At 37.1% G+C, this 60,948-nt stretch overlaps 1 long non-coding RNA gene across 1 annotated transcript; it reads right to left on the reverse strand.

The window, feature by feature from the left end:
* Window positions 1-27,082: 27,082 nt before the first annotated feature.
* Window positions 27,083-53,633, reverse strand: LOC116662030. Its single transcript, XR_004318012.1, has 3 exons — window positions 53,597-53,633; window positions 31,612-31,619; window positions 27,083-27,263 (listed from the first exon to the last, which is right to left on the reverse strand). It is a non-coding gene; the product is annotated as an uncharacterized LOC116662030 (long non-coding RNA).
* Between the last annotated feature and the right edge of the window lie 7,315 nt (window positions 53,634-60,948).

Genomic DNA, 60,948 nt, shown 5'->3' on the forward strand with positions numbered 1-60,948 from the left:
TCCTTTCTTGTGCAAAAGCTCGTAAGTTTAATTAGGTCCCATTTGTTTATTCTTGCTTTTATTTCTATTGGTTGTGTAGTTTTGATTTGCATCTCTCTGATAATTAGTGATATTGAGCATTTTTTCATGTGCCCATTGATCATTTGTATGTCTTCCTTGGGCAATTGCTTGTTTAGCTCTTCTGTCCAATTTTAGATTGGGTTGTTCATTGTTTTCTTATTGAGTTGTAGAAGCTGCTTATATATTCTGGAGATCAAGCCTTTGTCAGTCTCATTTGCAAAAATTTTTTCCCATTCCATAGGTTGTCTTTTTGTGCTACATATTGTTTCCTTTGCTGTGCAGAAGCTTGTAAGTTTCATTAGGTCACATTTGTTTATTCTTGCTTTTATTTCTTCTAGAAGAATATTTTTGAGATGTATGTCAGATAATGTTTTGCCTGTACTTTCCTCTAGGAGTTTTATTGTATCTTGTCCTATATTTAAGTCTTTGATTCATCTTTAGTTGATTTTTGTGTATGCTGTAAGGGAGTGTTCTAGCTTCATTGTTTTACATGCTGCTGTCCAGTTTTCCCAACACCATTTGATGAAGAGACTGTCTTTATTCTATTGTATATTCTTGCCTCCTTTGTCGAAGCTTAGTTGGCCAAAAGTTTCTGGGTTCATTCCTGGGCTCTTTATTCTGTTCCATTTTTGTATATGTCTGTTTTTGTACCAATACCATGCTGTCTTGATGACTGTAGCTCTATAGTATTGCCTGAAGTCTGGGAGAGTTATTCCTCCAGCCTCTTTCTTTCTCTTCAGTAATGCTTTGGCAATTCTAGGTCTTGGATGGTTCCATATAAATTTTTCTATGATTTGTTCTAGTTCTGTGAAACATGTCCTGGGTAATTGGATAGGGATTGCATTAAATCTGTAGATTGCCTTGGGCAGTGTGACCATTTTAACAATATTGATTCTTCCAATCCAAGAGCATGGGATAGCTTTCCATTCTTTAATGTCTTCTTTAATTTCCTTCATCAATGGTTTATAGTTTTCTATGTATAATTCTTTCACTTCCTTGGTTAGATTTATTCCCTGATATTTTATTACTTTGGGTGCTATTTTAAAGGGGATTGTTTCTTTACTTTGTTTTTCTGTTGATTCATCATTAGTGTAAAGAAATGCCACTGATTATGAACATTAATCTTGTAACCTGCTACCTTGCTGAATTCATCAATCAGCACTACTATTTTTTGTGTGGACCTTTTAGAGTTTTCTATATATAATAACATGTCTTGGCATATAGTGACACTTTTACCTATTCTTTTCCAATTTGCATCCCTTTTATTTCTCTCTCCTGCCTGCTTGCTGTGGCTAGGACTTCCAAGACTATGTTGAATAGGAGTGGTGATAGTGGACATCCTTGTCTTGTCCCATGTTTTAGTGGGAAGCTTTTGAGTTTTTCACCATTGAGTAATATGCTGGCTGTAGGTTTGTTATGTATAGCTTTTATTATGTTGAGATATATTCCCTCTATACCCACTTTGGTGAGAGTTTTTATCATAAATGGGTGTTGACTTTTACGAAATGCTTTTTCTGCCTCTATTGAGATGATCATGTGTTTTTTTTTTTCTTTCTCTTGTTGATTTGGTATATTACATTGATTTATTTGTGTTTGTGGAACCACCCTTGTGTCCCTGATCATGGTGTACAATTTGATCATGGTGTACAATCTTTTTTATGTGTTGTTGGATTTTATTTGCTAATATTTTTGTAAGAATTTTTCTATCTATATTCTTCAGTGATGTTACTCTGTAATTCTCTTTTTTGCTAGTATCTTTGCCTGGTTTAGGTATCAGGGTGATGTTGGCTTTGATGAAGTGAAAAATAGATGTGGGTCATGATAATGGCTGTGTCCCAGGCTTTGGTTGGGCCCCTAGGTCATGCCGAACCAAGTGTGGGTCCTTGGCTTCACACAGGAAATAATTGAAAAGCCAGCCACTTTTGAGTAAAGGTAGATTTATTTAGAGATATACATCAATAGACAAGAGAAAGGCCACGAAGTGTGGTGGTTCAGTTCTCAGATTAGAGTAAAAGTAAGTACACAGTCCATAGACAGAGTGTGGGCCATCTGCAAAGAGGCAGATAGACAGGGTGGCAGTAAGGCACCATGTTGCAAGTTTTTATGTGGCTTCATATGCTAATAAATGGAAGAATCATTCTAACTAGTCTGAGAAAGGGGCTCGGATTCCCAGGAAGTTGGCCATTTCACAACTTTTACCTTTTATGGCTAGCCTTGGGACTATCATGGTGCCTGTGGGCATGTTATTCACCATGCTAGTATATTACAATAAGAGTATAATGAAGCTCAAGATCTGCTAGAAGTCAAATCTACCACCATCTTGAGTCTCAAGGCCTACTGGGGGTTGAAACTTTCACCATTTTGATGTTAATTGTTGTAGCATTCCTTGAATGGCTATGCCCTGACCCCTTCCTGTCTCAGTTTCATAGAATGAGTTTGGGAGTATTCCCTCCTTTTCAATCTTCTGGAAAAGTTTGAGAAGGACCTGTATGAGTTCTCCTTTGTATGTCTGGTAGATTCCCCAGTGAAACCATCTGGTCATGGACATTTATTTGTAGGGAGGTTTATTTATTTATTTTTTTTTTGCTAATTAGATTTCATTTTTAGTTATTGGTTTGTTCAAGCGGTCATTTCCTTGATTCAGTCTTGGTGGACTGTATGTTTCCAGAAATTTGTCCATCTCTTCTAGGTTATCCATTTTATTTCCATATAATTGTTCATAATATTCTTGTATGATATTTTGCATTTCTGTGTTATTGGTGTTATTTTTCCATTTTCATTTTTAATTTTGTTTATTTGTGTTCTCTCTTTTCTCTTCTTTATGAGCTTGGCCAGAGGTTGTTGATTTTATTTACCGTTTCAAAAACCAGCTCTTGTTTTGATTGACTTTTTTATTGTTTTTTATCTCTATTTTATTTGTTTCCTCCCTGATCTGAATTATTGCTTTCCTTCTGCTGAGTTTTAGGTTTTCTTGCCCTTCTTTCTCTAGTTCTTTTACCTGGTAGGTTAGATTGTTTATTTGAGATTGTTATTCTTTTTTGAGGAAGGCCTGTATTGCTACAAACTTCCCTCTTAGCACTGCCTTTGCTGTGTCCCATAAATTTTGTGTGGTTGTGTTTTCATTGTCATTTGTCTCAAAGTATTTTATATTTCAACTGTGATTTCATCACTGACCCATTGATATTTTAGTAGCAGAGTGTTTAATCTCCATATTGTCATTTTTTTCTCCTTAGTTTTTCTGTAGGTTATTTCTACTTTCATGGCAGTGTGGTCAGAAAAGATGCTTGAGATAAATTCTATCTTCTTAAAATTGTTGAGTTTTTTTGTGCCCAAGTACATGATCAATCCTAGAAAATGCTCCATGTGCCCTTGAAAAGAATGTATATTCTATTGTTTGGTGGTGTAATGTTCTAAAAACATCAACCTAGTTTAGTTGTTCTACTGTATCATTTAATTTCTCTGTTGTCTTATTTATTTTCTGTCTGGAAGATCTTTCCAGTGATGTTAATGTAGTGTTAAAGACTCTGACAATGATTATATTCCCATTAATTTCCCCCTTTTTCTCTGTTAGTATTTGCTTTATGTACTTAGGTGCTCCTATATTGGGTGCATATATATTAATGAGTGTAATATCCTCATTTTGTGTTACTCTAATCATTATAAAAAGTCCTTCTTCATCTTTATAGCCTTTGTTTTAAAGTCTGTTTTGTCTGAAATCAGTATTGCTACTCCTATTTTCTTGTCATTTCCATTTGCATGGAATATCCTTTTCCATCTTTTCATTCTCAATCTATATGTGTCCTTCTCCCTAATGTGGGTCTCTTGTATGCAGCATATTGAAGGTTCTTCCTTTATTATACAGTCTGCCACTCTATGTCTTTTGATTGGAGCATTTAGTCCATTGACATTTAGTTAATTATAGATGTGTGTTTATTGCCATCTTGAGCTTATCTTTGCAGTTGATTTATTATTTCCTCTTTGTTCCTTTCTTTTTTTTTTGTGGTTTGATAATTTTCCTTTGTATTATCTTGGATTTTATTTAATTTTTGTGACTCATTTGGAAGCCTTTGTCTTGTGGTTACCCTTTTCTTATGTATATTAACCCATTACTCTAACTGTATTAAATAAATAATAATATAAGCTCAAACACTTCCTATCGAGAACAAAAAATTTTAAAAAGGAAAAAAAGAAACTCTATATTTTCTTGCTGCCCTCTCCCACTCTTAATGCTTCAGATGACTTCTTTTACAATTTCATGTTTATTCTGTTTATAATTCATGGTAGTTATCACCTTTCCAGTTATGGTTTTCAAGTTTCTGTAGCATTCTGCTTCTTTTCTATTTAGAGTAGACCTTTCAATATTTATTTTAGCATGGGTTTAGTGTTGCTAAATTCTTCTAGTTTTTGTTTGTCTGTGACGTCCTTATCTCTCCTTCTATTCTAAAGCATAGCCTTGCTAGATAAAGTATCCTAGGCTGCATCTTTTTTTCATTCAGGACTTTGAATATATCTTGTCACTCTCTTCTGGCCTGTAGTGCTTGTGTAGAGAAATTAGCTGAAAGCCTTATGGTCGTTCCCTTGTAACTCACTCTTTGTTTTTCTCTTGCTACCTTTAGGATCATTTCTTTATCCTTAACCACGGCTATCTTGATTATAATGTGTCTTGGTGTGGGTCTGTTTGGGTTCTTCCTGATTGGAACCCTCTGAATTCTTGTACTTGGATATCTGATTCCTTGTTTAGGTTTGGGAAGTTTTCAGTCATGATTGCTTCAAATACCTTTTCAATCTCCTATGCTCTTTTTTCCCCTCCTGAATCCCCTATTATGTGTAAATTGACATGCTTTATGTTATCCCATAAGCCTCTTATATTGTTTTTGTTAGTTTTTTTTTTCTCTCAGCTATTCTGATTGTGTGGTTTCTGTTGTCCAGTCTTCTAAGTCAGTTATTCATTGCTCTGCATTATCTAGCCTGCTTTTTCCAGTCTTTAGAAGAGCTCTCATTTCAGCAAATGAGTTTTACAATTTTAATTGGCTGTTCTTTGTAGCTTCAATTTCATTTTTGACATATTCTCTGTCTCTGAACACTATCTCTTTTAGATCCTTCAGTCCTTGCATTACTCCTTTTTTTGAAATGTTGATCTAGTAGTCTATCAATGTCTATTTCATTGATCATTCTTTAAGGGATTTCTCTTGTTCTTTCAATTGGGAGTGGTTCCTCTACTTCTTCATCTTTCTCATATCTCTCTGGCACTGTGGCTTATGGAGTATCAGTTATCTACTGTTGTCCTTAAGGAGTTTATTTATTTATCTATCTAAATTTATGCAGAAATAAAACAAAAAGAGAAATTTTAAAAAGAGAGAAAAAAGGTTTGAAAACAGAGTATAATCAATAACAGAAGAACAAATTGAAGCAAAATAAAAATTGAGTTGATACATATTTTAAAAACATTAAAAGAGGAAAAATGAAAAAAAACAGTATTTGAAAACTATATTGTTATAATCAATAACAGGAGAAAAAATCCAAGAGAAATAAAAATGAAATTGTGGTGAATTTTAAAATAGTAATAATAAAAAAAAGTATTTTAAAAGAAAAATTTTAAAGGGATTAATAATAGAGACATATATAATTACTTAAAAAGTAAAAAATAAAATAAAAATAAAAGAATATAGAACAGAGGGAAAAAAAGTGGATGTTCTCCCATGGAGACTCTGCCTTCTTAATGATTTTGTCAACAAGTCCTTCTTAAGTATAGGTGGTTGCCAAGTCTTACTTCACTTTGGTTAGGGGTGTGGCCATTGACCTGATAGTCAGAGCCTCCCCTTGTTATTGAATGGCACCTCCTTTTTTTTTTTTTTTTGTGGTTGTCACTGCTCCTGCCCTCGCCCTGCTGTGTGAACTCAGCTCACTGCTTCCAGAGGCCCTCTGTTTGTGCCCCTGGTCTGTGCTGCTTCCAGTGCTGGTTGGCAAACAGGTCATGCCCCCTCCCTACACTGGTCAGGTGCTGGACTCCTACACGGTGGGTGGGTGTGTCACACCCTCTCATGGAGCCATGGTTGCTCCCCTGCTCTTACAGCTCCCTGCCCTGCCTTGGGTTCATGCTCTTTAGACAGGCTCGGGAAAAATGGCAGAACAGCACTCGTCCATGCTCTGTGCCAGAATTCTCCTCTTTGTTCATTTGTCTTAAAGGTGTGAGTTCTCAGAGGCACCAGGGAAGAAAGATCCTATCTGCCTCAGGCTGCAAACAAGTCTCAGTCCTGCCTATGAGTTTGCTAAGCCCCTAGGTACCAATTCAGGTTTCAACCCTGCCCCTGCCTGTATGCTAAGCACCAGAAGATATGGTGACTGTGGCTGAGCCCCGCCTCTCTTCTCCTGAGAAGGCACCAGTACTGGTTTGGCAGGTTTTCAGAGACAAAGGCTATGGAACCCTACCCTCCTGGGCACACCAGTCATGTTGATTTATTTGTTTTCATATTTTATGGAGGACTCAGGTTGTTCTGCTCTATATACCCTCTCAGCCACAGCACACAGCACACTGCAGTCTCCCCAGGTTGCCTCTGTACCGCCTTCCCCAGTTCTGTTCCTGGTTTGGACAGTCTGTCCTATCCCCCACCTGCCGCTTTACCTCTAGGGCTGGGGGTCACAGAGACCCTCTGTGCCCATTTATCTTAGTTCTGTTGGTCAAGGGCTATTCTGTACAGATCTGAGCCTCAGAGGTTCCTCCTCCTTCCCGCTGACCTCTCCATTGGAGAGGGGGAGACGCAATGATTGAGCTCTATTCCTCCTTTGCTGCTCCCTACCTGCAAGACAAATCCCCCACTGTTTTGCTTTTTCTTCTTTCTTTTTCCTTTTCTCCTACCAGATTTCTGGTGTATTTTTTCTTTTGAAAAAAGGTGATGTTCTGTCAAAGTTCAGCAGGTGCTCTGATTGGCTGAGTGCATCTGTAGATGTGAGTCTTGGTGTATTTGTGGGAGAGGGTGAGCTATGAGCATCCTTCTACTCTGCCATCTTGGCTGATCTCCTCCCCCCATTGGCCTTTTCTAGGCTAATTTTCCTGCTTGCAATTGGTAACACAGCCTGCATAATGGCTCTGGCTCTTTCTCTTTCGGTTTTATTTTCTTGCTCTTGTTTATATCCAGAGTACAAACCCCAGGTAAAGTACACCACCATCAGCCTTCAGGGTTATTGATAGAGGAGGGCATGTCCACATGTACACACATATATACATATACAAATATACTCATACACACGTGTATGCACTGTATGGGGCCTGGTGCAAGTTGTGTTTCACATCAGAGAAGTTTGAGAGAGTGAGATATACAGTGAACTTCAGTTCTGCCAAAATTAGAATATAGGGCATTCTGGAGTGGGCTAACTGTATAAAGCAATCTTAGAGTTATAACTTTAGTCTCAGGTCTGGTCAAATAGTTTTAGCACCTGATCTCTTTGCTGGAGTTTAGGGATGACTCTGTTCATCTTAAAGCTTAGAAGAAGTTCAGGAAATGCTTCAGGTTCATTCTAAGTGGCAACTGGAAATGTCCTCTTCTCTCTCCTCTGTCTTTTATTCAGCACCATCTTCCAGATTCTATCTTCATCCTCCTCCAAGGGTCAAGTGTCTCCTGCTAGAGTCAACAATGTTATTTCCATTAAGTGTCACCACATCTTCCTAAGAAACACTGTTACAAAGTTGTTGTCATTATCTTGAAAGCATGCTTAAAATGTTCAGAAAGGAAAATGATTTAGCTTTTTAAGTAAGGGAAGTTCTAAGAAAGAGTGGCTTTAAAATATCTGTTGAAACCAGGAAAAAATGATAATATTCAGAATTTTGTCAAGTAAACTCGAGAAGATCAGATGACCTATTTCATATAATATGGTAGGTAAGTGAGGCTGGAGGCTTCTGAAAGTTTACATACTTACTGCCTCTGCTTCAGAGACCAAGCTTTTGGAAATAAAGAAAACTAAAGCACAATGGAATGATATCTGCATGAACTCAGTAACATTGGCGTGAAAATCTAAGACAAAGGGACAGAGGTTTTGATACATGTTAAGAGAAGGAAAGTAAACTAACATTTATAGAACATCTACCACAGGTTAGATTCTGCTAGACACTGTACATATGTTATCTCATTCAATCCTTATAACAATCCTATCTAATGGGTATGATTATCCTAATCCTACATATGAGAAAACTTGAGGCACAGAGTTGATATTGTTGTATTTTGGCTGCCAAACATGCATTTCTGCTCCTTTGGATAGAATACCTCTCATTTTATTTTAAGGACTCAAGTTCTCCCAGTTCTCAGTATATTTACTTTAAGCAGGCTTCCAAGTGTACCTAGTCATGATCAGTCAGCAGATTGATTCTTAGGCACAGTGATTGGTTCAGTGAATTGCACCTGACCCAAGGTGTTCTAACTAGGGTAAATCTTGGATTCATATGGGAATTCCCAGGAAATACCCTGTTTCCAACACACACACACACACACACACAAACCACACACACACACACGCCTAGAATGATGTAGCATGGAACAATTAGCAGCCATCTTACCACCCTGAAGTGAGAGCCTGTCTGAGTGTAGAGCCAACTGAACAAGACAGGGCTTAGAGAAAGAGAGAGACAGAGGCTAGATCCCATGGACAGTCTTGGAGTTCCTGGATCAAGATGCATCTATCCCTGAGATTTTTTTTTTCTGTTATATTCACTAGTTTGTTGTATTTTTTTAAGATTCCACATGTAAGTGATATCTTACAGTATTTGTCTTTGTCTGGTTTATTTCACTTAGCATAATGCTCTCCAAGACTATCCATGCTATACACCAGAAACTAATACAATATTTAAAATCAATTGTACTTCAATTAAAAAGCAAACAACCAACTCTTTGCTAAAAGTTCACTCTGTGTATCTGTATTCCTCTTGAGTTCTCTGAACATCTTTGCCATCATTACTTTAAACTCTTTCTCACATAAATTGCCTATCTCCTCATCACTTATTTCTTCTGGGATTTTTATCTTGTGCCTTGGACTGGGAGATATTCCACTGCCACCTAATACTATCTATCTTTGTATTTTAAGTAGGTTATTTATGTTTTTCTACCTTGGAGAAGTATCCCTCTGTAGGAAATATCTTATGTGTCCCAGAAGTACACTCTTCTCTTGTCACCCGGTGTAGAGTTTGACCTGTGTTTGTGGATCCCTTCCATAGGCTTTGGGATTGTTTTCTTATTTCTGGTATCTGTCCCCTGGTTGATGAGGCTGGGCTAGAAGATTATGCAGGCTTCCTGGCAGGAGGAGTTGGTGCCTGCCCACTGCTAGGTGAAGCTTTGTCCTGGATCTCTGGTGGGTAGGGCCATGTTTAGAGGTGATTGTGGCTCAGGAAGTCAGGTGATGGGTGGGGCTGTTTTTCCACCCAGTATGTTGTTTGGCCAAAGGCTTCCCAGCACTAAAGCCTATAAGATGTTTGGTGGGGTTAGGTCTTGGTGTTAATGATCCAATCAAGATGCCGGCCTCCAGGAAAGCTCATGTAGATGAACACTCCTGGAATGTCCACCACCAGCTTTTATGCTCCCTGAGTGAGCCCCAGCTCCCAGCTCTCTCCTAACTCCCCAGGAGACCCTCCAACAGGCAGGTCTGACTCAGATTCCTATGAAATCACTGCCTTTTCCCTTGGACCTGGTGCATGCAAGACTCTGTGTATGTCTCCCAAGAGAATTAAGTCTCTGTTTTCCCCAGTCCAGTGGGGGTCCTGGAATTAAGCATCACTGGCCTTCAAAACCTGATGTCCTGGGGTCTCCTCCTCCTCCTAATGCCAGAACCCTGGGCTGTGGAGCCTGACAATTGGCTTAGAACTCTCACTCTTGTGTATCCCTGAACTTCTGCATTACATACTCACATATATTCCTCATTTTGCTTAAAGCAGTTTAAATTGGGTTCCTGCCACTTTCAGTGATAATAATTCTGGCTAATGTAGTGAGTGATTTCTTTAAATTCACCAATCTAATAAGTAGAATAACTGGAATAAAAGCTATATAACTAAGTATATTCTAAGCTATATTACCTCCTAGAGCACCTTTAAATCCTCTAAGCCAGTTCCATTCTTGAATCTACCTTGAGTCCTTTTACTCCTTGGACATGTTCCTATAGCCATGCTTCAGGTAATTAAGTGCTTTCTTAAAGGACAGGACTATCTGTTGATGGACATTTGGGCCATTTTCCCACCTTTTGGCTTTTGTGAACAATGCTGCTGTGAATATTGGTATACAAGTATCTGAGTTCCTGCTTTCATTTTTTAAAAGTATACACCAAGAAATGAAGTTGCTGGGTCATATAAAAGTTTTATGATTAACTTTTTGAGGAACCACATTTTTTCATAGCTGCTTCATCATTTTACATTCCCACCAGCAATGCATGAGGGTTCCAATGTCTCCACATCCTCACTAACATTTACTATTTTCTGGGTTTTTAGAAAAATTTAGCCATCCTAGTGAGTGAGATGTCTCATTGTGGGTTTAATTTGCATTTCCTAATGACTAATGATGTTGAGTATTTTTTCACGTGCCTATTGAATCTTTGTATATCTTCTTTGGAGAAGTTATATTATTTAATTTTGTTTGGAGTTGTAATATATTCAGTTCTTTATATATTCCAGATACTAAACACTTGACAAGTATATGATTTATAAAAAATTTCTCTCATTCTGTTAATTGTCTTTTTCAAATTATTGTTAGTATCCTTTGAAGTGCAAAGTTTTTAAAAATTTTTGATTATCTCTAAATTATCTATTTTTAATTGCTTGTTTTTGGCACCATATCTGAAAAGACATTGTTAAGTTCAAGGTCACAAAAACGTGCTTCTTTATTTTGTTCTAAGAGTTTTATTGTTTATGCCCTTATATTGAGGACTTTGACCCATTTTGAATTAATTTGTGTATATGGCCTGAGATAGGAGTCCAAATTCATTGTTTTTCATGTGGCTATATAGTATTTCCAGTGAGATTTGTTAAAGACTAGTATTTTCACGTGGAGTGGTTTTAGCATCATTGTCAAAAGTCAGTTGACCACAAATATGTGTCCTATTTATTTATGGAAACCAAAATAATTCATCTAGCTGTTCACTTATATCCTTTGTAATAAAATAATAAACATTAAAAAGTTCCATTTGATTCTATAGGCCTTTATGCTATTATATTAATAATGTAGCAACAATTGCCACAATAATAATAGTAGTAAGCATATATTGGATATAATCATTTAGTCAATTACAAATCTACCAAATTGCTCTGTCAGTCAATCTATATTTATCTATTTACACAAAGAGATAATCAGAAAAGATGTGATAAGTGTCCTTCAATTGGCCAGATAATCATATATCTCCGTTTCCCCAATTCATGTCTTTGCATTGCATAAAGGTAATGCAGCTGATTCACTTGACATGTTTTTTGTGTTCCAGGTAAGATTTTGATGGTTTTTCTGATTGCCATTTCCTTCTCTAAGTTTCCACACACCATTCTTTCCATAGTATGTTCCAGATTTTTGTCTAATGTCAAGATCAAGTTGTTTAGTCCCTGGTTTTTAAAATTCGTACATTTCTATTTTTGGAAAAATGAGGCATTTTTCTATTTCTCACATTTCATAATTTCTCCCACTCTCCAGGTTCACTGTTTAATTGTAGTACTTGAAACTTAACAACAAGAATATTGAAAACATCAATGAGGTACTCTGTGAAATGCTTAATATAGTTTACCTGGGGGCAGAAAAATCCTCTTATTTTAAGACTGTGACCCCTGCTTCTCTAGGTTACCCTCAATCAAATTTCTAGACCATGACAAATTTAGGGGTCACAGAGAATTGAATAGTTCATTAGGGAAGCTGAGTACTTTGATTCTTTATGGAAGTTTAAAGACTCACAAAAGAGAGAACTTACTGAGTGACCTTGAGTAAATTCTTTCTGCATGTCTAGAGTTCAACTTCTTTGCTTTAAAGTGATGGGATAGGCTAAGAAGACTGCGAATATCCTTTTCAGCTCTGAAACTGGATGTGTTTATATAGTTAGCTACAGGACTCCAGAAGAGCTTGAAGATGGAGAGATACTTATAAAAGAGGTAAATAAAAGGTACCAATCCTTTCCACAGAAAATAATTTCTTACCTTATCCCTCATTGCCTTCCCCCTACCAATGTATTCTTGACTCCCAAATAAAAATACACAAACAAACTTAGAGGAAGGCCGGCTGACAGGAACTGGCAAGGCTCTAAACTCTGGGCTATTTCTGTTCCCTGGTTCCCAAGGGCCTAGAACAGAAAGTCTCTCAGGAAAGGAAGACAGAAAGGGCTGTACAGTGCAGCATCATTTTCTCCTCCTCTTTAAGAGAGGAAATGAGATCTCCCACTGGTAGTGTGAAGGTTGGGGGCCAAGGTGCATTACAGAGCACAAATACTTTATGAACTATTAAAAACAGCTCCAGGATGAGCAATTATAAAGCAACAGCCATTGGTTCCAGAGTTGTCAAGCACTAATAAGAAGAGTCTAGGGTCAGTCTAATGACCCACAATAATAACACTTCTGCAAGGAGTGGAACAGTAACCCCAAGCCTGATGTCTGTTCTGTGGAGAAGACTCAGACTCCTAAGAGCTAGTAGGTAGAAGACTAAGACATCTTGGAAATTGGCAGAAGACAGGATAAAGAGAGGTGGTAGAGGTGAATAAAGAAGAAAGTGTTTGGAAACAAAGCAGGATGACAAGTAGACAGCAGTAGGAAGAGAAGGAAATCTCATGTTAATTATATAATATGCATCTGAATCTATATTAGACATTTTATGGGTGTTGTTTCCCCTATTACTCACAACATATCTAGAATTATTAAACCCATGTTACCAATATAGAAACTGAGGCATAAGATGTGAAATTATTTGGCCAAGATCACACAAATATTAAAGGTGAAGCTAGGATTCAAAGCTAAGTATGTCTGCCTCCAAAAAGCTCCTTTCACTATATCAACCTGCCCCCTTACCTTTTTAAAACTATAGTCCCATGCTTCCATTCTGACTCTCAATCCTTCTTTAGCTCTTTGATTCTTTTTTTTTTTTTTTAACTTATCCATCTATTCAGCAAGGATTTGCTTGGGCCCTTATTGCATAGTGGGTATATTCCAGGTACTGGGAACATAGAGAGGACTTTCATCTAGTACTGGCCTGTGAGGAGATCTCAGATAATGAGGATTCCAGAGGTAAGTAAACTAACTTTAATATAATATAGTCTGTGCTACAATAAGAGGATTTAAGAGAAAGTGTGTTGGTTTGTTGGTATGGATTCCTCCAGAGAAGTTGATGAGTCTGCAGAGTCATCTGGGATTGAGAGAAGTATGCCAGTTAAGAAAGTGACAAGAGCACCCAAAACAGTACAGGAGTGTGAGAGAATGTGGTGTATTCAAGGGAAATGCAAATTTTTGATAGGCTTAGAGACTAAAGTGCAAAAGGATGGGGAAGTAGGGATTGAGACTGGAGAAATAAATCATATATCATGGGAAGTTTCAATACAATTTGTTGGTTTAATTAATACAGACATGTATTTTAAGTCATTGACATCAAGTATAATAATTCTATTGTACCTAGGTTTACTATAAGTCAAATAAGATATTATTTTTGTTACAAAGTTTGTCAACAGAAAATTAACTTGACGTGATAATATTTTCACAAGTAATGAAATAGTGATAAATGAGGTAAGAGACTTAGGTTAACTCTTTAGGAATCATTATGTTTTAGTTGCATCTAGCTAAGATAGTTTTTCTAGATTTGTGGTAACTTGGAACTTTAGAGTTTTCCTAATGAGTTAAATGATGACAATTTGTGAAAAGTCTAGATCATTTTTAAATAAGATAAGATACTGGAACAAAGATTGCTAGACAAGTTTATGTTTACCTACTTTTGTCTTCTGAGAAAGAACAAAAAATGTTTGGTTTATTGGAAACATGCTTTGTTTCATATTGAGAAGAAAAATTATGCTATGAGAAAATATATGTTTTAGAGGTCATATAACATGTTTATAAGTTTGATAATCAAAAATGCTTGTATGAAAAACAGTTTACAATTGCTTGTTTCATGGTTTTTGCTAGAGATTAAGGTTTTCATGGATTAAAAATTGTAATATATGTAATTAAGGCTACTAGAAATAATAAGGGAGACATTTCAATATGTAAGGAAAGTAGGATACCATATCCCTTGGATTATAAAGGCATGTGGATTTACAATTTTATTTCCTTTATTTTCTTTAATTTTAAGCACTGAAATGATGCTTAACATTATTTACTTTAGCCATTGAAAACACATCTTTGGTATTTTAATAACTTCTTTGATTTTTTCAGGCTGATAATAGGAAAAATAAAGCTAAATTATTTCTTGATAAAAAAAAGTAGGATATATGTTTTTCTAGTAAGAGAAGGTATGACGATTGGTGGTAGCTTTATTAAGGGAAAAGAAAGTAATTTTTTCCTACAGCTTGTCATTTCTGGATGGGAAAGAAAATAAGGGACAAACTAATATGGATCAAGAAAGTTGTAGAAGGAAAAGGAACCCTGAGAAAAGTGTTTTGTGCATGATCAAAACTGGCTAAAATTAGGTAAAATTTAATTAAATAGAATTTAGTTAAGTAAATGAATTTTGTCATTGAAAGTAAGCTTCTACAAAATTGAAGTTTGGTTTTCTCTGTTAAGAGAATAAAGTTTTACTGGAATATTTTGCTACTTTAGTTAACAGTTTGTAAGTTTCTTAAAATTTTAAGTAATCTATTGTAACTTTCTGCAATTGTCTTTGAAATATTTTACTGTCACTTTTGTTAAATGAATAAGTATCATTTAACAGTGTCCTATGATCCCATTTGAACAAGCGTTTTAAAATCTTTTTAATACTTTTGACAAACTTCCTCAAATCAAATTATAAATGAAATTCTTTTGAACTCTAGCTAACTTTGGGACATTTCAGAGGGCCCATGAAGCATCTCAAAGAGAGATATTAAAATAATAAGTCTTATTTCATATATTAAATTACATGGGCAGAATTATCAAATGGAAAGTGATAGGTTATATTCTTAGGTTATATTGTATGGGTAATTGTTATTAATATAAATGTTCCAGAAATTATATGATGTTCCTAAAATTTAAATATATCTTGGTATGTTATCAGTCATAATTCTAGTAATTATGTTAAATTATTGTATGTCACAAAAATAACTTTTTTGTCAATTATATTGTAATAGGATCTTTAACCATACTTTTCTAAGTCTTTTGTCATTTGTAGACAGTTATTACTTTACTCTGATGCTTTTGCCAAGTGTCTTATATTCAAGAAGATTCACATAAAAGACTTTTTGACAAGTACAGATTTATGATAACTTTTAGATCATATCACTGAACTAGTTAAAAAATTAAAGAATTCTAATTTAAAAAATGGATGGCTTTATAACCTGTTAACAGAAGATCAAGATCAAGGGCTACTTACATAGAACTATGTGAACTAATAAATATAGTTATAAATTTTATGGTTTTGTCTAAAATATTGTTAGCTTTTTAGCTGTGTTTTTCATATAAAAAGATACCTTTATCCTTAAGCTAATTATGACATATAACAATTTGGTAAATTTTACCTTTGTAAGTAAAATTGAAACATTTATCCTTTCTACCCAATCTCTCTATAACTTGAAAAATCTCAGTAAGCATACTTATTTTTATGGCAATATAATTATTTGCATTAATTCAGTAAGAATTTGTTCTCCTTATAACAGGACACAGTTGGAAATATTGTTTATATTACCAAGGCTTTTCCTGAAATTTCATATTTGGAAAATACATAAAATCAAATATGACCAGATAGCATTAAAGAACTAAGTTGGACTTTATGGAGCCATAAAACTCCCTGAGAAAAACAATCTGGTACCTTGCTTACAGGGTTACCAGAAGACTTTCCAGGTTAATAAGTATGGTCTGTTTCTGGCAGTTGCGTGAATGTCAAGATATTTGAGGGACCTCAAGAAGAGGGAGATTTACACAAATCTGTAGATATTGTAGGTAAAATCTGATGAAAAGTCCTTGGCATATACTTTTAAATGTTTGATTTGAGATTCCTTATGAAATATTCTAATACAGCCAATTTAAAAGAGCTTATATTGGGAACCCTCCTACACTGTTGGTGGGAATGCAGTCTGGTGTAGCCATTGTGGAAAACAGTACAGAGATTCCTCGAAAGACTGAAAATAGACTTGCCATATGACCCAGCAATCTCACTCCTGGGCGTATATCCAGAAGGAACTCTAATTCAAAAAGACACCTGTACACCAATGTTCATAGAAGCACTATTTACAATAGCCAAGACATGGATAAAACCTAAATGTCCATCAACAGATGACTGGATAAAAAAATTGTGGTATATTTATACAGTGAAATACTATTCAGCCATTAAAAATGGCAACATAATGCCATTTGCAGCAACATGGATGTCCCTGGAGAATGTCATTCTAAGTGAAGTAAGCCAGAAAGAGAAAGAAAAATACCATATGATATGACTCTTAAGTGGAATCTAAAAAATTAAACAAGAAAACTAATAAACTTAAATATAAAACAGAAACAGACTCATAGACATAGAATATAAACTTGTGGTTGCCAGGGGGAGGGGGGTGGGAAGGGACAGACTGTGAGTTTGAGATTTGTAGATACTGACAGGTATATATAAAATAGATAAATGAGCTTATACTGTATAGCACAGAGAAATATATTCAAGATCTTGTAGAAGCTCATGGTGAAAAAGAATATGAAAATGAACATATATATATATTCATGTATGACTGAAAAATTGTGCTGTACACCAGAAATTGACACAAATTGTAAACTTACTGTAACTTGATAAAATTTTAAAAATATCCTTATATGATCAAATGCATTTATGTAAATAATTAGGTCAAGTTTATTGAAATCAGACTTCTTTTGCAAACAAATTAGTCTTAATTTTGCTAGATTTAGTAGATGTGAGGATGGTCTAGAGAGAAAATGTATTTTAGAAACATACTTTTATGTATATTGAGGTTTTGTATATACTAAGTTTTAGTATTTGTTACCTACAGCCAACTTGGCTTTTTGTTGGTATGTGATATTATTGAAAAGTTTAACTAAATTATTAAAATGATGTTCTAAGCTTGTTTATGAAGCTGATTACAGTAATCTATCTTTGGATGAAGATCAGATGTCACATGAACTCCAACCAGGGGATTACACACAGTGGAAAATACATCATACAAAGGACTCTATCTCCAACCTAGATGAAAAGACCCTTATCAGGCATTCTTAAGTATCTCATGCAAAGTAAAACTGAGTGTAATTGACCCTTGAATTTATATTTCCCACTTAAGAAGGGCCTATCCTTTGGACTGGTCTGTAGAAATAACTTCTGACCTCAAACAATAACCATACCAAGATGAGAAGACAACAGAAATAGTAAGTAGCTGACCCAATAATTCTGAACAGGCCTGTAACACTCATCCTACTAGTTCAATTGAACTACCAAATGTTTGTCTCCCTATTTAAATTGAAAATTATTATTTTACTTCTAGCTATACTTCTGCCCCTATGTTCAGGAGAAAAAGAAAATTCTGTAGTAAAATTATCAAAGTGTATAACTACTCATTACATATATCACTGCTTGTTTTAAGTCTACTAGTAAAAGCACATGTACAGTGTTTGTGTGACAATTTGGTACAACTGATAAAATGTGTAGCATATAAAATGTTTCCTTATTAGCATACCTCTGTGCTTGTTCATTATGGCTAATAGGTTCCCCCCAACCTTGATAACTAAACTACTATATATAAACAAAAAGAGCCCTGTGGACCTTCTGTATTGATTAGATGTTTTCTCCCATGTAGCTGAGATGGATTTCTCCCAGGGAGTCTGTATAAATTAGATTTTTTTTTTTTTGCCCCATGGGGCTGCAATGGACCTGTCCTGGGAAATCTGCATTTGTGGGAAAAAAGGAGCAAGAGGAGAGCATTTCAGGTTTTCAGAAAACTTATTTTTGAGTAACAAGGGGCCTTAGGGATATGCTTTCTGGCAAGTCATATCTCAGTTCAGAGTTAGTTGACCCCTCAGGGGATGCAAGGCAAGTTATAAGGTGAAGGCTTGATGAATAGTCTCCAATCTCTGGTTCACCATTGTACTTATAGATCTGGTGTCTAAACATTTTTGAAATAATACAATTAATTTTAATAACAACCAAGTAGGTAAGGCTAAGTTGACAATTAGCGATACAAATTGCAATCTTGACCTTAAAAGGGTGCTTACTCCAGAAGGCAACCAACTAAATAGATCTGTCCAGTCCCAAGAGATTTCTCAGAATTTTTAAGATAGCAATATTAGCCTTTAATGTTTTTAATTGTTGTACCATCTTTTATGATTTATTTATATAAAAACAGCATTCTTCTCCAAGAAGAGCACAAGTTCCTTCTTACTGGGTAGTTGTAGACCAAAAAACAAAACAACCCCCACAAAAAGTGCATTTGTTAGGAATTGACAGGACCAAGACAAGAAACTTAGGTTTGGGTTGCTCAGTCAGTGAACAGTCTGAACCAGAGTTTGGGTTTGAGGTAGTAAATTAAAGAAATAACTAGATTTATTTATATAGGCTTCTTGACCCGAATTTCCTATCTCTGGCAATATGGGTGTCTTTCTACTTTCTGACACAGGGAGTGCATCTTTCACATAGGAGACTTATTTTCTGCTTTTAGGGAGACAGAAGTAGGGTCAAAGTGTCCCCTTGCATTGGTTTCTTCTTAGGTAACTTTAATTTAAAATAATCAATATGTTATTGAGCCACATTTTGGGGCAATCTATCCTGGACCCCAATAGTTCTCACCTCTGAAACATCTCTGGAAGTTTCACATATTAAAAGCTGAGCTGGTGACTGTGACTATGACTCTGAGAGAACGTGTTAGTAAATTCTTCCTTTTTTTTGAACCAGTTTTCTATTTCTGAGGACATGTCAGTTCACTTAAACAGCTATATTTCATTTAAGGTAGCAGTGACTCAAGCAGGATCTCAAGCTAAGCAATCAGGTATATAATGAAGAGTACATCTATGGAAGCAAAAGGAAAAAACAAAGGTTAATGATTGGAGCAAATTATAAACCAATTTCTCAGCCCAGGGGGAAGTTGGTTATGAAGATTTCTAGATGTCAAGATCCAAGTATCTTTTGCAGTTTGAAATTCCTTTGATCATATTATCAGGTGTTCAGGTAAACTTTCTGAGTGACTCATGCCACACAGTCACAGGAATTGTTTAAATATAAAGCTGTCAGCAATTTCTGTGAAGTTTTATCAAGTCATCTAGTTTTAGAAAAAGAACTGTTTTAGTTCTGATAAAGCTGCTGGGAATGCTTTAAGCAAAGCTGTTTTTCCAAGGGGCTTTATTAGCTTCATAAAGTCAATCTTAGCTTCTTCAAGCTGCTTGGTCCTATCTGAGTCTATGCATGCTCTGCTCAAATGTGACATTCCAGTCAAAGCTGTGGTAATGTAATCAAAGTTTCCAATTGTGTTCTCTTTTAAGGAGAACAGATTCCTATTGAACTTATGTAAACAACTATATTGCAAGAATATAAGAATATTCAGTGAGAGTTTCTGAATTCTGGAGGGATCAAGCAGGGAGAAAACTTTAATCTCTTCAATTTGCTTGCAATGTATAATTAACCAAATTGCTGTAAGTCTTTAAAAATTACCTTTCATTTGGGGAACATAAGATTACAAACTGGTAATATTTTAGACAAAAACATAAAAATTGTTATTTTATTTATTAGTTTATTTAATCCAATATATTAATTCTTATTCTGCTTGAGTCCAGTCTTTCCATTAGTTCTGTCGACTTTGCCAGATAATGATAGTGGTAACTTCAAGAAGTTTGCAAAGTTTTTGTTGAAACTCATATGATTTGATCAATGAAGTAAGTGCCTTGATCACTGGAGATTGTGGAAGGCATACCCAAAGTGGAAACACATTTTTTCTAACAGTTTCTTTACCATTTTGAGTGTGTCAGTCTTGCAGCAAGGGAAGGCTTTAACCCATTTGGAAAACATCAATTCAATAACAAAAACATCTTGAAAACCCATAGTAAGCTGCAGTCGAATGAAATCAAGTTTCAGGTATTCCAAGGGTCCAAAGGGAAGAAATCTGAGGCTTTGGGGGACAAGAATATTTTTCCCCAAGTTTGTAACCTGATAGATCAGACATTGCTGGTAGAATGTTTTCACAATTTTACAGAAATATCCTTGCCAATGTTTACTTACAACTTGAGTTATCTTAAATTCAGTATGGTGGGTAAAGGAATGCAAAATAAAAATGAAAATTAGAGTTTCTCATGTAGCTGGGAAGAGCTAAATGGCTGTCCTGGATTTACCATAGTGCTATTTGTATAATTTACAGCTATTGTTCACCCATCTTGATTTCTTTGATTTGGAAGCAGACTGTTGCCATGTTACAAGGACATCAGCATGGCAAAATCTGACAATGAGGGGTTATTGATTGGTTGATTGATTATGCAGAAGCAGAATGGACTTCATCCAGATGTGCCATAATATTTACAGATCCTTTTGTTGCTTCTGTTTATACATAAAATTCAGTTTAGAGCATTTTCCTGATACTTGGGTTCAGTCCGTTTAAGGTGAGCCTCAATTTTGATGACAGGGAGCATTTTATGTCAGGATATATAAGATTTCCCAGGATTTCAAACAATTTCTGGAACACTTATAATACATACCTATATAGACACAGTATAAGGAAGGCTTAACATGACTCCTTATCTGATAATGGGTCCCAAGTAATTTAACATCAATTATATCTAATTAGTTTAATATCTATTTTTATAAGGAGAGAGAACCTACCTCAAAATAAATTCTAGGAGATGAGGCCAAGATGGCTGAGTAGTAGGACACACGTAGCTCACCCTCACCTACAGATACACCAAGACTCACATCCACGGACACACTCAGCCAACCAGAGCACCAGTGGAATTTCGACAGAACATTGTCCTCTTCAAAAGACAAAGATGCCAAAAATATGGTAGGAGAAAGGAAAAAAAGAAAGACAGACAAAACAGTACAGGACCAGTCCCATGGGAAGGGAGGAGCAAAGGAGGACTGGCACTCATTCGCTGGATCTCCCCCTTTCCAATGGAGAGGCCAGTGGGATAGAGGGGGAGCCTCCGAGGCTCGGATCTGTATGGAGCAGCCCTTGACCTACAGAACAAAGTTAAATGGGCATGGAGGGTCCCTGTGACACCCAGCCCGAGACCTGAGCCAGGAGCTGGGGGCCAGGACAGGTTGCCTGAGTCAGGCAGAGGATGGGGATGGCTGCACTGAGGCAGCCCCTGGGGACTGCAGGGTGCTGCTCAATATGGATGAGTGGGTGCACAAGGCAAAACAACCTGGGCCCTCCATAAAACAGCATGGCTGAAGTGCCCTAGGGGGAGGGTGCATACCCCCATCTCTGAAAACCCATGGAAGGTTTTCAGTGAGATGAGGCGGGGCTCAGGCACAACCGCCATATCCTCCAGAGCTTGGCACCCACGTGGGTGTGGGGGCAAAACCTGAATCTGCGCCTGGGGGCTTGGCAGCCTCAAAGGACAGATAGTGACTTGTTTGCAATCCAAGTCAGATAGGATTCTTCTGCCCTGGTGCCTTGCAAAGTTCGCACCAGCAGGACAAACAAGGAGCTGAATTTGGACACAGAGCAGGGGCAGGGCTCTTCCTGGGGTCTGCCTGCGGAGCTCCTAGCTGGGGAGGAACACGCAGCAGCACGGAGAGATCTGCGCCAGGGGACTGCAAGTGACCTCCGCCTTTCTGGCAGGAATGCTGTGCTGGTAGGGGGCGCGATCTGTTGGCTGACAGGCACTGGGAGCAGCACAGATAAGGGCTCCAATGGAGGGCTTCTGAAAACATTTTATTCCTACATAGGCATTAGATAGATAAATAAATAAACTCCTTTAAGGGTCACAATAGAAAACTAATACTCCATAAGCCACAGTGCCAGAGAGATATGAGCAAGATGAAGAAGCAGAGAAAACATTCCCAATTAAAAGAACAAGAGAAATCCCCTAAAAGAATGCTCAATGAAATAGACATTAAACCTCAACAATTTTAAGAAGATAGAAATTGTCTCAAGCATCTTTACTGACCACAATGCCATGAAACTGGAAATCAACAACAGAGAAACAAAGGAGAAAAAAAGGAAAGCATGGAGATTAAACAATATGTTTTTGAAAAAACAATGGATCAACTAGGAAATCAAAGCTGAAATTAAAAAATACCTTAAGACAAATGACAATGTAAGCACAACCACCCAAAATCTATGGGACACAGCAAAGGAAGTGAAGTGCAAAGAGAGAAGTTTATAGTGATACAGGCCTTCCTCATAAAAGAACAATCTCAAATAAACAATTTAACCCAACACCTGAATGAATTAGAAAAAGAAGAACAAAAAGCACCAAAAAGCAGCAGAATGAAGGAAACAATAAAGATCAGGGAGTAAATAAATACAATAGAGTTTAACAAGACCATAGAAAAAAATCAACCAAACCAAAAGCTGGTTTTCTGAAAAGATAAATAAAATCGACAAATCTCTGGCCAAACTCAGAAAGGAGAAAATGAGAAAACAAACTAGCAAAATAAGAAAGGATAATGGAGAAATTACAACAAATAAAATATAAATACAGAATACCATACAACAATATTATGAAAAACTATATGGAGCCAACCTGGAAAACCTAGAGGAGATGTACACGTTTCTGGAAACATACTGTCTATCAAGACTGAATAAAGAAGAAACTGACCACTTGAACAATCCGTTCACTAGAAAGGAAATAGAAATAGCAATTAAAAACCTCCTTACAAATAAAAGTCCAGGACAAGACGGCTTCACCAGGGAATTCTACCAAACATACAAAAAAGAACACATACCAGCACTTCTCAAACTCTTCCAGACGATTGAAAAGGAGGGAATACTCCCAAACTTATTCTACGAAGCCACCATCACCCTGATATCAAAACCAGGCAAAGACACTACAAAAAAAGAAAATTATAGACCAATATCACTGATGAACATAGATGCCAAAATCCTCACCAAAATATTAGCAAACAGAATCAAACAACACATAAAAAAGATTACACATCATGACCAAGTGGGGTTCATCCCAGGGACACAAGGGTGGTTCAACATATGCAAATCAATCAATGTAAAACATCACATCAACAAGAGAAAGGACAAAAACCACATGATCATCTCAATAGAGGGAGAAAAAGCATTTGATAAAGTTCAACACCCATTTATGATTAAAAACTCTTGCCGAAGTGGGTATAGAGGGAACATATCTCAACATAATGAAAGCTATATATGACAAACCTACAGCCAACATAGTAGTCAATGGTGAAAAACTTAAAAGCTTCCCACTAAAATCTGGGACAAGACAAGGATGCCCATTATCATCACTCCTATTCAACATAGTCTTGGAAGTCCTAGCCACAGCAATCAGGCAAGAGAGAGAAATAAAAGGGATCCAAATTGGAAAAGAAGAGGTAAAATTGTCACTATATGTTGACGACATGTTACTATATATAGAAAACCCTAAAAGGTCCACACAAAAACTACTAGAGCTGATTGAAGAATTCAGCAAGGTAGGAGGTTACAAAATTAACGTTCAAAAATCAGTTGCATTTCTTTCCACTAACAATGAATCAACAGAAAATGAAAGTAAAGAAAAAAATCCCCTTTAAAATAGCACCCAATGTAATAAAATATCTGGGAATAAATATAACCAAGGAGGTGAAAGAATTATACACAGAAAACTATAAACCATTGATGAAGGAAATTAAAGAAGACATTAAAAAATGGAAAGCTCTACTATGCTCTTGGATTTGAAGAATCAATATTGGTAAAATGGTCACACTGCCCAAGGCAATCTACAGATTTAATACAATCTCTATCAAATTACCCAGGACATATTTCACAGAAGTAGAACAAATCATAATAAAATTTATACGGAAACATCAAAGACCTAGAATTGTCAAAGCATTACTGAAGAGAAAGAAAGAGGCTGGAGGAATAACTCTCCCAAACTTCAGACAATACTATAGAGTTACAGTCATCAAGACAGCATGGTATTGGTTTGAAAACAGAGATATAGACCAATGGAACAGAATAGAGAGCCCAGAAGTGAACCCACAAACTTTTGGTCAGCTAATGTTTGACAAAGGAGGCAAGAATATACAATGGAAAAAAGACAGTCTCTTCAGCAAATGGTGTTGGGAAAACTGGACAGCAGCATGTAAAACAATGAAGCTAGAACACTCCCTTACACCATATACAAAAATCAGCTCAAAATGGATCAAAAACTTAAACATAAGACAAGATAAAATAAACCTCCTGGAGGAAAACATAAGCAAAACACTATCTGACATACATTTCAAAAATTTTCTCCTAGAAGAAATAAAAGCAAGAATAAACCAATGAGACCTAATGAAACTTACAAGCTTCTGCACAGCAAAGGAAACAATAAGTAAAACAAGAAGACAACCAACAGAATGGGAGAAAATTTTTGCCCATGAAACTGACAAAGGCTTGATCTGTGGAATATATAACCAGCTCATATGACTCAATAAGAAAAAAATAAACAACCCAATCCATTAATGGGCAGAAGACCTAAAGAAGCAATTCTCCAAGGAAGACATACAAATGATCAATAAGCACATGAAAAAATGCTCAATATCACTAATTATCAGAGAAATGCAAATCAAAACTACAATGAGGTATCACCTCACGCCAGTCAAATGGCAGTCATTCAAAATCCACAAATTACAAATGCTGCAGAGGCTGTGGAGAAAGGGGTGGGATTGCAGTTTGGTGCAGCCACTATGGAAAACAGTGTGGAGATTCCTCAAAAGACTAGGAATAGTCTTACCATATGACCCAGGAATCCCACTCCTGGGCTTGTATCCAGAAGGAACCCTACTTCAGGATGACACCTGCACCCCAATGTTCATAGCAGCACCTTTACAATAGCCAAAACATGGAAAGAGCCTAAATGTCCATCAACAGGTGACTGGATAAGGAAGATTTGGTATATTTATAAAATGTAATACTACTCAGCCATAAACCTTACAACATAACACCATTTGCAGCAACATGGATGCTCCTGGAAAATGTCATTCTAAGTGAAGTAAATCAGAAAGAGAAAGAAAAATACCATATGAGATTGCTCATATGTGGAATCTAAAAAACAAAAACGATAACAAAATCAAACAAAAAAAACAAAGCATAAATACAGGACAGGAATAGACTCATAGACAGAGAATACAGACTTCTGGTTGCCAGGGGGGCAGAGGGTGGGAAGGTATAGACTGGGATTTCAAAATTGTAGAATAGATAAACAAGATTATACTGTATAGCACAGGGAAAAAGACACAAAATTTTATGGTAGCTCACGGAGAAAAAAATGTGACAATGAATGTGTATATGTCCAGGTATGACTGAAAAATTGTGCTGAACACTGGAATTTAACACAACATTGTAAAATGATTATAAATCAATAAAAATTTTTTAAAAAAAGAAATAGACATTGATAGCCTACTAGATCAAGATTTCAAAAAAGGAATGATCAAAGTACTGAAGGAAGTAAAAGAGATAGTGTTTAGAGATATAAAAAATGTCAAAATGAAATTGAAGCTATAAAGAAGAGCCAAGTAGAATTGGTAAACTCATTGGCTGAGATGAGGAATGATCTAAACGCTGTACAAAGCTGACTAGATAATGCAGAGGAACGAATTAGTGACCTAGAAGACAGTACAACAGAAATCACCCAATCAGAACAGCTGAGAGAAAAACAAATAAAAACCAATGAAATCAACATAAGGGACCTATGGGATAATATAAGGCATGCCAAAATATGCATAATAGGGGTCACAGAAGGGGAAGAAAGATTAAAGGGGATTGAAAAGATATTTGAAGAAATCATTACTGAAAAGTTCCCAAACCTAAAGAAGAGATCAGATACCCAATTACAGGAAGCTCAGAGGGTCACAAACAACAGGAATCCAAACAGACCCACACCAAGACACATTATAATCAGGATAACAAGTGTTAAGGGTAAAGAAATGATCCTGGAGGCAGCAAGAGAAAAATAAAGAATGAGTTACAAGGGAACCCTGATACAGATTTGAGCTGAATTCTCTACAGGAACACTACAGGCCAGAAGGGAGTGGCAAGATGTATTCAAAGTCCTGAATGAGAAAAAGATGCAATCTAGGATACTTTATGCAGCAAAGTTATCCTTTAGAATAGAAGGAGAGATAAAGAACTTCACAGACAAGAAAAACCTAAAAGAATTTAGCAACAGTAAACCTATTCTAAAAGAAATATTGGAAGGTCTACTTTAAATAGAAAAGAAGCAGGATGCTATAGAAATGAGAAAACCAAAATTGGGAAAGTGATAACTACAATGCATTACAAGAGAAACATCTTGAAATTGTAAAGGAGGTGATCTAAATCATTAAGAGTGGGAGAGGGGAGCAAGAAAATACAGAGTTTTTTTTCCTTAAAAAATTTTTTTTCTCAGTAGGATGAGCTTGAGCTTTATTAATATCTGTTTAAACCAATTAGTTATAGTAATGGGTTAATATATACAGAAAATAGGATAACCACAAGACAAAAACTTACAATAGACTCACAAAAACAAACAAAAAACAAGATAATAGAAAGGAAAATGATCAAACCACAAAAAGAAAAAGACAGGAACAAAGAGGAATACCAAATCAACTGCAAAACAAAGTTCAAAATGGAAGTAAACACACATCTATAATTAACTACTGTAAATGTCAATGGATTAAATGCTCCAATCAAAAGATGTAGAGTGGCAGACTGGATAATAAAACAAGAACCTACAATATGCTGCTTACAAAAGATCCATTTTAGGGAGAAGGACACACACAGATTGAGAGTTAGAGGATGGAAAAAGACATTCTATGCAAATAGAAATGACAAAAAAGCAGAGTAGCAATACTGATTTCAGACAAAATAGACTTTAAAACAAAGGCCATAAAGAAAGGTAAAGAAGGACTTTTTATAATGATCAAAAGGAGAACTACAAGATGAGGATATAACATTCATTAACATATATGCACCCAAAATAGGAGCACCTAAATACGTAAAGCAAATGCTAACAGATATAAAGAGAGAAATTGATGGGAATAAATCATATTAGGAGCTTTTTAACAACACATTAACATCACTGGACAGATTGTCCAGACAGAAAATAAATAAAGCAACACAGAAATTACAAGATACAATAGAAAAACTGGACTTGGTTGATATTTTCAAAACATTACATCTTCATAAAAAAGAATATACATTCTTTTCAAGTGCACATGGAACATTTTCTAAGATACATCATGTACTTGGAATGAAAAGAAGCCTCAACAATTTTAAGAAGATAGAAATGATTTCAAGCATCTTTTCTGACCACAATGCCATGAAACTAGAAATAAACTACAGAAAAACAAAGGAGGAAAAAATTACAGAATGGATATTAAACAACATGCTACTAAAAACCCAAAGGGCCAATGATGAAATCAAAGAAGAAATTTAAAAATACTTTGAGACAAATGGCAATGAAAGAAAACCACATAGAATCTATAAGATGCAGCAAAGTCAGTACTAAGAGGGAGGGTTATAACGACACAGGCCTTCCTCAAAAAAGAAGAACAATCTCAAATAAACAACCTAACCTACCAGCTGTAAGAATTAGAAAAAGAAGAGCAAAAAATCCAAAAGTAGCAGAATGAAAAAAAAAAAAAATAAAGATCAGGGAGGAAAGAAATTAAAGAGATTTAAAAAAACAATAGAAAAAATCAATCAAACCTGTTTTTATTTAAAGGGGAAAACAAAATTGACAAACCTCTGGCCAACCTCACAAAGAAGAGAAGAGAGCACTAATAAACAAAATAATAAAGGAAAATGGAGAAATTACAACCAATACCACAGACATACACAATATCAAAAGAGAATTATATTAGCAACTATATGGAAACAAAATGAATAACCTAGAAGAAATGGACAAGTTTCTCAAAACATACAGTCCACCAAGACTGAATTAAGAAGAAATTGACAAAGTGAACAAAATAATCAATAGAAATGAAATAGTTTGGCAAAAAACAAACAAACAAACAAACAAAAACCTCCCTACAAGTAAAAGTCCAGGACTGGATAGCTTCAATGGGGAATTCTACCAAATATACAAAGAACTCATAATGGTCCTTCTCAAACTCTTCCAGAAGATTGAAAAGGAGGGAGTACTCCCAAACTCATTCCATGAAGCCACCATCACCCTGACACCAAAACTAGATAAAGACACTACCAAAAAGGAAAATTACAGACCAATATCACTGATGAACATAGATGCAAAAATCCTCAACAAAATGTTAGCAAACAGAATCCAACAGCACATAAAAGAGATCATACATAATGACCAAGTGCAGTTCATCCCAGGAACACATATGCAAATCAGTTAATGTAATACACCACATCAATAAGATAAAGGGCAAAAACCACATGATCATCTCAATAGAGGCAGAAAAATCATTTGATAAAATTCAACACCCATTTATGATTAAAAAAACCCTCTTACCAAAGTGGGTATAGAGGAAACATATCTGAACATAATAAAGGCTATTTATAACAAACCTACAGCCAGCTTAGTACTCAATAGTGAAAAACTGAAAATCTTCCCACTAAAATCTGGGGCAAGACAACATTGTCCACTCTCACCACTCCTGTTCAACATAGTCTTGGAAGTCCTAGCCACAGCAATCAGGCAAGAAAAAGAAATAAAAGGGATCCAAATTGGGAAAGAACAGGTGAAACTGACACAATATGCAGATGACATGATACTATATATAGAAAACCCTAAAACTTCCACACAAAAACTACTAGATCTAATTGAAGAATTCAGCAAGGTAGCAGGATAGAAAACTAATGTATAAAAATCAGTTACATTTCTTTACATTAATGATGTATCAACAGAAAAAGAAGGTAAAGAAACAATCTCTTTTAAAATATCACCCAAAGTAATAAAAAAATCTAGTATAAATCTAACCAAGGAAGTGAAAGATTTATACATGGAGAACTACAAAACATTCATTAAGGAAATTAAAGAAGACTTTAAAAAAGGGAAAGCTATCACATGCTCCTGGGTTGGAAGAATCAATATTGATAAAATGGTCATACTGCCCAAGCCAATCTACAGATTTAATGCAATCCCTATCAAATTACCCAGGACATATTTCACAGAACTAGAACAGGTCATAATAAAACTTATATGGAACCACAAAAGAACTAGAAATGCCAAAGTATTACTGAAGAAAAAGAAAGAGGCTGGAGGAATAACCCTCTCAGACTTCAGACAATACTACAGAGCTAGTCATCAAAACAGCATGGTATTGGTACAAAAACAGACATATGGATCAATGGAATAGAATAGAGAGCCCAGAAATGAACCCACAAACTTTTGGTCAATTAATCTTCAACAAAGGAGGCAAGAACATAAAATGTAATAAAGACAGTTTCTTCAGCAAACGGTGTTGGGAAAACTGAACAGTGGCATGTAAATCAATGAAGTTAGAATACTCTCTCACACTGTACATAAAAGTAAACTCAAAAGGGATCAAAGACTTAAACATAAGACAAAACACAATAAAACTCCTAGAAGAAAACTTAGGCAAAACATTATCTCACATACATCTCAGCAATGTTCTCCTAGGTCAGTATATTCAAGAAATATAAATAAAATCAAAAATAAACAAATGGGACCTAATTAAACTTACAAGCTTTTGTACAGCAAAGGAAACCATAAGCAAAACAAAATGACAACCTATGGAATGGGATAAAATATTTGCAAAATATGAAACTGACAAAGGCTTGATCTCCAGAATATATAAACAGCTCATATGACTTAATAAGCAAAAAAAAAAAAAAAACCCAATCAAAAAATGAGCAGAAGACCTAAACAAACAATTCTCCAATGAAGGCATACAAATGACCAATAGGCACATGAAAAAATGCTCAATATTACCAATTATCAGAGAAATGCAAATCAAAACAACAATGAGGTATCATCTCACACCAGTCAGAATGGCCATCATTTAAAAAATCCACAAATGATAAATACTGGAGAGGGTGTGGAGAAAAATTACCCTCCTACACTGTTGGTGGCAATGCAGTTTAGTGCAGTCCTTATGGAAACATTATGGGTATTCCACAAAAGACTGAATATAAACTTACCATATGACACAGAAATCCCACTCCTGGGCATATATTTGGAAGGAACCTTAATTCAAAAATACACCTGCACCCCAATGTTCATAGCAGCACTATTTACAATAGCCAAGACATAGAAACAACCTAAATATCCATCAACAGATGACTGGATAAAGAAGTTGTGGTATATTTATTCAATGGAATACCATTCAGCCATAAAAAATGACCACATATTGCCATTTGTAGCAACATGGATTTCCCTGGACAATCTCATTCTAAGTGAAGTAAGCCAGAAAGAGAAAGAAAAATTCCACGTGTCATCACTCACATGTTGAATATAAAAAAAAAAAAAAAGAAGAAGAAGACAAATGAACTGAAGTATAAGGCAGAAACAGATTCACAGACATAGAATGCAATCTTGTGGTTGCCAGGGGGGAGTTGGGTGGGAAGATACGGACTGGGAGTTGGAGATTTGTAGACGGTGACAGGTATATATACAACAGATAAACAAGTTTATACTGTATGTCACAGGGAAATATATTCTAGATCTTGTAGTAGCTCATGGTGAAAAAGAATATGAAAATGAATATATGTATATTCATGTATGACTGAAAAATTGTGCTGCACACCAGAAATTGACAGAACATTGTAAACTGACTATGATTCAATAAAGAAAATTAAGAGAAAAAATCTCCATATCTTATAACTTTTATTACTCCAATACACATCATGTTTCTATTATTATACCTGGTAATATTTTCCTCATATATTAATTAGAATTCTTAATCCTTTGATATTCTTATTTTTAGTGAAAATAAAGAAGTAAATAGTTGAAATATGTTGGCATTTTGTATCTTGGTGAGTAAAAATACATTTTATAATTTTTAGAAACATATGCTACTTTGTAGTACAATCTTTCAATAAAGCACAAAACACATTTAACAATAGACTCAAATATACTAAGTCTATATAATAAGAGGTCAAAAGTAGGTAAAATTAGACATGCTTAGCAGTTAATGTTTCAGTATTTAAACTTATTTGGAAATGATCTAAACATTCAATGAATTCCCATCATTTAACTTAACTTAGTACAACTCTATGGGTACAAATTACCAAAGAGATTTAGGAAACTAGTTAAGTAAACATGTCATAAAACAATTATTGTTAAAAAGTGTGCCTAAAATCCTTACTTCATTTACATTTCTTTAATTCACTTGTCCTTAGCAATCATACTTAGATTACTCATGAAAATTTCATAAGATATTAAAGCAGCTAGAAATTATCTTAAATTAAAAAAAATAGACTTAGCAACAAAGATGATATTAGCACTTTTAGCTAGTAAATGCAGGTAGAACAAGAGTTGTTTATCTCCATTATATCTAATGCTAACTCTAAAGACAAACCTGTAGTAATTAAATCAACAAGCTTAAAATTGGGTTTTAAATTATCCTAGACCATGTGAACTTGAAAAACAGTTGGGTTAGTTTTTATTATATTTTTGAGAACTTTTATTTATGTGTTTATTTGCTTAAACCAGTTAAATGGGGCTCTTTCATAAATTAATTTTTGGCAGTATTATCTGGAGGTAGGAAGATACCATACTTATAACATACACATGTAGACAGAGATATCATAGTTTTCATTTAAAATTTTTAGTCATGAATTACATTCAGTACAAAACTCACTACTTAACAAATAATGGTTGGAATAAATTTGATTAGATTATTCTCTCAGATTACCAGAGTACTTTATTATTTGTAGAGAAGACTTTCAAGGTCTGTCTTTGCCATTGACAACCAATTCTAAGGAAGCAAGAGAATCCTTTTAGCTGTTTGTGTTTTAAAATTCCTCTCTTCTCTCTCTCTCTCTCTCTTTCTTCCTCTTTTGTTTTTGGTTCAACTGATTGAGCCAAGGCTGCAGTGTCAGACAATGTGGACTATGTTTACATTTCAAAGACATGATAAAATTTATAACCTTAAGGAACGGAGAAAAAAATGTAAGGTTTCTCCTAGGAGTTCTGGAGTATATTTATCTACTATTATAAATTGTGGGATACTTACTATTAATTTTTTCTTAAGTGCAAAACTATTTTGCTCTAATATCCTGATTTTTTTTTATAATACAATCATTTTGACAGGAATAGGTGGGCCTTGGGACTGGTAAAATAGGTGGGTTGACTTGTTTCTAGAGTTGTACTTTTGATTTTCTACAGATTTGCTAGAGAAAAGTAGTTGTTTCTATTAGTACTTGAATATTGGCTCCCAGCTGATTTATTTTCTGATTATTTGTAGGAATGCATGGGGAATTGATGAGCTGGGGTAGTTTTTTTTTTTTCCCCTTTGTTCAGTGGACTTAGTGGCTGCCAGAACAGGGTGGTCAAGAGAGACTTTAGGTTCAGGGGTGTCAATTGGTGGAGGAAGAGAAGGAAGGGGGTCTGATGAAGGAGGAGTATGGAAGCAGTCAGTTGGATAAAAAAAGGGAGTTTATAAAGAGGCAGGTAAAGGATGGAGGAGAAGATACAGAATTCAGGATGGAGTAGGAGAGGGATGAGAATATTCAGCTTAGTTTTTTAGTTTAGAGACAATCTGAGACAACTTTTCATTTACAGCTTGGAAGGAGACAATTTTCTCAGTGTAATGTTTAGCAGCTTCTAGATAACAATTAATCTATACTTCTCATTATTTTTCTGGTTCTGATAGTTTTCTCTAGTCATGCACAAAGATAAACTAATTTGGAAAGTCCAAAAGTTTCCCATTTGGCTGATGTAACTTCAAATCATCTCAGGCTAAATGAATCCATTTATATAGCTAGTTATAGGATGAAGGTCCAGAAGTGTTAAACTTAAAGCCAGCAGAGATTCCTGGTGGAGAGTCACATTTCTTTGAATCTCTGTTATAAGAATTTCCCATTATTCTGAGCACTCACCAAAAGTAAAAAAGATAACCTGAAACCTAAATCTCTCACAAAGTGGCAGACACAGAAAATCCTGAAACCTCAATCTCAAGGTGAAAAAACTTTGAACCTAAGTGGCCATCACAGATCTGTCAGGGGCAGGATCTGCTTCTAATTTGCTAGAGTGGAAGCCCTGAAGGTTGGGCTTGAGTTGGCTCTGTTTCCTCCTAGAGTGTGCTTCCCTTTTTCCCCACACTGGGACCTTTGCCCCAAAGGAGGGGAGTGCTGAAGCAAGTGGGGCTCATGCACTTACAGAAATCCAATGCACTACCTATGTAGGTGTTTCAAGTTCCACTCAAACACAGCCCATGTTCAAATATTTTCCCCTGTTGTGGTTGCCCAAGATCTAGTGTTATTCTGTGGCATGGAATGGACTGGGCCAGAGCTTTCACTGAGCTTGATCTTGGGGAGTCCCAGGAATTCCAGCTGCCACACTGTTGTCGGAAGTCTGGACTATTTCTGGGGCGCTATTCAGATAAGCATCAACAATGACTGCTAATGACCCACCTGACTTATGCTCTGAATCACTTCTGTGTCTCTGTCTCTAGATTTAGTCTTTTCTCAAATGTTGGCTGTCGTAGATCCACTGCCAACTGTGACATGGAGTGAGCAAAGCTGGTGTGTTCACTTGGTTCAGACTGGGGAGACTGACATGGCAGCCACTAAAGCAGACCTCTCTCTACCCTACCTGGGGACACACCAGCATCCATGCATTCTTCAAAAATGAAATATATGCTTCTCTAGCTTTTCTACATGTCCCACCATTTCTCCAAGCAGCCAATGGGGCTTGTCTCCTACATGTAGGATTCCAGTAGCAACCTCAACTTACATTTATTTTATAAAGTATTCACAAATTAAATTTATGCATACTACAGATATACAACATATTGACCATACTGACAAACCATTCTTAAATTACATGAAGAGAGGAAATGCTTATGTAATTATATTCAGTGAATAAAGCAAGAACCAAAATTATATATACAGCACAATGTAAACTCTATAAAAAATATACAATTTTAAAAACTCAGGAAAAGTTATTCATTAACAATGTCTCTAGGGTGGAAACATGAGGAATTTAAAATTTTTTTCCTTGTTAATTTTTCTGTATTTTCTAGAATTTCTATAATAAGCTTTTATTTAGTAAGTTTATGATCAGAAATGCTTTTTTTTTTAAGTTCTGAGACTAAGTCCTCAGCATCTAGTGGTAATATCCAAGCATTATAGACCTGTATGCGAGGGCCATTCTATTCCTATTTCTAGTCAGGTTCCCAGCATCTTGTCTTCTGCAAATCATTTCCTGTGCAATGTCATGTCTTAAAAAATAGAAATACTTAAATGTCCCACATGCATGCTAATGTCTGAAAAGCAAACTCTCCAGCCTATAGACCACATTCAGTGTACCAGTAGCCCTCAAATACAATATTGTTAGAACAGGTATATAGCTAGATATGAGGAGAGAAAGGGAGATACAGGCCAAATGGCAGGAATTGGGTAGAAAGAAGGGCCACAGGCCAAATACAGGAAGCCATACATCATGTAAACACCAGGGGTCCCTAGGCAGAGAAAGAAAAGTAGGAACTTCTGGGCTGATAAATTGTTACACCTTTGGGGGTGATAAGTGGCCCAGAGATCAAAAAAGAAAGGTGAGAAAAGGCAGGAATCTCCAGTGTCTGAATGTAACCTTTTGCTCATTTTGTCCTTATTTTAATAAAATTAGCCTTGTAGATTAGAAGTACCCATCATGCATCAACACCATGACACTTCTTATCCAGACTAAATAAGGACAAAAATGCCTCCTCCCTTTGGAAAGATGGATTTGGGATGAAAATCAGAGAATAGGACCCCAGACCCTTCCCTCCCTAATAAATATTCCACCCATTCATTTATACACTTTATGTAACCAACTTGCCAAAGAAACTCGGGGCACCCACTCACCTGAGCCTGCCCGCTCTCCCCTTGAAAGTGTAATATTTATCATTTAATAAATCCTCACTTTATTTTTTCTTTTACTATGTCTTGTTTCTGAATTCTTTCTCAGACGGCAAAACCTGGAACACCGTTTGCAGACATCAGCAACAGTATTTCAACTCATAATTTTCCTGAATAGCAAAATCATTACTTTTTAAACAATTTACAAATAAGGAAACAAAAGGCAAGAGAAGCAAAGGGACTTGCTTAAAGTCACATAGATTATAAGTGGCTGGGTCAGAATTTGAACCAGGTTTGACAGGATGCAAAGCCTGATTTTTTTTTTTTTTTCTTTTCACATTGAAAGATGAACTGAGAAGGAAAATTTTCTAAGATAGTAAGCTTATACACCAGTGTATTCCTATCAAAAGAACAGTCATGGTACTTGACTCTCCTAAGAAGGATTTGACTATGATAGCATTTCCCAAATGTGACATACTTCAACTAAGAGTAGGGCTCCCTGTTCAAGTAAGTTTAAGAATTGCTGTAACTTTATCTTCTCTTTTGGAAATTCACAATGCACATTAGCAGAGTAGAGGTTCCTAAAATGTTTAATTTTCTTAATCATAAAATTTGATCACAGGACCCCTCACCCCCCTTCTCCCTCCAAAGGAAAAAGAAAACTATTAACATTAGCAGGACATCCATTTGAAGGGGACATTCAAATCAAAAGATAGAGCAGTTTGCAGGTATCTTTTGAAGAGAAAATTAGAGAACAGAACAAAAGATCCAGAAAAGGGGAAAAAAGCCACAGAATCTAGCTTCATGAAATATCAGCAGCTTGCCAAAGCTCTACACACACTATAATATACACTCTATAGCATATTCTATCTTTGTAACAAACCCTATCAAAGTTAGTCCATCCTGGGAATTCAAGATACCCTGGCTGCCAAGATAATGGTAGTCTCCTTTCTTGTCTTGGGCACTTTCTCTTCCACCTGATTGCAGAAGACCTACCCATTACAGCCTGAGTTAGTTTAATGAGCTTCCTCTGCTTATCTTCTGGATCTCACTGGAGGAAAGACAAAGTCAGAGGCAAGAAGAGGACAAAACAATAAACATGAAGTGAGATCGAGAATATAGAATTAGATGGGTGAAGCTTACCAAGTTGTAAGTTCATCCACTAGAAAGGAGAATTGTTTAACAAGTAACACAGAGCATTTGCTCTATGACAGACATCATTCTAAGTGCTTTAACTCTGTTAACTTATGTAATACTTACAACAGCCCTATTATGTAGGTGTGTTTATTATCACCGCTATTATCCCTTTTGTGCAGATGGGGAAACCATGGCCCAGAGTGGTTAAAAAAAACTTGCTTAAAGGCCACAAGCTACAGCACTGAAATTTGAAGTTAGGCAGCTTGGCTTCAGAGTCCATCTCTTAACCAGTGGGATTACACTGCTCCCTTACCTAATCTTTCTTATCTCAGTAAATAATACAAATATCAGTTTTGTTGCTCAAAAATCCCAAACCTAGGAGTCATCATTGATTTCTCTCTTTTGTCTCAGCTTTCCTCCCACTTCAAAACATCCTGGCAATTCTATCTCTAAAATATATCCAACTATAACAATATTTCTCCTTTCCACTGACCACACACTAGTCTAAGACATTAATCATGTCTCATACACATTACTACAAAACCTCATTACTGGGCTCCCATTCTGCTACAAGCATTCTCTACACTACAACCAGAAGGATCATGTTTAAAAATCTGCATCAGATTGTGTCATGCATTTACTATCACATTTAGCCCCCTATAACATTTAGAATAAATACAAATTCCTTTCTGTGGCTTACAAAGCTACATGTGGTCTAGCCAGCCTCTGTCTCTTCTTTGACTGCATTTTATACTCACTTCTTACACACTTAACTACATACATCCTAGGTAGTGTAAACAGTAAAAGCAAAGACCCAGAGATAAAAACTAGCTTCATGTGTTTGAGAAACAGAAAAAAGGTTGGGGAGCCACCCGGGATGTTCTTTCTGTACTCTGCTTGAATAGTTTTTCTCATCTTTCAGGTCTCAGCTGAAATACTACCATTTAATAATGTTGACTGAAAAAATGCACAACCTAAAAGTTGAGAATTATGTTTTATTTGGCAGAATTTCTGAAGACTTCAAGCCTGGAAAACAGCCTCTCAGATAGCTCTGAGGAACTGCTCTGAAGAGGTAAAGGAAGAGCCAGTATATACATGTGGGTTTTTGCAACAAAGACCAGGTAGTCGGAACATCAAAAGACTACCATTAATTAAAGAAAACCAGATATCTCAAGTTAAGGATTTTATTATTTTTCTATTTATGGGAAGATGCAAGTATCTGGGCTCATTGAAATCATTCCTTTGATATGCACCTTACCTATTTAAGACTAGTATCCTGTTCTTTCCCATCCTGAATCCACTCAGGGTGCACAACTGGGGATGGCTGCAGTGGCAATGGCTTGGCAGAGACAGCCCCTTTACCTCCATCCTGAGTTCCCTCAGTGTTCACTGTCAGGGAGTGGCTGTAGTGGCTTGATGGTTGCAATATTCTTAGTTTATTGATATGGCAGGTAACATTTTTCATTCACAATAGAAGCCTCCCTGATCACTCTACTAATAGTACATTCTTTGCCCAGTCATTCTGTAACATTTCGCCGTATTTTGCTTTCTTCATGGTTCTCACTGCTATTTAAAATTATTATTTATTTGTTTATTGGGCCTCATCACTAGAATGTTAGCCCCGTGATTACAGGTATTTAGCTATGTTATTCACCACTATGCCCCCAGCACCCATAATAGTGCATGACACATAGTTGGTGCTCAGTAAACACTTATTGAAAGAATAAGTACCCTTCCTTTAAGTCACAAGTGAGGAGACTAAGGCCCAGAGAGTGAAAGATATGTGTCCAGGTGAGTGGCAGATGTGAGACTACAAAGCAGGGAATGCTCAGGGGAGTCCTCCATGACAGTCAAATTTTAGCATTCAGGCCTTGGGCAAGCATGGAGGCCTCAACTAGACCAGGCAGGGGCCCTTCTATACCCAATCCTAGCAAGATTTTAATCCTCTCAAGAATTTTCTTATTTGATGCCCAGAGAGGAAAATCAAAGGAAGATGAACTGAGGTCTTATAAGTTTGTTGGCATTGGCCTCAGGCCACTCCTAAGGGGAATGGGTATACAGGAGACTCCAAAATTGAACACAGTTTGGCTTATGTATCTCTAGCTGTTCTGCTCTGTGCTTCAGCTCCTCATCTGCAAAATGGAACTAGTATCTTATTCTATGCAATTCATAGGGAAGTTTTGCAGATTAAAGAGAATAAACAGGATATACATAAAATACTTAGCACAAATCCTGGCATGCAGTGATCTCTCAATAAATGCATATTATTTATTATTATTATTAATTATTATTATTAATTATTATTATTATTATTATTAAATTATTATTATTCCATTCATTCTCCTGCTTAAATTTTTTCCTCAGCTTCAAATGCCCTCAAGCATATTTTAAAAATCTTTTAAGATTAAAAAATATTCATCAATACTGGCAGGCATATGAATCAGAGAAGCAAGATGGCAGATTAAAGGGAAGCTTGTAGCTCACTGTTTTCAACAAATACACCAAAACTCACACCTACGGACCTACTCAGCCAACCAAAGCACCTGCCAAACTCCAACAGAACATCTCCCTCTTCAAAAGACAAAGATGCCAAAAATCTGGTACGAGAAAAGGAAAAAAGAAAGAAGAAAAAGCAAAACAGAGCAGGACCAATCCTGCTGGGAGTGAGGGGCAAAGGAGGACTGGCGCTCATTCGCTGGGTCTCCCCCCTCCAACGGAGAAGGCAGCAGGATGGAAGAGAAGCCTCCAAGGCTCAGATCTTCCCCGAGTATCCCTTGACTGACAGAACTGTGTTACATGGGCACAGAGGGTCCCCATGACATGCAGCCCAAGATGTGAGTTGGCAGCTGGGTCCAGGATGGGCCGCCCATGCTGGGTGGAGGACTAGGGTGGCTGCACTGAGGCAGCCCCAGGGGACTGCAGGGTGCTGCACACCATGGCTGGTAGGGGATATGGAGCAGAAAAACCTCAGTCCCCCATAAATTGCGAAAAAAGAAAGCAACACGGCTGGTGTGTCCTGGGGGGAGGGGCTCTGTAGTCTTTGTCTCCTCAGGCCTGCACCGCCTATACTGGCACATCTTGCGAGGAGAGGCGGGGCACAGCCACAGCCGCCATGTCCTCTTGTGTGTAGCACCCAGGCAGGGTGAGGGCCTAGCCCTAAATCCACACCTGGAGGCTCTGCAACCTCCTAGGCAGGACTGAGACTTGTTTACAGCTGGAGGCAGATAGGACCTTTCTGCCCTGGCACCTCAGAGAACTTGCACCACCAAGACAAACAAAGAGCTTAGATTTGGCATGGAGAAGGGGCGGGGCAATTCTGCCGTCTTCCCCGAGCCGGACTTCGGAGCACCGACCTGAGGCTGAGCATGCAGCTGCACAGAGCAGTGGAGCAACCGGTGCAGGGAGAGGGTGGGCAGCCACCCCCCTTCCTGGCAGGAATGCAGCACCTGACCATGGTGCTGGGAGGGGGCATGATCTGTCCACCTGCATCCCCCAAGTGCAGCATCTGACTGCGGCATTGGGAGGGGGAGTGACCCTCCTGCCCACTGGGTAAGAGCTCAGCTCCTGACCCAGTGTTAGGAGGGAGCACAATCTGCTAGCCAACAACCACTGGGAGCAACACAGACGAGGGTGCTAAGAGAGGGCATCTGTAAACAGCAAGCTGAGTTTGCAAAACAGGGCAAAGACACAAAGACCTCTCAAAAAAATCCGTTAAAGTACATCATCTTCAGGAGAACTAGATAACTGATACTCCTTAAGCCACAGTGCCAGAGAGATAGGAGCAATTTGAAGAAGCAGAGGAACCACTCCCAATTAAAAGATCAAGAGAAATCCCCTGAAAACACGATCAAGGAAATAGACATTGATGGCCTACTAGATGAAGATTTCAAAAAAGGAGTGATCAAAGTACTGAAGGAACTAAAAGAAATAGTATTTAGAGATATAAAATATGTAAAAAATGAAATAGAAGCTATAAATAAGAATCAAGTAGAATTAGTAAACTCATTTGCTGAGATGAGAGCTGACCTAAAGGCTGTACAAAGCAGACTAGATAATGCAGAGGAACGAATAAGTGATCTAGAAGACAGGACAATAGAAAGCACCGAATCAGAACAGCTGAGAGAAAAACAAATAAAAACGATGAAAACAGTATAAGGGAATTATGGGATAACATAAAGAATGCCAATCTACAATAATAGGGGTTCCAGGAGGGGAAGAAAGAACAAAGGGGACTGAAAAGGCATTTGAAGAAATCATGACTGAAAACTTCCCAAACCTAAAGAAGGAATCAGATATCCAAGTACAGGAGGCTCAGAGGGTCCCAAACAGGAAGAACCCAAACAGACCCACACCAAGACATATCATAATCAAGATGGCTAGAGTCAAGGATAAAGAAATGATCCTGAAGGCAACAAGAGAAAAACAAAGAGTGAGTCACAAGGGAACACCCATAAGGCTCTCAGCTGATTTTTCTACACAAACACTACAGGCCAGAAGGGAGTGGCAAGATATATTCAAAGTCCTGCATGAAAAAACGATGCAGCCTAGGATACTCTATCGAGGAAGGCTATCCTTTAGAAGGAGAGATAAAGAACTTCACAGGCAAGCAAAAACTAAAAGAGTTCAGCAACACTAAACCCATACTAAAAGAAATATTGACAGGTCTACTCTAAATAGAAAAGAAGCAGGATGCTACAAAAATGAGAAACTCATAACTGGAAAGAAGATAACTACCATGAATTACAAAAAGAATAAACACAAAATTGTAAAAGAAGACATCTAAATCATTAAGAGTGGGAGAGGGAAGCAATGAAAGCCACTGTGGAAAACAGTATGGAGATTCCCCAGACTAAGAATAGACTTAACATATGACCCAGGAATCCTGCTCGTGGGCATATATCCAGAAGGAACCCTACTTCAAAATGACACTTGCACCCCAATGTTCATAGCAGAACTATTTACTATAGCCAAGACATGGAAGCAGCCTAGATGTCCATCAACAGATGACTGAATAAAGAAGATGTTGTATATTTATACAATGGAATACTATTCAGCCACAAAACCCGAAAACATAACACCATTTGCAGCAACATGGATGTTCCTGGAGAATGTCATTCTAAGTGAAGTAAGCCAGAAAGAGAAAGAAAAATACCATTTGTGATCGCTTATATGAGGAATTAAAAAAATACAAAACAGAAACAGATTCATAGACATAGAATACAAACTTGTGGTTGCCAAGGGGGTAGGGTGTGGGAAGGGACAGTCCGGGATTTTAAAATGCAGAATAGATAAACAAGATTGTACTGTATATCACAAGGAAAAAATATACAAGATCTTGTGGTAGCTCATAGCGAAAAAAATGTGACAATGAATATATATATGTTCGTGTATGACTGAAAAATTGTGCTCTACACTAGAATTTGACACAACATTGTAAAATAACTGTTACTCAATAAAAAATGTAAAAAAATACTGACAGGCATATGTAGGATAGATAAACAAGATTATACGGTATAGCACACGGAAATATATACAAGATCTGGTGGTAGCTCACAGTGAAAAAGAATGTGACAATGAATATATGTATGTTCATGTATAACTGAAAAATTGTGCTTTAGACTGGAAATTGACACAACATTGTAAACTGACTATAATTCAATAAAAAAAAATTCATCCAAAGATATTTGTAATCTGGTGATTTTTTACCTCCATAGCCCCATTTCTCTTTTCATTATCTTGTTTATACTTTGATCGCATATTCTAGCCCCTTTGCATAACTTTAGTCTCCAAACACACTGTATGCCTTCAGCCCTCTAGGCCTTGGCTCATGCTGATGCTGTCTTTCCATTAATATCCTCCCTGTGTGCTCCTATCTTTATTTTTCTTCCTGTCAAAATACTATTTTTTATAATTTCTCTCAAAACAGACTAAACAGGCCCTATCTATATGGGTGAACATATATATGCCTTACAGTAGCCTCAATAGACCCAGCTTCTAGAAGTCTACCAGTTAGGACAGAGACAGGGATGGATGGAATGCCATCTTCGAACTGTGCAGCTTGTTCAAGCTATTACTTGGGGCACTACTTTCCCTAAACACTTTTTTTTTCTCTGCTGGATTTGATGTCATCCTTGAGAGTAAAAATAGTAAAGATAGAAAAACCGAGGTTCAGCTCAGTATATAGGAAATTGTCCCTGATGAGAAGTAGCAATATGCCCTTCAAGAATGTCCAGCTATACTAAAAGCCATCATCCTCTTTATGAGGTTAAAGGAAAATGCCAAAATACCAGCATCCATCTGTATGTCTCTCTTTCCCAGGCTTTGTGTTCCTAGACCAACATTATCCTAATTCTTAGTTCCTATGCTCTAATGGAAGATCATTAGGTACTGTGATTGATGAGAGAAACTACTTGCTGTCACAAGCTCCATCTCTCCAAATCCTTTGTGGTTTACTGTAGAGAAGAGAGTTGACTTTTATTCTCTTGGGTTGTCAGTGTCTGAGGTAGGCCAAAGCATATTGACAAAATAGAGAGAGAGAAAGAGAGAATGAGAGGGACTGAGACTAAACAAGGTGAATGATGAATGGAAGCAGAGCCTCTTCCTTGACCTTTTCTTTCTTGGACTTCAATGCAATTATTATGCTAAGATATACTCCTCTCACTAGCTGTATCATCTTGATTATTTAACATATTTTTGCTTTAGTTTTCATATCTGTAAAATGGTGATAACAATACTATCTACCTCATAGAAGAGAATCCTTACTAATACTAAGCAAGGATTCAATGGACTAATAATATCTAAAGCTTTTATAACAGTGCCTAACACATAGTTAGTGTTCAATTAATGTGAGTTATTCTTATTGTTGCTGCTACTTTTTCCAGTGACTTATTTCTTCTAGGAAATGCAAGACACAGATTATGAGAGCAGCATGAGCACTTAGACTTCATGTAGCCCTATCCTTTAAGGTTTCAGATGGGGAAACAGAGCCCCAGATAGGAGAAGGGATGCACCCAAATTAGCTCAGCTCAGTAGGGGAAAACCAGGAACAATCCCAAGGCCTTCTGATTCCCACTGCTGTGTTCCTTCCACAGAGATCCTGGTTACTTGTTTCTTGGTGGGAATAAAAGGAAATGGCAGCCTTCAAACAGCAGGCTCATCATTCTAGCCTTGATTCTTTTTTGTGGAATGAAGGTCTAGCTTCCTGATGAAAAATTTGCAGGGCTCAGTGAACAAGGGAATGAACAAAAAGACTTGGAAGGAGTAACAGAAATCCAGCCTCTTGTGGAGTTGGGGGTGGATGAGATAGATTGACCTTAAAGAACTGAGGCAGGCAAGAAGTCGAGAGTTCTGAGGTCTAGAGAAGGGAGATGCAGAGGGGGGAGGCTCTTAAGCACTCAAGTTTGGGAGACATTGGGTAGAAGGAACCTCCAGGGTATCTCAGGGTATATCCCAAGATGAATGTCCTGCAGAGAGGCTCAAGGGAGTGCCTCTGGGCTTTAGTCCCCACCACAGGATGTCAGTTCACCTTCCTGAACAGGCTAGGAAAACATTGCCTGGAAGGGCTATGACTCACTTCCCCCCAAAAAACAATGTGTCTTCATAGAGGCCCAGATAGCACTTCACTCCCTCCACAATCCTATCCCTTCTAGGAGTTCCAAGAGACACAGGGACCTGGAAAAACTGGGAAGACTTCACAGTCTGCCACTGACCCCATCCACTGTTCTTTTCTAGACCACTTACCCCACACCTGTGTTACCAAACTCAGGTCCAGCTTCATGCTATTCAAAAATTAACACTTGAGAGAGACAAATGTTAGTAGAAAGGAAAGTTGCTTCTAATCAGAATGCCAGCAATCTGGGGAGATGTTGGGCTCAGTGTTTGCAAAATCTAACTCTGAGGAGTCTACTCAGTAATGAAATTTTTAAAGGGAAAAGAGGAAGTAATCTCAGTTAAACATTGAGATAGGGGATCAGAATCATCACTTTCCCCCACTGCATGCAGGCTTGTCATGTAGGAATGTCGAGTTCTTGTGATTTTTCTTTAGATGATTTCTTGTTCACACAACTTGTTCATGATATTACTGAAGGGGAAGTTAATGAAGAGAGCTAGTCATCTGTTAATTACTTATTCTCCATTTCTACTTCTTTGATCTAAGAAAGAACCTAGGAAAGAAAATACATGTTAGGCAAGGTATTGTGTGATCAAAAATTTGAAAGTTGTGTTAGGGCTGGAGATGAGTAGAGCATGGTGGCTCCTGGTTTGAAGGTTAGTGACAAGAAAAAAAAAAAGGAGTCTTCTGTAGAGAGCTCTTTCTTGCAAAGAGTTCTTTCCTGCCAAAAGCTGCTTACACTTGTTTGCAGGTCCAGTGTCCTAGCCTCAGGGCTTACCCTCACACTCTTAGAAAGCCCTGGCCTTTCTAAGTAGCCGGCACATCCAGTTGAGAGTATTAGCTGTTTCTCCTTCTATAAGAGGGATGAATTTGAATAAGGGACCTTGAATGACTAAAAAGCCTCAGTCTTGGCAAAGTTCTGGCACATTGAGAAGTAGGTAAGGGAGATGTTTTAGAACGAATTGATACATGAGCTTTGGACTCAGACAACTATGGATTTGATTCCTGTAGCAACTTTGGCTGCATGAACCTGAGTGAATTACTTAAGATTTCTATGCCTCATTTATAAAGTGGGACGAATACCACCTAGCTCATAGTGATTAAGAGAGACTGTGTAGAAAACCCCTAAAACAGTACCAGGCAAATGGTAGTTGATTAAATAAGAGTCAGTGTAATGATGCAGTTAGGAGCAAGGATTGTGGTGCTAGACCTCTGGGGTTAGAATCCTGGCTCTGCCATTTACTACCTGGATGCCTGTGGGCAAGACACTGCCTATTTCCCCACAAAAAGGCTTCATCTTTCTGTGCTTTAATTTCCTCTTGTATGAAACAGAGAAGCACTGGACTCTAGATAACTGACAAAACAATAGGAAGGTTGGGAGAGAAGACAAACAGCAAGGTTGGGCAGTCTAAGGTAAGAGTTGGAGGATGAGGATGGGATGTGACCCAGCCAGGCAGGTCAAAGCAAGGTCTTTAATAGAATGAGACAGGCAAATCTGAGTGATATTTGGCCTAAATATCTCAGATAATGCCCTAATGAAAATTAGAAAAAGGCCCATATCATTTGCCAGGATGCAGCCCTACAAGGGCAAGATGTGGTAAGTGGAGCTCAGGCTCTATTTCAGCACCTTCTTTCTCACTTGACCAAGAGCCCTAGTTCAGTGCTCAATTTGCACAGCAATGCATTTTGGCCCTGAATCAAAGAGCAGAAGTGCTGCCGGTGACAAGTTTCCTGTACTGTCACAGAAAGAATTCAGAGATGGGACGTGGAGGTTAAGAAAGTAAAGTGAGGATTCATTAAGGGATAGACAGTACACTCTCAAGAGGGGAGCAGGCAGGCTCAGGTGAGCAGCTACACTGAGTTTCTTTGGCAAGTTGGTTACAAAGAGTGTAAAAATGGTTGGATGGAATAGTCATTGGGGAGGGAAGGGTTTGGAGTTGTATTCTCTGATTTTCATTCAAACTCCAGCTTCCCAAAGGAAGGAGGGATTTTTTTGTCCTTATTTAGTCTGGATCAGAAGCGTCATGGCATTTGTGCATGATGTGCATTCCTAACCCACAAGGCTAATTTTATTGAAATGAGGGCATAATGAGTAAGAGGTTACATTCAGACACTGGAGATTCCTGCCTTTTCTTACCTTTCTTTGTTAACCTCTGGACCACTTATCACCCTCAAAGTTGTAACCACTTAACAGCCCAGAGGTTCCTGCTTTTCTTTCTCTGCTCAAAGACCCCCTGTTATTTACATGATGTAAGATTTCCTGCATTCAGCCCATGACCCTCCTTTTTGCTCAATTCCTGCCACTTGGACTGTGTCCCCCTTTCTCTGCTAATATCTAGCTATCTGTCTGTTCTAACAGAAGAACAGACTCCAGGAGGTCACAAATATTCATGAAACTAAGGTATGTGTGGTAGCCAGCATCCAAGATAGCCCCAAATAATTATTGCCTCCTGGTGTTGATATGCTTCTGTAGTCCCCATCCTGAGTAGGGTTAGCTACTTGACAAATAGGATATTGTGGAAAGTGTGACTTCTAAGACTAGTTTATAAAAGACATTAAATTTTCCACTATGGCTATCTCTTGAATCACCTGCTCTGTGAAACCCAGGTTCTGTGTCATGAGGACACACAAGTTACCCTATAGAGAGGCCTACATGATGAAGAACTGTGATTTCCAATCAGCAACTAACACTTAATTTGCTAGTCATATGAGAAAACCATCTTGGAAGCAGATCCTCCAGCTCTACTCAAGCTTCAAGTGACTTCAGCCCTAGCCAATATCTTATCTGTAACCTCAGACTCTGAAACAGAACCACTGAGATAAATCACTCCTGGATTCCTGACCCACAGAAACTGTGTGAGATAAAAAAAATGTTTATCTCACTTATGCACCATTTTGTAATAAAGGAAAAGATTAAACAATACTACAGGTTTTCAAAAAGCCAAACGTACCTTGGAAACCCTAAAAGAGCAAGGCAAGTGACAGCTACAACAGTGATAAGTACTTCCATTCATGGACCAAATCCTCAGCCTGGATGAGTCATTAGAGAGCATGTACTCTGAGCTCCTTGGTTAATGGATAAGCAAACTGAAGCCCAAAGGCACACAGCCAGCTGATGGCCAAATGTTCCAGAGTCCCCATGTCTTTTTGCTAATCCACGTGACAATGGGCATCCATATATGTCTCAGCCTGCAAAGTTGGCAGGAGAAGGTAGTCAAATCAAAATCCCTTAAAGTATTCTGCTACAGTGCCTGGTGGAAAGGCAAACGTTAGATGAGGGCTGAATGTCTTTTCTTTCTTTCTCTCTCTCTGTCTGTCTTAATCCCACAAGCTAGTGTCTTTAATCCCTCAACATCAGTGAGATAATGATTCTCCTACTAGTTCCCCATACATTTATCTAAGTGATTATCTCCTTTTTCTGCCAAAGTTCCATTCCATGGCCTACAAAAAATGTCAGGCCCAGAGACAAAAGTAAAATTCTGTGAGTATATTCCATATGATCAAAACCAAAGTATACATTTCAAAGTTTTTATTCTTTAAGAAGAAAAATGGCATTCTCCAGGAACATCCATGTTGCTGCAAATGGCATTATGTTGTCGGTTTTTATGTCATTCTAAGTGAAGTAGGCCAGAAAGAGACAGAAAAATAATATATGAGATCGCTCATATGTGAAATCTAAACAAAACAAAACAAAACATAAATACAAAACAGAAACAGACTCATAGACATAGAATGCAAACTTGTGGTTGCCAAGGGGGCTTGGGGTGGGAGGAGACAGACTGGGGTTTCAAAATGTAGAGTAGATGAACAGGATTATACTGTATAACACAGGGAAATATATACAAGATCTTATGGTAGCTCACAGAGAAGAAAATGTGACAATGAATATATATATGTTTATGTATGACTGAAAAATTGTGCTCTACACTGGAATTTGACATAACATTTTAAAATGATTATAACTCAATAAAAATGTTTAAAAAAAGAAGAAAAATGAACAATCTATGAATACATGGAAATTAAACAATACTTTCCTGAATAAGTGTATAAAATAAGAAATGAAAGGTAAAATAAAAAAGTATCTTGATATAAATGAAAATTGAAACACAACATACCAAAGCTTACAGGATGCAGAAAAGCAGTTCTAAGAAAGAAGTTCATAGCAATAAACATTTACATTAAGAAGAAAGAAATTTCCCAAATAACAACCTAACTCTATGCCTTAAGAAACTAAAAACAAACAAAGAAACAAACTGAGCCCAAAGTTTCCAATAGAAAGGAAGTAATATAGAGCAGAAACAAATGAAACAAAGAACAGGAAAACAAAGAAGAGCCAAGATGGCAGAGTAGAGAGTCTAACAGCTCACTCTCTCCCACAAATACACCAAGAATTACATTTACAAACCCACTGAATCACACAGAACACCTACTGAACTCTGGCAGAACATCTCTCACTTTGAAATACAAGAGGACTCTCAACAATTCAGTAAGAAAAAATAAATCAGTGCAGGATCAGTCCTGTAGGGAGGGAGCAGCACAGGAAGAAAGGCACCCTCATGCTGGAACACCCCCTCTTCAGCTGAGAGGTCAGTGGGGACAGAAGTGGAGCTTCTGAGGTTTGGAGGAGAAAATGGGAACTGCATGGCAGACAGAACTGAGGAAAACTGACTCAGAGGGTCCCTGTGATCCTCAGCCCTTGTCGTGAGCCAGCAGAGATGAGCCTGGAATAGCTGCTGGAGATAAGTGAGGAACCCAGACAGAAGGCTGGGACTCACTGCACAGAGGCAGCCTCAGGGGACTGGAGGGCAGTGTGAGCTCTGGCTAGGGGTGTGTGTGGAACAGAACAACCTGGGATCCCCATTAAAAAGCACCACTGTTGATGTGTGGTGGGGAGGGGCACTGTGCAGACACATTATAGCTGCTTTCTCTGCTTGGATCCATTGTTGGTGTATTCTGATGAGAAGAGAGGTGGGACTTGGTCATAGCCAGCACTGCTGCAAAAAGGTGGGGCTGAAAGCTGAATACATACCCAGTGGCCCTGCAACTTCACAGGTGGGACTGAGATTTGTTTACAGCCCTAGGCAGAGAGGGCTGATTTTTTCTCTCTGGACTCTTTGTGGACCCACACCTTTGGGACTTACAGGCACGGAGTAGAGTGCTGACCCATGCTGGTGGAGGGAACAGTATGGGAATTTAAAACAAGCCAGTGTACAGTACCATATGTGGAGGCGGGGATGGGGTCTGTGCTGACTCTATGGTAGACCACAGATTCAGGTGTGTGACTGCACAATTGCTACAGCTGTTTCAGGAGCCTGACATTGGCAGACCTGCACTGATGGTTCCTGGGGCTCAGAACCTGGGGGACACCAGAGCAGCTGGCTGACATTCCTGCAGCTAAGGCAGGGACAAAGGCAATATCAACAAAGAGTGGTTTATAAGCCTGCGTAACAAGTGACAGACAACACCACCAAGGGCACTTCCCAGTGGATATCCCCTGCCTAATCTTCTCAGCTGAAGCACTCCAATTCTGTTTACTATAAACCACAGCTCAGAAATGGGTCTAGAAGAAATTCATAGAGCCAGAGAAATATAAGTAAATGAATAAGCAGAGGAACCAATCCTAATTAAAAGAACAAGAGAAATCCTCTGAAAGAATGATCAGTGAAATAGACCTCAATAATCTACTAGATCATGACTTCAAAAAGGGAATGATCAATGCAATAAAGGACCTAAAAGAGACTATCAATAGAGGCAGAGAATATTTTTAAAAGGAAACTGAAACCATAAACAAGAGCCAATCAAAAGCAGAAAATTCAGAAAGGGCCAAGATGGCAGAGTAGAAGGACGCTCGTAGCTCACCCTCTCCCACAAATACACCAAAACTCATGTCCACGGACCCACCCAGCCAACCAGAGCACCTGCTGAACCGTGACAGAACATCGCCCTCTTCAAAAGACAATGATGCCAAGAATCTGGTAGGAGAAAGGGAAAAAAGAAAGAAGAAAAAGCAAAACAATGCAGGCCCAGTCCTGCAGGGAGGGAGTGGCAAAGGAGGAATGGCTCTTGTTCGGTGAATCTCCCCGTCTCCAACAGAGAGGCCAGTGGGATGGAGGGGGAGCTTTCAAGGCTTGGATCTGTATGGAGCACCCCTTGACTGACAGAACTAAGTGAAGTGAGCACAAAGGGTCCTTGCGACACCCAGCCTGAGATGTGAGCCAGCAGCTGGGGGACAAGACAGGCTGTCCGAGCCAGGTGGAGGAGTGGGGAGGCTGCACTGAGGCAGCCCCAGGGGACTGCAGGGTGCTGTGTGCCATGGCTGGGATGGGATACAGAGCAGAACAACCTGGGTACCCCATAAATTATGAAAAAATACAGCAAAGCAACACTGCTGGTGTGCCCTGGGGGAGGGGTGCAATAGGCTTTGTCACCTCAGACCTGCAGCACCATTACTGGCACTTCTCTGGAGAAGAGAGACAGGGCGCAGCCACAGCCACCATATCCTCCTGCACACAGCGCCAGGGCTGGGGTGGGGCTGAGACTTGAATCTGCACCTGGGAGCTCTGCAACCTCCTAGGCAGGACCGAGATTTGTTTACAGCTGGAGTCAGATAGGAGATTTCCGCCCTGGTACCTCAGAGAATTTGCACTGCCAAGACAAACAAGGAGCTGAGGTTTGGCATGGACCAGGGGCAGGGCTGTTCCGCGGTCTTCCCCGAGCCCACCTACAGAGTGCTAACCCGAGGTGGAGCGGGCAGCTGCACAGAGCAGCCGAATGACCGGGGCCGGGAGAGGGCGAGTGGCCACCTGCCTTCCTGGCAGGAATGCAGCACATTACCACGGTGCTGGGAAGGGGCATGATCCACCTGCCTACCTCGCCTGAGCACAGCATCTGACTGCCGCATCAGAAGGGAAAGAGATCTGACCACCAACCGCGAAGGAGAGCAGCACCTGACCCAGTGTTCATAGGGGTTGTGAGCTGCTTGTTTACAGGCACTGGGAGCAGCACAGATGAGGGCACAAATGGAGGGCCTCTGGAAACAGCAAGCTGAGCTCGCAAAACATGGCAAAGACAGAAAGACCTCTCAATAAAATCATTAAGAGCACACAGTCTCCAGGAGAACATATCCCTTTTTAAATCTTTCTTATATCTGTTCTATTTTGTATTAACTTTTTCATTTTTACTTTTTAAACAACTATATATGTCTAAAGTTTTAATCCCTTTCAAATGTTTCTTTTAAAATATTTTTATTATTATTATTTTAAAAAATCCACCTCATTTCATTTTTAATTCTCTTGGTTTTGATCTCATGTTACTGATTATACACAGGTTTCAAATATTGTTTTTTTTAATTTTTTCTCCTTTTTTAAGGGTTTTTAAAGGACCTTTCAACTCGATTGCTATTGTTTCAACTTGCTCTTCTATTATTCATTATACACTGTTTTCAAATATTTTCCCCCTTTCTTTTAAAATTTTCTCTTGTTTTATCTATTTTAAAATCTGTTCTATTTTCTATTACCTTTTAAAATTTTAGTTTTTAGACACTTATATATGTCTCCAATTTTAGTCCCTTTAAAATTTTTCTTCTAAGATATTTTCATTCTTATTATTTTAAAAAAACACCATATTTCATTTTTAGTTCAATGATTTTAATATCCTGTTATTGATTATACACAGGTTTAAAATATTGTTTTCTGATTTGTTTCTCCCTTTTTTAAGGTTTTTAAAAGAAGTCTCAACTCAATTGTTATTCTGTTTCAACTTTTTATTCTTTGATTGATTATGCACTGTTTTCAAACTTTTTTGTCCATTCTTTTAAAATTCTCTCTCCTTTTTTAAGTTTTATTCCTACATAGGCATTAGATAGATAAATAAACTCCTTAAGGACCAAAATAGATAACTGATACTCTATAAGCCACAGTGCCAGAGAGATATGAGCAGGATGAAGAAGCAGAGGAACCACTCCCAATTAAAAAAGCAAGAGAAATTCCCTTAAATGATCAATGAAATAGACATTGATGGGTGACTAGAACAAGATTTCAAAAAAAAGAGTGATAAAAATACTGAAGGAACTAAAAGAGACAGTGTTCAGAGATTATAAAATATGTCAAAAATGAAATTGAAGCTATAAAGAAGAGCCAAGAAAAACTGGAAAACTCATTTGCTGAGATGAGAGCCGATCTAAAGTCTGTACAAAGCAGATTAGATAATGCAGAGGAAAGAATAAGTGACCTAGAAGACAGGATAACAGAAAGCACACAATCAGAATATCTGAGAGAAAAACAAATAAAAAACAGTTAAAACAATATAAGGGACCTATGGGATAATTTAAAGTGTGAAAATCTACCCATGATAGGGGTTCCAGAAGGGAAAGAAAGAACAAAGGGGATTGAAAAAGTATTTGAAGAAATCATGACTGAAAACTTCCCAAACCTAAACAAGGAATCAGATATCCAAGTACAGGAAGCTCAGGGGCCCAAACAGGAAGAACCCAAACAGACCAACACCAAGACATATCATAATCAAGATGGCCACAGTCAAGGATAAAGAAATGATGCTGAAGGCAGAAAGAGAAAAACAAAGAGTGAGTTACAAGGGAACCCCCATAAGGCTCTCAGCTGATTTCTCTACACAAACACTACAGGCCAGAAAGGAGTGGCAAGATATACTCAAAGTCCTGAATGAAAAATAGATGCAGCCTAAGATACTTTATCCCACAAGGCTATCATTTAGGATACAAAAAGAGATAAATAATTTCACAGACAAGCAAAAACTACAAGAGTTTAGCAACACTTAAACCCATGCTAAAAGAAATATTGAAAGGTCTACTCTAAATAGAAAAGCAGCAGGATGCTACAGAAACTTGAAAACTATTAATGGAAAGGTGATAACTACCATAAACTACAAATAGAATAAACATAAAATTGTAAAAGAAGTCTTCTGAAGCATTAAGAGTGGGAGAGGGAAGCAAGAAAATAGAGTTTCTTTTGTTCTTTTTAAAATTTTTTGTTCCTGATAGGAAGGGTTGAGCTTATATTATTATCTATTTAATACAAACAGTTAGAGTAATGGGTTAATATACATAAGGAAAGGGGAACCACAGGGCAAAAGTTTACAAATGAATCACAAAAACTAAAAAAAAACTCAAGATAATGCAAAGGAAAGTTATCAAACAACGAAAAGAAGAAAAAGTAACTAAGAGGAAAAACCAAATCAATGACAAAAATAAGTTCAAAATGGCAATAAACACATGTCTATCATTAAATAATGTAAATGTTAATGGACTAAATGCTCCAATCAAAAGACATAGAGTGGCACACTGGAAGATAAAGCAAGAACCATCAATATGATGCATACAAAAGACCCACTTTAGGGAGAAGGACACATAGATTGAGAGTGAAAGGATGGAAAAGGATATTCCATGCAAATGGAAAAGCCAAAAAAGCGAGTGTAGCAGTACTCGTTTCAGACAAAATGAACTTAAAAACAAAGGCCATAAAGAAAGATAAATAACATTTTATAATGATTAAAGTAGTAATACAAGATGAGGATTTACACTCATAAATATATATGTATCCAATATAGGAGCACCTAAGTACATAAAACAATTACTAACAGAGATAAAGGGGGAAATTGATGAGAATACAATAATTGTCGGAGATTTTAATACCACACTAACAACATTGGACAGATCTTCCAGACAGAAAATAAATAAGGCAACAGAGAAATTAAATGATACAATAGAAAAATTGGATTTGGTGGATATTATCAGAGCATTACACCCCCCAAAAATAGGATATACATTCTTTTAGTGCACATGGAACATTTTCTAGGATTGATCATGTACTTGGGCACTAAAGAAGCCTCAACAATTTTAAGAAGATAGAAATTATCTCAAGCATCTTTCCTGATCACAAAGACATGAAACTAGAAATCAACTACAGAGAAACAAAGGAGAAAAAAAGGAAAGCATGGAGATTAAACAACATGCTATTTAAAAAACCAATGGATAAATTATGAACTCAATGTTGAAATTAAAAAATACCTTGAGACAAATGAAAATGAAAACACAATTACTCTAAATTTATGGACACAGCAAAGGCAGTGCTAAGAGAGAAGTTTATAGCGACAAAGGCCTTCCTCAAAATACAATGACTATCTCAAATAAACAATCTAACCCACTGGCTAAAATAATTAGAAAAAGAAGGGCAAAAAAACCCCAAAACCCAGCAAAAGGAAGGAAATAATAAATATTAGGGAGGAAATAATTAAAATAGAGATTAATAAAAATAGAAAAAAATCAATCAAACCAAAAGATGTTTTTTAGAAAAAGTAAATAAAATCAACAAAACTGTGGCAAAACTCACAAAGATGAAAAAAGATAGTGCACAAGTAAGCAAAATAAGAAAGGAAAATGGAGAAATTACAACGAATAAGATAGAAATACAGAATATCATACGAGAATATTATCAAAAACTCCCTGGAAGCAAACTGGATAACCTAGAGGAGATGGACAAGATTCTGGAAACATAAAGTCCACCAAGACTGAATGAAGAAACTGACTACATGAACAAATCAATCACTTGAAATGAAATTGAATTAGTAATAGAAAACCTCCCTACAAATAAAAGTCCAGGACCGGATGGCTTCACTGGGGAAATCTATCAAATATAAAAAGAAGAACTCATACCAGTCCTTCTCAAACTCTTCCAGAAGACTGAAAAGGAGGGAATACTCCCAAACTCATTCTATGAAGCCACCATCACCTTGATACCAAAACCAGGGAAAGACACCACCAGAAAAGAGAATTGCACACCAATATCACTGATGAACTTAGATGCAAAAATCCTTACCAAAATATTAGCAAATGGAATCTAAAATAACAGACAAAAGATTATAAATCATGATCAAGTTGGGTTCATCCCAGGGACACAAGGGTGGTTAAACATATGCAAATCAATCAACATAATACATCATATCAACAAGAGAAAGGACAAAAACCACATGATCATCTCAATAGAGGCAGAAAAAACATTTGATAAAATTCAACACCCATTTATGATAAAAACTCTCACCAAAGTGGGTATAGAGGGAACATATCTGAACATTATAAAAGTTATATAGGACAAACCTACAGCCAGCATAGTACTCAATGGTGAAAAACTCAAAAGTTTCCCACTAAAATCTGGGAAAAGACAAGGCTACCCATTATCACCACTTGTATACAACATAGTCTTGGTTGATCTAGCCACAGCAATCAGGTAAGAGAGAGAAATAAAAGGGATCCAAATTGGAAAAGAGGAGGTAAAAGTATCACTATATGCTGATGACATGATACTATACATAGAAAACCCAAAAAGATCGACACAAAAACTACTAGAGTGGATGAAAGAATTCAGCAAGGTAGAAGTTTACAAGATTAACATTCAAAAATCAGTTGTGTTTCTTTACACTAATGATGAATCAACAGGAATAGAAAGTAAAGAAACAATCCCCTTTAAAATAGCACCAAAAGTAATAAAATACCTGGGAATAAATCTAACCAAGGAGGAGAAAAAATTATACATGGAAAACTATAAAACACTGATTAAGGAAATTAAAAAAGACTTAAAAAATGGAAAGATATCCCATGCTCCTATATTGGAAGAATCATTATTATCAAAATGGTCATACTACCCAAGGCAATCTACAGATTAAATACAATCCCTATCAAATTACCCAGGACATAGTTCACAGAACTAGAACAAATCATAATAAATTTTATATGGAACCATCAAATACCTAGAATTGCCAAAACATTACTGAAGAAAAAGAAAGAGGCTAGAGGAATAACTCTCCCAGACTTCAGACAATACTATAGAGCTACAGTAATCAAAACAGCATGATATTGGTACAAAAAGAGTCATATGGACCAATGGAAAAGAATAGAGAGCCCAGAAATGAACCCACAAACTTTTGGTCAGCTAATCTTTGACAAAGGAGGCAAGAATATACAATAGAATAAAGACAGTCTCTTCAGCAAATGGTGTTGGGAATACTGGACAGCATGAAAAGCAATGAAGTTAGAACACTCCCTTACACCATAAACAAAAATAAACTTAAATTGATCAAAGCATTAAACATAACACAAGATACAATAAACCTCCTAGAAGAAAATTTAGGGAAAGCATTATCTGACATACATCTCAAAAATGTTCTCCTAGATCAGTCTACTCAAGCAATGGAAATAAAAGTAAGAATAAACAAATGGGACCTAATGAAACTTACAAGCTTCTGCACAGCAAAGGAAACCATAAATAAAACAAAACGACAACCTACAGAATGGGAGAAAAATTTTGCAAATGAAACCAACAAAGGCTTGATCTCCAGAATATATAAGCAGCTCATATGACTTAATAAGAAAAAAAAAAAAAACAATCCAAAATTGGGCAGAAGACCTAAACAAGCAATTCTCCAAGGAAGAAATGCAAATGATCAATAGGCACATGAAAAAATGCTCAATATCACTAATTATCAGAGAAATGCAAATCAAAACTACAATGAGGTATCACCTCACACCAGCCAGAATGGCCATCATTCAAAAGTCCACAAATGACAAATGCTGGAGAGGCTGTGGAGAAAAGGGAACCCTCTTACACTGCTGGCGGGAACGCAGTTTGGTGCAGCCACAGTGGAAAACTTTATGATGATTCCTCAAAAGACTAGGAATAAACTTACTATATGACCCAGGAATCCTGCTCCTGGGCATATATCTAGAAGGAACACTACTCCAAAATGACAACTGCATCCCAATGTTCATAGAAACACTATTTACAATAGCCAAGACATTGATGCAGCCTAAATGTCCATCGACAGATGACTGGATAAAGAAGGGTGGTATATTTATACAATGGCATATTATTCATCCATAAAAAATGATAACATAATGCCATTTGTAGCAACATGGATGTTCCTGGAGAATGAAGTAAAGCCAGAAAGAGACAGAAAAATACCATATGAGATCGCTCATATGTACAATCTTAAAAAAAATAAATAAATAAATACAAAACAGAAAGTGACTCATAGTCATAGAATACATACTTGGGGTTGCCAAGGGGATGGGGGTGGGAAGGGACAGACTGGGACTTCAAAATGTAGGATTGATAAACAAGATTTTACTGTATACCACAGGGAAATATATACAGCAAAAAATTGTGATAATGAATATATATATTTTCATGTATAACTGTAAAATTGTGTACACTGGAATTTGACACCACATTGTAAAATGACTATAGCTCAATAAAAAATATTAAAAACAGAAAATTCAGTTGCTTCGATAAGGGCTGAACTACAGGCAGTCAAAGTTAGACTAGATAATGCAGAGTAATGAATTAGTGACTTAAAAGACAGGATTACAGAAGTCACCCAATCATAACAGCAAAAAGAGAAGCAAATACAACCTATGAAAGCAATATAAGGAACATATGGGATAATATAAAGCATGCCAACCTATTCATAATAGATGTTCCAGAAGAAGAAGAAAGAGAAAAGGGGATTGAAAATGTACTTGAAGAACACATGATTGAAAATTTTCCAAACCTAAAGAATGTATCAGATATCCAAGTACAGGAGGCACAGAGGGTCTCAAACAGACATACACTAAGATATATTATAATTATGATGGCCAAAGTTAAAGATAAATAAAGGATTCTAAAGGCAGCAAGAAGAAAAAAAAAAGTCAATTACGAGAGAACCCCCATAAGGTTTTCAGCTAATTTCTCTACACAAACATTACTGGCCAGAAGGGAGTGGCAAGATATATTCAAAGCCCTGTATACGAAAAATCTACAACCTAGGATACTCTATCAAGCAAGACTATCCTTTAGAATAGAAGGAGAGATCAATAATTTCACAGACAAGCAAAAACTAAAAGAAATCAACAATACTAAACCTATACTAAAAAAAAAAAATTACTGAAAGTTCTATTTTAAATAGAAAAGAAAGCAGAAGGTATAGAAATGAGAAAACCATAATTGCAAATGTGATAAGTACACTAAATTACAAAAGAATAAACATGAAGATATTAAATAAATAAATAAATAAATAAATAAATAAATAAATAAATAAATAGATAGATAGATAGATAGATAGATAGAATAACAAAATCATAAAGAGTAGGAGAGGGTAGCAAGAAAATATAGATTTTTTTCTCTCTCTTCGTTTTTCTTTTTCTTTTTCTTTCTTTTTTTCTTCATTATTTTTAGGATGTTTGAGCCCACATGAATATCAGTCTAAAGCAATCAGATATAGTAAGGGGTTAACATGCTTGAAAAATACAGTAACTACAAAACAAAAGCATACAATAGAGTCACAAAAACCAAAAAGAAACCAAGTTAATACCAAAGAAAATTATAAAACCACAGGAAGAAAAACAAAAAGGAAAAGAAAGGAACAAAGACGAAATACCAAATCAACTGGAAAACAAATTTCAAAATGGCAATAAACACACATCTAGCAATAATTAGATTTTTTTTTGAGGAAGGCCTGTATAGCTATGAACTTTCATCTTAGAACTGGTTTTGCTACATCCCATAGATTTTGCATGGTTGTGTTTTCATTGTTTTTGTCTGAAGGTATGTTTTTCTTCTTCATTGATTTCATCATTTACCCACCGGTTTTTCAGTAGCAAGTTGTTTAGTCTTCATGCTATCATTTTTTTTTCTCATTTGTTTTTCTGTGATTGATTTTTATTTCATACCGTGGAGGTCACAGAAGATGATTGGAATAGTTTCTATCCTCTTAAATTTGTTGAGGTTTCTTTTGTGCCGAAGTCTGTGTTTTAACCTACAAGATGTTCCATGAACACTTGGAAAGAATGTATATTCTGGTTTGGGGGGATGTAATGTCCTAAAAATTTCAACCACTTCCAACTTTTCTATTGTGTTGTTTAGTATCTCTGCTGCCTTATTTATTTTCTGTCTGGAAGTCCTGTCCAATGATGTTAGTGGAGAATTAAAGTCATCTACTATTATTGCACTATCATTAATTTCTCCTTTTATGTCTGTTAGTATTTGTTTTACGGATTTAGTTCCTCCTATATTGGGTGCATATATGATAATGAGTATAATATCTTCATCTTGGATTGCTCCTTTGATCAGTATATAGTGTCCAGAAAGCCTTTCTGCTAAAATCTGGAACAAGACAAGGATGTTCACTCTCGCCATTTCTATTCAATATAGTATTGTAATTCCTAGCCATATCAACTGGACAAGAAAAATAAATAAAAGGGATCCAAATTGGGAGAGAAGAAGTAAAATTGTCATTATATACAGACAGCATGATACTATATATAGAAAACCCTAAAGGCACCACACAAATACTACTAGGGCTAATAAGATAAATTGGCAAGGTAGCAGGATACAAGATTAACATACAGAATTTAGTGCCATTTCTTTACACTAAAAATGAAATATCAGAAAACGAAAGTAAAGAGATATCCCTTTTAAAATTGCATCCAGAAAACCTGAATCCACGCCCAGGGGACCCACAACTTCATGGGGGTGGGGTCTGAGATTTATTTACAGTCCCAAATGGAGGAGGTGGATTTGCTCTACTGGTGCCTTTGTGGACCTGCATCTCTAAGACAAACAAGCAAGGAGTGGAGTACTGGCACACAGAGGAGGTGGATGCAACATTTTCATTGGACCTGCAGTCCATATGCAGACACAGTGCTGGGGAAGGTGCTGAACCATTAGCACACCACAGATCCAGATGTGTGACTGCATGATGGCTACAGCAAGCCCCAGTACATGATGTTTGAGGATCTGCACTGGTGGCTCTGCAGGTGCAGGCAAAACCCTCTAAGATGAATGAGCAATAAGCAGAGTTCTGGTGCATAGTGGTGGCAGGTGCAGGTACAGCATTTTCAATGGACCTGCATACAGTATGCAGACATGGAACTGGGGTCTGCAGTGGTGCTGTGGCACACCACAGATTCAAGTATGTGATCGCATGATAACTATGGTGGGTCCTAGTGCCTGATATCAGCAGATCTTCACTGGTGGCTCTGCTGGTGCAGAACCTGGGGGACATCAGGGCAGGGAGCTGACATTACTGCACCTAAAGCAAGGACAAGGACAGCATCAATAAAGATTATCTGAAGCACTCCAACCCCACCTACCACATACCACAGCTTTGAAACAGATCTGGAAGCCTCTATTCCAACAGAAGGAGAGCAGACCTGGCCACTGTCAGGGCTGTGACAGCAACAGAACAAAAAGGAGCTACCACTGAACAACCAGGAAAGGCTCTGATCACACAAAACTTACCATATCCCCAATCAAAGGGATAACAGACAACACACATGGAAGAAAAATGTGGCAATCATCCATATTAAAAACAGACCTTGTGACAAAATTATTAGAGGTGCACAGTCTACACAGGAATACTTCCACTTGAAAAAAGAAGCCTTTCAGGACCACAGTAGGTAACTGACTTTCCTTAATCCATTGAGGGAGATACAAGTACAATGAAGAAGCAGAGGGAAAACTCTCTATTAGAAGAACAAGAGAAGTCCCTGAAAGAACAATCAATGAAATAGACTGCAATAGTTTCCTAGATCATGACTTCAAAAAAGGAGTGATGAAAACACTAAAGAAAATAAAAGAGAATATGAATAAAAATGCAGAATACTATAAAAAGTAAATGGAAACTTTAAAGAGGAACCAATTAAAAACAGAAAACTCAGTGACTGAGACAAGAGCAGAGCTGATGGCAGTCAAAAGCAGATTAGATAATACAGAGAAAGGAATAAGTGCCTTAGAAGATCAGATAACAGAAATTATCCAATCAGAACATTAGATAGAAAAGCAAGTGAAAATCAATGAAAGCAATATCAAGGACCAATGGGATTATATAAAGCATGTCAATCTATGCGTAATCAGGGTCCCAGAAGGAGAAGA

Source organism: Camelus ferus, chromosome X (assembly GCF_009834535.1).
Source record: "Camelus ferus isolate YT-003-E chromosome X, BCGSAC_Cfer_1.0, whole genome shotgun sequence".
Classification (NCBI taxonomy): Eukaryota; Metazoa; Chordata; class Mammalia; order Artiodactyla; family Camelidae; genus Camelus; species Camelus ferus.